Source organism: Notothenia coriiceps, unplaced genomic scaffold (genome assembly GCF_000735185.1).
Source record: "Notothenia coriiceps isolate Sejong01 unplaced genomic scaffold, NC01 NC01_scaffold00000284, whole genome shotgun sequence".
NCBI lineage: Eukaryota > Metazoa > Chordata > Actinopteri > Perciformes > Nototheniidae > Notothenia > Notothenia coriiceps.
In genome coordinates this window covers 1-72,089 of record NW_011332985.1, presented here as the reverse complement: position 1 = coordinate 72,089, position 72,089 = coordinate 1, and the positions used below count along the sequence as shown (strand labels likewise).

The window sequence follows — 72,089 nt, the reverse complement described above, 5'->3', positions numbered from 1 at the left end:
TTCCCTTTGTACAGCAAATCAGAAACAATGGTGTCCTTCTGCACTTAGACGGTTGGTTGAGATAAGGAAAAACCTAGGGATTATTTTGCTTTGTCAGCTGGATGATTTTGGAGGCAGAATGTACCAAAGTCAAGTTGGCATGTAAAGGAAGATGCTCTGATGAGATGTGAATTTAAACGCTGCCAGACCAGCATCTGTACGAAGTCAGCCAGTCAGCTTAATGAAGGATAAAAAAACAAGATAAAGTTTTCCCCTTATTTTATGTAAGTGTTGCTAGACTCATCTCCAACCCACTTGTGGACCGTCGCAGCAGGAAAACTCCCACTCCTCCAGATGGCCTGTCTGCATGTGATTGCCAATATCTATGCAACTAAATATCTAAAGCATTAATCTGAAAAGGCAGACCACTTTCTTCATCTATTAGACTTTAAGTTTCAAACAACAACAAAATAACCATAACTGGTTCAGGTTTATTTTTAGAAAATGAAATCAAAAAACTTGGCTGAAGAAGCAGCTGTGCCTCTTCCACAGATTGTGTTTTTACTGAGAGAGACGATTGGAGCAATATGAGACGAAATAAAAGGAATTCAAACAAGCTGGTGTTTATTGCACTTCTTCTCCTCTCTTTGTGGGAGTCCCCGTTGTCTTCGGTTTACTTGCTCAAAGAACAGCTAACATAATTTTACAGATGAGTGAAAATAACTTTTTCAGGTTTCTATTTCTTAAAGCTAGGGTTGGTAATGTTGAGAGACTTGAAGGAGAACGTGCCTATTGTAAGTACTTGTATTGTAAGGCTGTCAAGCTAGCAACCTTTGGGGGACTTCAGGGACTCACAGTAATGTACAGGCAGAGTGTGTAGGTAGATCAGGCAACTGTCAATCATTTCACTCAACAAGCTCATTAAAGTCCTGCAACAGATACCAGATATTTTTCTTTTTTTGTCAGAGTTCTTGATGTGATAATTTGTCGGGATTGTTTAAATATCATCAAATACATAAATGACTTAAATGGATCCTAGCTTTCTTTATTTTTTTAACATAATTCATATTCAAACAGGAAATAGATTAAATATATTGAGCTTTTTTTCAAGTAAAAATAGCCTTCATCATGAAGAGTTGGTTCAAATTGTTGTTTCAATGTATCAAACTTTTAAAACTGAATTGGTTGGCAATGTTTTTGTCTCATATTTTTCCTATAAAGCATATTTGATCACTGAACACTATTGCTTCTCTTAACCACAGACTGCATCTATAAAGTATATCCTATCTCCATTCTATATGGTTTTCTCAAAGCAAGATGTATCTTTAACTTCTGTCTCTGTAATTCTGTTCTTCCTGGATCCTCACATTCCTGCTTTAAATTTGGTTTCTCTTTAACTGCACCCATAAAACATAGTCATTAGAGCCACATCAGGCTGAGAGGAGCACAGAGGGGGCCTTCAGAAAGAGGCTCTGTCAGCAGGAGGGACTGTTAATTGTGACCATTAGGCTGCCATTGTGCCGTACTGGCAGAGCTCTAATAGAGGGTGGTTGGTCTATGGTTTGAACATGGCTCTTGCTCCGTGGACAGCAGCAGGGCTAGAGCAACTTTAACTCGGATACAACAGCTTCTGTCTTTAAGCCGACACACGATCATCCCTCACTTTGTTATCCCCTTTCTCTGGGGAAGGAGGCGTGAAGCTGAAACAAATTGCTATCTTTGGCACCTCTTAAAAACATGCCATTAGTTGGTAGATAAACCCCAGTTTCCTGTATCTTTCTTTCTGTTCATCTGATACTGATTTGGCCGTAGAAGTGAAGTTTGTTTTCTTTCTGGATCACCGCTCTGTCGTGTGCAGTTTATTGGGGTTAATTGAAAGACTCGAACAGAATTAAACTCCTAATAGCCTCTGTACTTTGCAATAATTGTTAATACTTAGGGTTGAACCCTATTTGTTTTGATGGGTGTCACATTGGCTCATATTCATGATTTACTGTAGGTGTGTATAGCAGAAAGTTATCAGCCAAATGGTTTCGCACCCAGTGTGTTCTTCATGACAGGCACAACATGAAGGGTAAAGGTTACTCCAAACAACATGTCGCCCAACATTTTTGGGACATTGTCCACTTTGTTTTTGAAGCCTTAAGTTTGCCGTTTGGTTGTTGTTGTTTTCTTTGTTGTGTTTGCATCGAGAAGTGAAGTGGAGTCGTCCCCTGCTTGAAATGTGATAATTAAGGTTTAAGGCACTTCTGCATTGGCTTCACTTTTCAGACCCAGAGGTTGCCGTCTACTCTAGAAAAGGGATGTAGATTTTAGGATAGAGTCATACTGTACCATTTGATTAAAGGTCACCTATTGTGCAAAATCCACCTTTTCATGTCTTGTATACATAAACATGTGTCCCCTCTGTGTAAAGAGATTCTGAAAGTTTCAGGAAAAAATATTCACTCACTTTTTTGTCCTGATCCATTTATATAAAGATATCTCTCAGAGGGGCGTGGGGAGTGGCTCCTTATTTTCATCTAAAGTAACAGACAGAAGCCTCATCCCAATACCCCTCCTCGACTCCTCCTTTCCCTCACTCGCTTCCCTTCCTTGCATCTTAGCTCCGCCTCCGTAAGATGCGAGCGAGAGACACGAGGAGGTGACGCGAGGACAGAGGAGTCCTCAGGTATTAATTGGGATGTCCTCGTTCACTCAAACGTCACTTTTAAACGACGTCTGTTAATGATGACATGTGCACAGCTGTATCCCCTCTCATCGGGCTTAACTGATTAACCCCTTAGAACCGGCCCATTTGTTGTTAAATAAATGAATGAATCTTTCTCTTGTTAGTCAAGGAATTCAATGTATGATGGTTGGTCCTGCTTTTGTGTTCCGTTTTGGTGTAAAATGTAGCCTACATTTGAATACAAATATAATTATAGTAATGTGAAAGCCTTTTAGAAATGAATTGCACATAATAATTCCCACGGAGCTGTGAGCACTTATACATTTATGTGACGCTTTTCCACTCATCTTCCAGTTGTCTGTTTTCCTCTGTTGAAATCGACCAGCTGTGAAGGTGGGGGCGGGGCTTTTATACGCGAGTAGTGAAAACACTTCCGCGTAGTCTGCTCGCGTGTATCCTCCCTTTCGTCTCTTCCCGCACCCCTCCTCCCTAACCCCTCCTCGACTCCTCCGTGTGCATTTCAGCTATTGGGACGTCCTTCAACATGGCGTGTCTTGATCGATTTCCGGGTCAAGTCCCGGAGGAGGGGAAGAGAGGAGTCGAGGAGGGGTATTGGGATGAGGCTAGAGAATCAGCACTTTTGAAACAGGGCTGAAACAGAGGGGTTTATGGGATGCTACAATGGGTTTGGTATTTCGAGGGAAACACTTCAGAGACATATTTTGTATATATCTGAGACCTATAATATATTGATGAAAAATAGTATAATAGGGGACCTTTAAGTCATATTTGAATCTTCATTGACTTTTAATATAATTTGGTAAACCTTTGTTTCCTCCCAGGATCAAATGTAACTTTGGTAATTCCTTGCCATCAATACTTTGCTTTATGAACAAATTAGAATATGTTTTGTAAAGACAGAAACAAAGGTTATGGATATTCCATGTTGAGCTTTAAGTGATGAATTGTGGTCTCTGTGTTCTGCACTGAGGCTGTTCAATAACCAATATGCCCAGCGATGGGATGTATGGGAAGAAATATAAAAATTGGAAGACAGCTGAGACTTGAGACAATTATTTCCACCGGTTACCAGTCTGTGTGGCAAGGCGCTCAGAATTGCATGCTGTTATGTTCAAAACCCACAGACTTTTATTCTAAATTATGCACAAGCACACTGGAGCCAGAGTTACCAAAGATACCAAAAATGTCAGTTTGCATCAAGAGGGAATGTGTGTGGGCAGACAATTATGCAGAGACATCTATCATTTTTATTTGACCTAATAGCGCTGTCGAAAGAAACATCGCATACATTAAATATTGAAACTAGATATTGGGAAAATCTTCCAAGTTAAAATAATATTCAAAGAGAAAATTGGTTTTGAAGAGTCCCTTTGTATTATATACCTGCCACATTTAATTGTGTGTGTGCACCATGGCCACATGTGTGCTTTGAGCTGGTGTGTGCCCTCTTCCTGTGTGAATGCCAAAGATGCCTACCCATGGTTTATTAATAGTGAGGTGGCAGAATGCCTGATGGCTTGTTTCTAGGACTACCAGGCAAGTCTGGCTAGGACTTTATGATGGACAATAGACGAAGTGAAACCTGGTCAAAGGAATTCTGTTTATCTCCGTTTATTATTAATATTGATGTTTGGAGTTATTTTCATCCCCCATTATGTCCTTTCTATTCTGCGCTGCTCTTTTTCTTTAACTCACAGTTCTTTTTTATAAGTCTGTGATTTCATTAATTGTCAATTTTTTCAAAATACCAGACAGAACTCATTACTGCAGTGTTTCCCCTAGGTTTGCTTTGGGAGGGTGCTGGCTGGGGGGGTGGTGGAATTGGGATATATATTTTTGTAATTCTCTGGAGCAGAGAGAGGAGCTGTGGATTATTGTTATTGATTAATGCATCAGTGTTTCTTGATTTAGTGTCAAAAACACTAAACTCACAACTTTAAATGAAAGCGTTTAGTTTATTTAATAAAATAGCACATGTTCAATGTGAAAAGTGACAGTAGTTATATATTAGTTGCAATTTGGTGCTATATATATATATACAGGACTGTCTCAGAAAATTAGAATATTGTGATAAAGTTCTTTATTTTCTGTAATGCAATTNNNNGTTGGAGGAGGGGCTCTGTGAGGAAGTAGCTGATTTCTTCCGGCTGTGTATTTTCAAATTCTAGCGCACTCGAGCTGGTTTCTCCAAAATTACCAACCCCACCTTTAAAGAACAAAATGATCAGGCTAAGGGAAAATACCCACCCCCAAAAATGTACTTACAACTCAGCGTCACAACATGATACTACCTAAAAGACTATCTAAGGGTACATTTATCCTTTAAACATCCCTGACTATCATTCAAAGGATCTACTGATCCTGAGAAAGAAAAAGGTGTCTTGCCAGCAGAAGGAGTCAGTGACAGCACACGTCCCCCTCATTGGAGATCCCAGAGATATGGAGGAGAAGCGGTGGTGAATAATGAAAGGAACACAGAACCTTCATTCAGCAATGTATTCACAGTGAAAGTCTCAACTCTCATGGATGGGCCCTATAAAAAGATTGAAAAAGACCCTGCCCCTGCCCCCCAGCTATGACTGTAGGACACACACACACACACACACACACACACACACACACACACACACACACACACACACACACACACACACACACACACACACACACACACACACACTTATTTATTTATTGGTGGATGATTTCTCACCCTTGTCCCCATGTGCACAAAAAGGAAAATTAATACAATAGCTGGGCGACTTGTGGTGACAATTGGTGACAGTCCCCTGAGTTCTCTCTCTCCCCTAGTCTATTTACTCCCACTGTACTATTACAGCCACATATTCCACCCTCCTCACACCCACTATAACCTCCTCTTCCCCTTCCTATCTGTCGGAAGAGACAAAAACTCTACTTCACACCTCTGTGGAGGTGTCCAATTCCGACTGTCCCTTATGGTCATACACTTTGCCGGAATCGTGTACTTTCTTTTTGCCCTGCAGAGGGGCTATTTTCTGCATCTTGTCTTAGCAGGCCCGGGCCTCCTCCATCTTGCCTGCATGCCCTGGTGGAAGTGTGCAGAGGTGGCTGTGGGTGGAGGTAGTGGAGATCTGAAGACTGAATATGGTATGCTGTAAAGGCTGTGGAGCGTGAGGAGCGGGAGGCAGATGGGTTTGTTGCAACCTCTGCATGCACCCATGCAATCAATAGGCAGAAACACTTGATGAGCTTCAAGTATAGTGACTGTCAGCAGCGGCTGGGATCTCCAGAGGTCTTCCACAATTGATCTGGTGAGCTGGTGAGAGGTTAGAGGCAATAAGGGTAGCCGGTCTTGCTTTTGTAGATTATAAACCCCTTCCCAACATTTTTCTTTCTCTTTTTCATCACCCGGGAGCTTTTGGTCATAAAGCAACAGTAAAATTGCGCAATATATTCTGGACGCTCTGTTCCACTGCTATATTTGGTTCACAAATCTCTGCTGAGCAAGTCATTCTGTCAACACTAAAGAGGACACAAATACTACTTTCCCATGCAAAAAATAAACCAGGTTACCGGGAGAAATCAGGTTAAGGCATAAAATAAAATGTGTGTCCCACTCTTGACCATATTTCAGCCATCTGCATGGCTCACTGTAATAGCACTATAGGTGGTAATGATAACAAATATCTCATTAATTGCGATTACATTTAGTACAGATATCTTTGTTTTACAGAAGACCAATCATACAGACTTCGGTCATCCCTTGACTTTTAATGTAGCGCCACCATGAGGTTGACATTTTAGTATTTAGTGAAATGCCTATTAATTTTGTTTTAATATATTACAGTGAAATTCTGCATTTTTGCAGGAGGTGCGGAACGAGACTGTATTTATTTAGCATACTATTCATTCAGGAGCGAAAACTGACATTTTGTAGATTTTTTTATGTCAATGTATTAAGTGAGCCGAGCAGCACTAGCAGTATTGAACTGGTTGTTCATTTCACCAGTGACATGAGATGTATACTTTCCCTTTCTGAAGTATTTGTCCTGTAAAACCCACTGTTAAAAAGTAGTCTGAAACCTGGTTAAGAATTTTAAACAATTAATCCTCTGCCAAGTTTACAGACAATCATTAACATAATGTTTAAGCAATCAGGTTGCTTACAGAAACACAACACTAACTAGTTCCTTGAAAGCATTTTAACACGCTGAGATCCTCCGGAGCTCTGAATGAAGCCTTTGAGGAGGAAACTTAATGTGCCTTGAAGGCCTAGTAAACACTCATTGAAAAGTGAACAGAGGCTGTGAGATTTCTCTCTGAAATGTGATTCAACAGAAAGCACTTGGCCATTAAGAAAACAATCGGAGAGGTTTGCATTAGTCCTGGCCTTTAAAACATCAAAATTCAGTGAACCATTGCATTGTGGGGAGGATATGGAAATACATGAATATGAACAGTGATTCATTTTAAAACAGGCAGACAGATTCCCTCCTCTAATTGCGATCTTAATCTGGGAGTATAATGTTAAAGATATTCACATCTCTATCCTAATGAGATACAATTAGGAGGAGGGGATGTGGACAGTGGCTGTGCGACAGTGTGAGACTGGACCATCTATTATTTTCTGCAGGCTTCTCATGCACACAGAGAAACTTAAAATATATGCCATATAATAAGTCCTCCATGCACCGCTGCAAATCCTTTGTAACCTAGAGGCATCCAGTGGGTCCAAGAAAATATTAGTGAATCATTTCTGACCTGTCAAGGGAGCTTAATTCTGCAGAAGTGGCATTTTGTAAAGTTTAAACTAAAAAAGGGAATCTCAAAAAACCTAGGGCTGATCATTAGAAGGGTGTCATTGTCTCTGTGGCATCGTTATGGTCACATGGTCACAATCAATTTCAATAGGTTCACCTTGTCTTGAGACATAATTAAAAGCTACAAAAGGCAGCAGCAGAAGAAACATATGTCATGCAAAGACGGGAAAAGCTGTGATGAATTTAGCAGCAATGTGATTAATGTAGCAGCAGTGTTTCCCCTACCATTCTCTTGGAGGGGCGCTGCGCCCCGCCAACGGAGCCCCGCGCCCCCCCCTGAGATTCAAGGTATAAAAAAAAAAAATGATAATTTTTTTTTTAAAATAATTTTTTATATATACAGGACTGTCTCAGAAAATTAGAATATTGTGATAAAGTTCTTTATTTTCTGTAATGCAATTAAAAAAACAAAAATGTCATACATTCTGGATTCATTACAAATCAACTGAAATATTGCAAGCCTTTTATTATTTTAATATTGCTGATTATGGCATACAGCTTAAGAAAACTCAAAAATCCTNAATATATAAATGCCATAACTTATGAAGGATGCACAGTGTTTCAATGTATAACCCTGCAACATAAATCCTCTTCACTCAGACCTAATAAGTCATATGAGCCGCTCATATGACTTATTAGGTCTGAGTGAAGAGGATTTATGTTGCAGGGTTATACATTGAAACACTGTGCATCCTTCATAAGTTATGGCATTTATATATTAGTTTGATCTATTTTTAGAACCTGGGGAATATTTAAATGTAATGTGTGTCTTTAGGAGATTAGTGTCTGCAGTTAAAGAGGACATTTTATACAAATTTTCCAGTTCATATTTGTATTTTGTGCCTCTACTGTGACATGTTTAGATAGCTTAAAGGTGGGGTAGGTAACTTTGGAGAAACCAGCTCGAGTGCGCTAGAATTTGAAAATACACAACCGGAAAAAATCTGCCACTTCCTTACAGAGCCCCTCCTCCAACACACACGAACGCACACATGACCAATGAGGGCACGAGATAAGTTTGTGCCCAGATGGAAGGCTGACAGGCAGGTAGGCCATCCAGTTATTTTAGCCGGTCTGGCTAAAATGATTGGTCATGCTTTTTACAGTGCTACGGCTTCCACAGATGACATTTTTTTAAGATATTCATTGCTATCGGGATGTTAAGAGCATTCCATGGAATATAACAAAAAGTGCCGGTTTCTCAAACTTACCTACCCCACCTTTAAGTAATGTTTCCTGCATTAGGAATGACTGTGAGAATTACAGAAGCAGCATGAACTAATTGCTTTCAATTTAATCTGCGAGATACAATAGCTCGTTACAATTTGACTCTGCTGACTTTGCTTTGGAAAGTAATTGATAGGAGAAGCTTAAGTTTGAAGTAGGGAAATAATAATTTTTCTTCCCCTTCTGTAGAAGTCAGGAACAGTAAAGAGGTATTAGTGGTTCTCTGCCTTGCTCATGGACACTGACTGGACACTTGATGGACATAATGAAGAAACAATCTGGGACCTTCTGCCTATGCAACAGCCCCTCTATCCAGCATCCCATCCTCCCACCCTGTCTTTGAATTAAAATGCAGCCTTAGATCTTCCTGTTCTCTCATCTACATTCGTTGTTGACGTCCACTGAATCCCAGGAGATGTGTTGAAGTCTTGTAGTTTCCCTCTTTGTTTCCTACATGTATCTTTTACCTGACATGCTTACTTCTATCCAAGTTAGTGATTTCAGAATGTCCTGGAATACCTTGTAACGTCTCCTAGGCAACTCCACGGGACCTAAAGTGTCCAGCTGAGTATTATTTTGGTGGAGAGAGTAATAAACCTAATGGGAGTGAAAGAAATGGCAGGGTGGTGCATTTAAAACAAATAAGCATTAGCCTTTTACTCAATGAAGTGTCTTCAGGTTTTGGAAAGTGTGATGAGTAATGATCATTTAATTCTGTTATTGATTTCTTTATGGGCGGTTGTTGAAAAATCATGCAAAACATTTTAGTGTGTTAAACAAAAGCTATTTTTTTCAGCGAATTACACCAGGATCTTAAACTGATAATATATTATATCATATTTTCTCTATTTAAAACCTATTATCGTAGTTACGGGAGATATTATAAACATAATGCCGCTTTACATCCATATTTGCTCTTCAGGAATAAGAAACACAAATAACTTGCAGAAAGAAACGGACTAAAGAAGAAGGATTTGGCATACATGCCAGTATCACATCAAGCCTTCAGTGTACACTGTTTAAGTTGTATCCGTGCCGTAGACAAACACTGCACTGGGCTCTAAAAACACAACATATTGAGGTAAAAATGTCCCCTTTTATTTTGGTCCATCTCCAGCCAGACCTTTTGATATTTGCTGTGGTTCGCTCCTCTACTTTGTGAGACTGCTGGCCTCTTGAGAGTCGGATTCTCCACCGTCTCCTGACGCTTTTTCTCTGGCCATCAGCCAGATGAGCCACTGTGCTGAAAACAAACAGAGTAGGGAGATGAGACAAAAAGAGCCCAGCTAATGCATATCTTTGAAAACGGCCGCTTGATGTCATGTCTTTCAAGCCACATCTGGAAGTGTAAGATTGATTGTGTCAGTGTTATTCATCAGAGGATAGGATTGATTTCGTATTTGAAAGGCTGCAATACTATATAGAGTGTCGTCGAGATGTTCTTCTGTCCTTTAATGGCCCAGTTTCTCTGTGGCTATGTTTATGTTTCAGGGTTAGTTAAGTGAAGCAGTAAATCAAGCTCCAGGGGTGTTGTTATCTATGTTTACTTTCCTCTTATTGGTATTTCTATGCGCAGCTGGCAGAGAGGTCAAAGACACTATAAAGCCCCATGAGACCCTCCCCTATATCTGTCTGTTCCTGTGTCCCTCAACTCACCTTACAAACACACACAACACACATCCTTTTCAATCCCAGATTTTTAAACATTCATCTTTCAAAGTATAGTAGTATAGTTTATTAATTGTTTTGCATTTTTTAAATGCTGTTTGAGTTGTGAAGATAATAAAGCTAATTGTTATAGTTGCCATCATACTGTTCCTGTGAGGCCAATTGGTGAGTAATAATAGTAAGATGGTGATACATTTATTGATTTTGCAAAAAATGACTGCTTGTATCTACCATTGACGCAAAAGGTCAACTACGGAGTTGTACCCGGGGGGGGGGTCAAGGGAATTGCAGGCTTTACCTGAGTCCTGTTGAGAGTTATGAAGGACTCACAGCGGGTTATCTATTGCTCCTAAACCTTTACTTACGTGATTAAGTTCACACCTCTTTCTCCAACCTTGTCTCCTAAAAATTACGTTCCCACAGAACTAAACTGCATTCTCAATTACGTTTAGCTAGTAACGTGGGACAAAATACGTTTCTAGCTAAACGTAATTGAGAATGCAATTTAGTTCTGTGGGAACGTACTTTTTAGGAGACAGGGTTGCTTTCTCACACACTGCTATCTTGTAAATACTTAACAGGATAAGATATTACAGATTTGTTTTAATCAGGTATGATAGTAGATATCGTAACGGACCCAATACCTATATTAATGCAAAACTTGCTGCTCATTGAATGCAAAGAGGTCTTATAAAACCTGTAAACTTACAAGAAAATAAATCCAAATATAAAAAGACAGCAGCAAAATCTATTTTTGTCTTATTGTGACAAAACCAAGTGGTGGTTAGAGTCACGGTTTAACCAACAAAACGTACAAACTGAACTCTACGCTCTCTGATTTTTAAATAGGATGCTTTCCCATCCTGAAAGGCTGTAGCCACGTATAGTCATGAACTCATGAGTGTGATTATTTGGTTTAATCTAAAACCTGTGTACCTTTTCAGTACTTGATTGCATATCATTTAATAAATATGAAGTAGTCTTTGCTGGTTCAACACCTAATGTTTGGAATATTCTTTTTCAAATCAGATGATTTGCATAATCAAATAAAGTGGCTGATTTATTTGTATAATAATGGGATCACATTACTCCATCAATTACTTATTCTCCACCAATTTCTTTGTGACATGTTTTAAAGACAAAACACTTCAGTACTGCAAGGTCATTCATTATTAAGAAAGTACGGTGGCTGAGAAGTGCAAACGACAATTACAAAGTGTGAAACAAAGCTTGAGACAAATTTACATTTTATAAAACAAAAAACATTTAAAAAAAACTATTTAACATTAACAAAAACAAATTAACAAGATGTGAAACACTTTTACAAAGCTAGAGACAAATTTACATTTTATACAAAACACTTTTACAAATGTACAAGTCTCGAAACATTTTAACATTTCCCGAGACACTTTAACAAACTAGAGAATCAAACCGGAAAGGGAATGTCCATCATACCAGAAGTGACGTACAAGTGATTGACACAAAATTAAGTTTATTTTGGCGTATACCCATGGACGGTACTAGTGTTGGTCGTTAAACATGTTTTGTTCATTCTGTGGAAACCACCTGGGCCAAGTGACACGGTTTTGCTCATCACGATATACTTTCTCGTGCGCACGAGAACCGTTTCACTAAGTAGGACGTGGAGCTGTACCTTTTACACACAGCCTTCGCTGTGTTTACCTTCATTAGAACAGCTAAAGAGCGACTGCAGGCTGCTTCGTTTTAACCACACACACCTCTACACACATCGAACTGCCCGAATAGTCCCCCTATTACCCGTTTTAAAGGCACATGATGTGTGTGATTGTGCTCTGCTCAGCTCCGTGTGTCCGACACCGGCATTTGTTTTCAAATTACCATGAACAGTAATTTACACACATTTGACCAACTCCATAGGTATGTGTGTGTGTTCCCAAATGAAATAAATGTGTTTAATCTCGATGTACAGTAGTGCTCAGTCCTGTCGGAGTGCTCAGCCGTCTCTCGGGTTTGCTTGGTCAAATCAGCAGCTCTTCATTTTTGAGTGCGCGATTAATCGCGCCTTTACGGTAATCGCCGAGAAGCGGCACTGACGCTAGTACAAGAGTAAAATAATGCATGTTTTTGTGATGTATTTGTTATGCTTGATACTACAACCATAAGATCTCAATACAACTGACACTGTTGGACTCAGTACTAGTTTGACTGCTCCCAATAATACAATGAAGTACTTTTAATGTGTACTTTTTCAGTTATTCTCTGTCAAACTCCCCTCCTGGATTTTTTGCAATAAGTTCTACATGAAATTGGTACTGTTGGACTCCGTACTACTTGGACTACTCCCACAAGTACAATCAAGTATTTTTACTCTGTACTTTTTGAGTAATACTCGGTTAAACTCCTGTCCTGAGTACAATAATTCATAGTTCATTGAGTACAATACATGAATTATTTTCCTCAGGACGGGAGTTTGACCAAGTATTAATCAAAAAGTACACAATAAAATTGGTACTGTTGGACTCATTACTTATTAGTACTTTTACTAAGAACTTATGGCTAAAAATCATTGTATCCCTCATCAAATATAGCAGAAGTGGCATGATTTTGTTCTCAGGAGGGGACTTTGAGAGAGTATTACCCAAAAAGTACACAGTACATTACATTACATGTTACTTGTTAGATGCTTTTATCCAAAGCGACTTACATATTCAATACTGTGGACTATCCCCACAGGAGCAATTTTGGGGTAAGGACACAACGACATGCTGACTGCAGTGGGGTTTGAACGTGTGCTACCCTGATCCGAATACCAACGCACTAATCCTCTGCGCCACACGCCTCACTAAAAGTACTTCATTTTATTGTTGGTAGCAGTCAAACTAGCACTGAGTACAATGTCAGTTTTATTAAGAACTTATGGTACAAATGATTTGTATTGCAAATAAAGCAGAAAAAACATGCATTCTTTTACTCTTGTATAGCGTCAGTGCCGCTTCTCGCCGATTACCGTAAAGGCACGATTAATCGCGCACTCAAAAATGAAGAGCTGCTGATTTGACCAAGCAAACGCGAGAAACGGCTGAGTTGACCGCAGTACCGAAACGGACGACACTATCATAATATCTTCCGAAAACAAATGCCAGTGTCACACACACCGGACATCTCCTTCATAAAACTAATAATAAGGTGTGTGTGTTAGTTAAAGTGTTTCGGGACTTGTAAATTTGTCTCAGTTCTTGTAAAAGTGTTTCGCTAATGTAATGATCTTTTATAAAATGTAAATTTGTCTCTAGCTTTGTAAGAGTGTTTCACACTTTGTAATTCTCGTTTGCACTTCTCAGCCACCGTAAGAAAGAGATCACATAACATAGCGAAAATGAAATGACTGAAAGTGACCCATTTTGTAAAACAGCTATAAGGTTGTCCATTTAACACATTGGTTTAATAGTGCTGCTACCAGCCAGTTGTTCACTTGCTGGTTAACTGCCCGGGATGATGAATCATTGATGAGAGAACAAGTGTGTCTGAGTCTGCTCAGAGGTGGCAGGGACGGACAGCTGACCTGTTTTCAAAGGGTTTAGCTCTCATTTTCCTCTGTATCCTGCAGGAAAGCACATTTTAGGTCAAGTGAATGTGTGTTGACTCCATGATAGGCTATAGGGAAATAGATGGCACCCAATTAGACAGCACACATGGAGGTTTCATCCCAAAAAGGTCACGGGGAGAAATTAAACATCTTGCTTGTCGTACAATTAGACATTGGAGCCAGGAGCGGGTTTGGGTTAAGATAGGACAGTTAATCTATTTGCTATTTATTTATTCATGTCCCAGCTGAGAGGAAATATAGACTACTGGTCAAAGCAACTCATGTATCAAAGATAAGACCTGCTTATCATTGTTTATTGTTGTATCAAAATGTACCTCTATTTCTGATTGTAATTTATACAAATGTTGGCTGATATAGGAAAAAAAGCTTGTTTTATTATTTTTGCAGATAATGTGTGGCAGTTTGCTTTATATGAAAAGGGTTTTTGATCATTTTGATACTTTACCTTATTTAATGAAACATTTATGCTAACAACAGAGGGGAGCGATAAGAAAGAAACTTGATATGCACATGTTGAGTCACAGAGTTCTTTGAAATACATCAAAGGGCAACACTCTGTATATCAATAGAAAGTGGAAATGAAATGAATAGTATATTCACGGATTAAACAGGAAAAATACCTGCAGGTTGGGAAACCTTTTTAATTAACACCTCCGTGAGGAGAGAGTTAAACGGTGATGATGAGAATTGTTAAAACATAAAAATATTTCTACAGCTCTTGTAAGCCATCATGCTGTAAGGACTGTGAATATAAAACTGTTGACCAGTATAGCTATATGTTAGAGGTTTGAGATAAACACACACATCAAACATGTTTATTTAAAGTGAGAACCAATGCTATCTTCCTTAGGAAAAAATACCCACTCTCAACCATCTATATACTTTACTAATTGATATGCAATGCACACAAGTAGGCTCAAGATTTAAATGTTTTAAGTCTTTATTCAGAACAGCTGCAGTGTAGTTCTTGGCCAGGCTTCTCCAACAATGATCCATACAAATGCTGCAAGAAGAAATAAAATCATGTAAAATAATTAAGTAAAAGTAAAATATATACAAATATAGAGAAAAATAATCGCAAATCACTAAAGTAACAACATTTCCCCTCAAACAATTCACAATGTTTTAGTTCCTGGCAGGAATGTAAACAACAATGTGGCAGAGCAGGCCTAGAACTATACATTTGATCAAAGTTCATCCGTTTTATTTAAACATAAAATTTAATTTCACTGAAATTATTGTTAACTAATCTACTAAAAATGTGTCATTGCCTGCTCAGCTTCACATGCCACAAGAATGTCGAAATGTCAACACTAATTAATTTTGGCTGTGACAACCTATTTGGAGTTGGAAGACATTTTTTTAATTTCCTGTGCTCAAGGCAAGAATCCACACATGCAGCAGAGTGAGGACTCAAACTGTCAAATAGTGGTGAAAATATTCAGGGTCTCACTTCTACCAAAGAGGATATGAGGGGGTTTCATGGTAATGGTGTGTTAATCAGTCAAATCACCTGATGTAGTCTCTGGGAGGAAACTGCTGTCCTCAAGAGTTAATGAAAAATAATATGATAATTATGAAAAAGTTCTATTTTAACAAGGTAAGTGTGTCATCAGAAATGCACACATATATTAGTACACATCTTTCTCACACGCTGTTTTTTTCCCTCTCATCTGTGACAGTATCCCATGGAGACACGTGTGTGCGCGCCTACAGTATCGTGAACTGTCTTTGTCTACATTTCTCTGCTCATTATCGTAGCAGGTTCAAGGAGATGGGAACTCATTTGCATAGCAGCCCCAGGGCGTCGGAGCCAGGTGATTCACACCAGCTCCTTCACTCTTATTTTGAAGAGGATTAGATTAAAACCAATAAATCTGCCTAGATCACCCTGACCCAGAGGAAGAGGAATCAGGTGACTGGTGTGGGACCATCCATCATGTTTCTTGCCCTCTTTGAATTGCCCAGAAAAGCCATATTTGTCACACAACCATGGCAACCCTGTGCATTCATTTTCCGTTCAGAGACGAGGCTTTCATGTAATTCTGAGGATGTTCACGCAGCGAGAGGTAGACTAGTGAGAGCATAACAATTCCAATAAAGCAAGTTATATCGTGTTGTAGGCTTGAATGTGTCTATGTGGGAAAGTACCTATAAAAAACCACAAGACATCCTGAACTAAGAGAACAAAAAAAAGGCATTTATCCAATAGAACATTTTTAATTAAACTTAACGTCTTTTCATTAAGCACATATTCATTAGAAATAGTGTCTTCAAACGAGAGTGGAGATTTAGAGAAATCTGCTTCTCAAAAGAAAGCACTTTAGTTTCAATAAATGGTCACTTGATGCCTGAGAGATTAAAATGAACATTTTGGACCTGAGGTCTTTCTAATTAAGTAGATGTATTTAATTAGTTCTGATCCAACTTTTTTAAAGCTCCTTAAACACACATTGTGATCTGTTGTTGGTTACTTCTTACTAGTTTATAAAATGGCATCCCCTTGGCAACAGATACATTAAATGCTAACACTTCTAATGAATTGATGATAATGAGCCAGTGTTTTTTTATAACTTAATAGCATTATTAAGGCAATATTCTGCATGATTTGCTTTAAAAAAAAAATTGGTTTAGCTACATTTTGCTGATACTTGTACAGCATAGTCAGTAAGTAGAATGTTTAGTACAACTTTTACTTCAAATAGTCATTTAAGTTTGTTTTATTGCTACAAGTGTTACATCTGAATAAATATCTACAGCTGTAGCCGAAGATTGATTTGTTGATAGTTGTTTGTTAGCTAAGAAATTGGATAGGATTAACGCACGAACGCTCTCCACATAGTTTGATGTGTTGAAGAGTTTGGATATAAGAGGAACAGCACTAATGAATGGAAACGTATGCTGTTAAATCATCTTTTATTCAGGAGGAGTAACCATTTTGAGAATTGGCTATGTGGCAAACATATTATCACATTTCAGATTGATTGACTCACTGTTAAGATTGGCTTTAATCAATAGGCTGATTTGAAGGATCTTGCAGTGCTTAGGAGAGATCTACAGTCTTTTTGGTGATGTCTTCCTGCATCGTATGTCTTACTAAAACAATCATGTGTCACTTAGCGACCGATCACAGCTCAGCCTTGTGCTGCGGGACTCTGACGGCCCGATGGAGAGCGTGCGTCTCTGCAATCCTTTGAGAACTCTGTTAAAGCATGAAGTCAAACTAAGCAAGGCAAATGTCCTCTAGAGAAAACATTTTTTAATATCTATTACCCCTCTACTCTCTACGCACACACCACAGTAGACATGTTGATGTAAAGGATAATGCAACTTGAATGGACTCGCATGGATGAACATATTCATATTAATGTGCCACAGACATAGTGTTATGTCAGCAAAGTGAAGACATCTTCAACCTACATATGCCTGATATTTTCTGCTTGTCGGAAGTTTTGTGCCTGTCGCACAACATCACAATTATCTTTGCTGTCGATCTTTTCATAAGCCACATCTTGGGAAGCATTTGATCGAGCAGAACAGCAGCATCTTTCACACTGCCCAAAATCTACCTGCTTTTTATAACTGAACGCTTGTCGCAGTATAATACTTCACATGCTTGGCTCATTTTGTTTCTAATTCCAGCACATTGTGATTATGAGCGCTTAAAAACTCAATTACAGAGACCTGTCAAAGTAAAGCTGTGGTGTGATAACTTCCATTTACTTCAATTTCCTTTAGGGATGTGCGTATGTGCACGAATGAAGACAAAATAAGCCGCAATGTCTCTTGTTATATGTTAAGAAAATATCCCTCGTCACCGGCTTGGTCTTCAATATCAGGATACATGTATTTATTATCATCACACACATAGGTTGCGTGGGACAAATAGTTCCCCAAATAGCGTCCTTGACATGCGACATGCTTATATACAAGAGAGGGTGTTACAGTCACAAGATGCAGAATACCGGTTCAAAGCAGTATTCAATGTTTAGTTCAGATTAGCTAAACCTGCATAAGCAATAAACATGACAGTCATATGTGTGTCTCCATAGAGGCTGGATCATCATGTTAATCGTTGTCACATAGCTATCATATGCCTAAAACAGTGTGTCCTCTGACGCTCTTCTAGGTAATCATACATCCTGTTACGTACACAGCTACGTAGGGCCTTTGTTATCATGTGCTACTCTGAAGAAGATTACATTCAGCATTTCCCCAACATTATTCATCTAATTTTCCATTTTGTGTCCTTTTCTTCCACAGGAGAGGAAGCTGTGTGCATTCCCAACTATAGAGATCTGTGGCTCAGATGTCATCAACTACATGGTCCCACTGTCCCGCCAGACAGACTTCTTTGTTCCAGAGATGAAGGAGGAGGTTAAAGCAGATGTTAAAGAAGAGGACTCTGATGAAGACCGAGGAACTGACATCACAGGTAATGATCGTTTTGTTGGTGTTATTTTACTGAAACAAAAGTTATACTTTGTATTTTGCCATCTAATTGCAGTCCATTGAAGCGTGTTGATAGAAACAGAAGTTTCCGCTCCGTTGGTGCTACAGCTTGTGTCAGTGAGAAGCAAACAGAGGAAATATGTGACAACTTTAATTTTGTGTGACATCCCACTGACTCCCCTCCTGCCCCTGATCACTGAGGACATGTGATATAGGAGACTCTGTAATTGTTCTGTCACTACAAGTATGTGTCTTCAAGCGCAATGTCTTCTCTGCTGCTATCACTCTTTCAAACCTGCTGCACAGGTAGGCTGGACGCATGGCGGTATTGACTTTGTCATTGTACAAATCAGTAGAGAAAGTAAATGCTGTTGGTGCGAAGGGACAGAGTGGGTGGAGGTGGGTGGATTTATATCGTGCAGTACACTTGGGTCAGGTTCCTGTGGTAACTTCCCTCGTAAACACAGCTTATGTGTTATGGAAGAAGGTCTTATATGGTCTGTAAATGTTTGCCTGTCTTTGGCATGTTTAGATCAGATTGAAGCAGATCTGTTTGTGTTGCCTGAAATGAATAAGGCCATTTTCCAGACAGAAATGGCCCAGTTGTCAGCTTTGGTTCCAGTGATTTTCTTTTCTCTTTTCTCTCTTGAACCCAGAGTCAAGGCGTTTCACATCTTTAAATTACTTTGTCAGCATTTCAAGACCAAGGGAATGTTTCCATTATGGTTTGCTTTGATACCAAATGAGAAGGTTAGTGAGAAAAACTGAAGTGCTTGAAAAAGATTTAACTATGGTGATTTAGGTCTTGTCTTCATGTTTTACAATCTTTTGATTAAAGAGTATTTCACACACAATCAGGTAAGGATTTTTCACCTCCCTTAATGCATCCCTAATCTTGGCATTCAGGGTATAACTGAGGAACATCATAACAGGCCAAATCCGATAGTTCGGGGTAATAGTCTGACATGCCTAAAGGGGAACGTTTGTATCTACCGTTTAACTTCCTTCGAGCGTCTTGAAGGGAGTTTTGGTGTGATAGCTAAAGGTTTTCCTCTCACTGTGTCAGGCAAAATTAATATCCTGAAAAAGATCCCCTGATGGTTTAACTAAAGGCATTTACTAGAGTATTAAAAAATCATCGTGAAAGCCAATTTCCTGTTTATCACGTTGGAACGAATAGTGGTAAAAGCAGAAATCAGGAGTCTTAGTTAAACAGCTTTAGGCTCTGTGTAAAGTAACCTGGGAAACTTTAAAAAAGCCTCTTTATTGTTCAAAAAGGAGCTGAGAAGACGCTAGTGTGTGAATAGAGCTACTTAGAATAGAGTTATTACTTTGACCTGCCTTTATATAGCTGTACTGTCTGTTGTGTTTGTGGCACCAACTTGTAAACAACAGATGTAAACTCTTGTTTGTTGCTTTAGAAATTTTTGTTAAATGTCTGAAACTCTGGTTTCTTGTTGAGGTGTGCATTTTCAGCTTTTGCAGAGTCAGGTGGGGTATAAATTGTGAAAGCAGGTGTGAGGCTGTATGAATGCGTGCAGTGTTCCTACGTCATGGCTGGTATACCTGTGTGTTATCTGGTTCTGCGTTTGTGCATTACATCAATAGCCACCTCCAAAAATGGAGAACCTGTGTTTTTGTTTATGTTCCCCGACACAGCTGAGGTAACAAGAGACAGATCAATCGGTGTTTCTGAGCTTTGTCTGACAAGCCAGCGGAGGAAATCCAGCTCCGTCAACTGTGAGATTGCCTTTGACTTTTTATCCTTCTGCTCCACTGTCCACATTATATACCGTCTTGTTCATAAACTCTGCCTGTGCCTGAGTATTTGTCCTGTTTCTACCGTCACAGCACACTGAGAGCAAGTAAATGCCCAAACAGAATGAGGAAACTTTTATGATAATCTGGTGATCACAGCAGCCACTGTTTGTGCTGCGAGAAGCTTATTAATCTTTTAAGGACACAAACCAGCCTCTGTGTAAAATGGGCCAGTGGGCTTCATTTTTATTCAAGCTCCACACAGATTAATGATCCTTTACCAAAGAAAACCACAGGGGACTTATTGCAGCCATCTGAGTTACAACCTTACAAAATATGGCAGGCTTGTTAAACAACAAGTCAACGCTACGAATAAAGCTCCACATCACTGCCTGGATGACCTCATGGCTGGCCTTTCATCAAGCCTGTGAAATTGGAGAAGATCAAATAATGTTTAGTTAACACATATAAATCAAATGGTGTGTTCTGCCTTGACCTATGACGACGTCCTCATGCTGCTATTGCATCATATTTGACATGCAGTTATCCCTTCCAAACTTTTAAATGTTTCTATGATGGATTTCTAAAAGATCATTAAAAATACAGGAAGTAACTCAATAACTCAAATTATTCACAATGGAAGACTTCCAGGATGAAGAGGCCTTGTGGTACATCTGGGCACATTCAGCTGGATATGTGTGACACATTTCAAGTAAATCGGACTAACGTTGAGAACGGTGGGGCCTTTAAAAAATCCCAGATATCTTGAGTCCACACAGGAAATTTGCAAAAAATGGTGGGTTCTTCTTTTAACTATGACCTCGTCGTTTAAGCTTTTGAATATTCCATGACAGAAGTACCTTCTAGGACGCGCATTACCACACATTATTCAAGATAGCCGACTTCCAGATGGGCGGGGCCCTGCTCTTCCTTTTTTGTAGAGCACATTCAGCTGGATATGTGTGCCAAATTCCAAGTCAATCTGAATAACGGTGAGAGAGGTGTGGCCTGTGAAAGAACTTTAAAACACAAGACAATCACACAATATTCATAATAACCAACTTCCAGATGGGTGGGGCTAATGAAAGCCAATTTTAAATATGTTCACAATCATTTGAATGATGTATGTGGCAACTTTTGTGAATATCGGTAAAACCATAGCTAGTTGCTTTGAATAATTTCATAGTACAGTAAAATGTCATAAATTGTTTATTCTCCATGAGCCCACGACCTCGCCGTTTGAGCTATCAACTATTCCTTTGCAATTATTATCAAATAACAATATCTAGAGGGGACGAACTAACACCACTGATTTTGACGAGATTGTGACTGGTCCAAAGTGATAGAGGGGGTGCCGGCTCAATTACGCCACCTCTGCCAGATTAAGAAGCACTCCTTTATTTAATTTTGAGTAAATTGCGTTTGTTTGGTCAAAAGAGAAGGTAATATCTAACACCAATGTCCTTTTTGGGAGATTATGACCATCCTGGTTACGGCAGGGTGCCAAATCTGGCAACCCCCCCTCTGTGTACCCACTGATGACACCATAATGTTTTTCAAATGAATACATGAAACAAACATAGATGCCGAATTTATATCATGTTTTCCACTTTGATTCACTGTTTGAGTTTTGACTTTTGCTCTTTCAATTCATTTGATTCAATGGCATCCAACTGGAGAAATAGTGCCACCAACTGTTAATCAGGATGTGCGCATATCTCTGCCACATTTAGACTGAAACAAATGTTTACTATAACTACAATAGCAACACATATACAAGCAATACTTGTATGATTATTCTTAAATTCTCCTTCCTTCCAGCTCTAATCTGTAAACAAGACGATCCTTCTACCTCTTAACTTGTGTTTAAACATTTTACTGTGGCACTTCCCCCCCCATCCTCTCAGGCTCTGATGCTCCTTACGCTCAGCATGCCTCAGCCCTATCTGTTTCTAATTACCTCTCTTCCAAACAGTTGGAAGAACAAGACCTTGATTCTCTGCTAATAATCCCAATGGGCCCAATTTAGCAACTCATTTAGGCAAATGTTATCCAAAAGACTTTCAGAGGCACAGCTGGCTTCAACCAGGGTACCAATTTCAGGACTTTCTGTTGCAGAGGCGGGGGGAAGTTGTCCAGCATGTTGAGGCTCTTCCTTGGGGGGCTGTCCACCCGATTACCCTAAATAGGCCCATTATTTCACATAACATGCCTTGTATTGCAAAAAGAGTCCCTCTGGAAGACTCCTTTTACTGCAACATGGAATATAAATGGAAGTCAGTAGACTCCTATATGCATTTACACTAACTAAACTTCTCAATGACATCACATTCACACCAGACCTGTTCCCCTGAAGACCACCCCCCCTGGTTTTGTTTGAACCTGCCAGCTAATCAACAGGCCTATGAATAGATATTATAAATAAACCAAATGGACTTCCCATACTGTATATGATTGTCTTTACTGCAGACAGGATCAGATCTGCTGGATGTGATAATTAGATTGCAAAGTGATGTTGAGCCTCCAATGAATGAAAAGGAAAGACTGATTTCATGGAGGAGCCCGGAGACTCTCTGCAAACACACTTTGATGTGTGGATGAGGTTTATTTCTAGTGTGACAATAGTGTGTTAGTGTCCTTTGGGATGGTCAAGTGATCTCGTGTCAGATGTTATTGGTTGAAGAGATTTTATATCTAGGCTTTTCATTTTTAACCAAATTAGATATATTAGGTTCCTTCAAAAATATAAAAAGCGCCAGTACATTATACAATAAGCAGAGGGGCAAGGTTATCAAAGCGATAGAGTAAGAGTCATACATTGAATAAAAATAATTTTGTTCGCAGAGCACGTTTTGGCATTTTGTTTTCTGCTTCAGGTTTCAAGGGTTTTCAAGGTTTGCAAGGGGTTTTATCATCATGTGCACAGTAGCTACAGTGTAGTTATGGCAATGGAAATCTTAGATCCCGAGCTCCTCCAACAATGCAACATATTATTTATAGGACATAAGACAAAAAATGTATAATACAAAAATAAAATAGTGCAATGAAACAAGATAAGGTTAAATATTGTACAGTGAAATACAATTAACTATAACTATTAAGATAATACATTAAATACATTCTAAGATGCAACCAAATTAATGCTTTGGGTTATAGAGGAGCTCAGGGGCCTCATTTTTAAAGCCTTGCGTAGGATTCACGTGGGAAGGTTGCTTACGTAGGACAAAGCAAATAAATACGCACAGACATTTTCCGATTTATAAAACACTGCGTACCGGCGTAGAACGTGCGGTTTCCCTTTATAAATCACAATCAACTCGAAATGCGGCGCAGCTTTTGCGGGCTTCACGTAACGCCCATATTTGCCTATAAATAGTCAAAGAAACGCCCCGTATTAATATTCATTTTGACAGACTGCATGAAGAAGATCGCAGGAAATGACGACAGAGCAGCTAAAAAAGACATTTCACACCGTGTCAGATTTCGGTTCTTTTGGGCAGATGGAGACAAATCAAATTGTTTGGTGGATGCAGTTTGAACCAGAGTAGCAGCATGGAGGTCGAATCTTCACCAAGATAAATAAATAAGTGGTCCGAAATAAGTTAATGACAAAATACACATAGCCTTCCTCAGGCAGTGTGTTTGTACCGGGGACAGGAGACCACCCATGATGAGAAACTGTAAGAAATGATTGAGGAATCCCTCCGGAGTGTAGTCATGACGACTGGATCTACATTTGTATTTTGTATTTGGTGGTTTGTGTTCCAGCTGTCGATCAGCTGTGCGCAGCGTCTCCACTGCAGCCTGTGCGTCTTATTTCTCCAAGTTATGTTTGTGTGCAGTGAGGAGTCTCAAACAGGCGTTTGTTTAATCATTTTAAGATTGGCTTTAAACAATGTTAAAAAATGAATTCTTCATATTTGATAAATGAGAGGTAACATTTTACTTATGGTATTATTTCCACATATTTCTCTCCATTCTTCCGTCTGCCAACGGTGTCGCAGTTTCTCGTCTCTCCCGTTGTTGTGCGTAGACGCATGGGCCAGAGTGTGCGTGGAGGACCGCACATTTTCCCGTCAAGTTTGTTTTTTATTAATCGCAAACATTGCGTAGAAACTGGCATATGCCATTTTTTGAGCGTACGCACCGTTTATAAATGATGCCCCAGGTGTTTAGCAGTCTTAACTAAACATCCGCTGAAGTCTCGCTGAGTAATATTTGTCGTGATGGTGAGAGATGTGATGTTCCCCTTACAATTACAAGTCTTGATTCATATTCTGCATAAAAAACAAAGCCTCATGTATTTCCATTGTATTCCTCATTGCAGTTGTCTTTAACTTCGACCTACGTGACACAGAGTGCTGGTTATTTTACGAACACTTATTCATTTAATACTTCCTGTCAAGATTTTCATATTTCTGGCTTTTCCTGCAATAATAATGTTCTTCTCACAACATTTTTGGCTGACACAGAAGCACCTCACATTAACAGTAGTTGGAGATAATGAATGGCTTTTCGCTAACAGAGTTTCCTAGATCAAAGGCCAATTAGAATTTGAAAGCATTAGCAAGCTGATCATGCTGGTGAGGAAATCTCCATCAATGAAGCTACTGGAAGTTGTTCCTGATGACTTCAGATATGTGTTGTGTGCTGCAGATGGCCGCAGCTACTACTTTCTCAGTTAGCTCTGCCTCCGCTAACTACTCACATGGTTCTTTTTCTTATATGAATAAAGTATCGTTTCTCTCTTTTACGTTAATAATCTTGTTTCTCTGAGTTCTGCTTGGACTGCTGATGACTTTTAATAACCCACTTCAAGCTGGAGGAAGTAAGTGTAGTGTCATTATAATGAAGCAACTTAAAGGCACAGGTCTGCTTAACTTTGAGATGCCAAGAAGTTTCAAAATGCAAACTATTGCTTTTTGCCCCGCTGGATGGTAAAGAATGAAGAAGCCTTCACACACATCTTTACACCCTTGGATCAACTTGAATGAATTACACATCCTGATGTTAATGTAAACTGCTGTTGACCAACACTAAACAAAAAGAGCATGTTATCCCCATTCTGGCCCACTTATTACTTCCTGTACTTTTTCTAAATTGAGGTCAGCACCAAGCCCTCTATGGCATCCGCTTATATGTCTGAACTTATGACCTCTGCACCAGGAAAGCTCAGATCTTCTGATCAGTTTCTCACACAGTGCAGGCTCAAAAAACAAAGGGCGCTGTGATTTCACTTTTTTTTTTCTCCTACACTTTATTGCCTCCCCCTCTTTCTTTGTTTGTTTGTTTGTTTGTCAGCAGGTGTTCGGAGAAACTTCTGGCACGATGTAATGAAACTTGGTGGAAGATTATGAAAGTTCAAGCGATCATTCCCTCAAGATGGAACAGAGATGGTGTTGTTCAAACGCTCTGAGCATAACTTTTTTGTGGTGCCAATGTTGTTCACACATTTAGGCTAGGAAGATGGACTCCTACACCACCTGGATATTGGACCACCCGAGGAGCATGTGAATGCACCGTTGCTCCCTGAGTGACACTGTCGTTTTTCAGTGTTCCCTTCTGAACTGTGAAGGTTGCAGTAACTTCTTTACAGTCCCTCCTGGGGGAATCCCACGAGTAAACATATTAACTCATAATAAATCAGCACAAGAACACCTGTAGAGCCCTCTAATTGAGTTTTCCTTGCATGCAATCACTTTAGTTTGTTTCTGCCCTCTCACGGAGCCTATTGTTTCTGTCTCTCTCCCGTGTTGATGCAGGTGCAGACTCCCACAGTGATGTGAGTTCAGTCAGCAGCGGTGTGCCCTGGGACAGCAGAGAGACGTCGCTGGCTGCCTCCACAGCCGCCTCCCTGGTATCTTCCCTGCCTCTGAGGGACGTAATGGATTCCAATGATGACATTAAGCACAGGGACGACAGCGAGAGAGGCTCGAACGAGTCTGTGGGCAGCGGCTCGTCCTTTGAAGAGCTTGACATGGATCAGGAGGAGCAGGAGGCGGGAGGAGAGAGGGAGGAGAAGGGAGAGGCGGGGGTCCCTGAGGGTGAAGATGGAGCGAGAGAAGCAGTTGAACTGGTGGCCGAGAAGAAGGAGCCCTTGGGGGATGGAGAGGATGCTGAAGAGATAAGAGAAGAGGCTGTGTAACGCTAGAGAGTTTCTCAGTTCTTGCTGGTTATCCGTCGTGTAATCTTGTTGGTGGATCTAAAGCTGTTCATGCCATGACCAACATGCCATATTTCTGCGCCTTTAATTCTCTTTCTGATGCCTGTACTTTTTCTTATATTATAATCTATTCTTCTTTTTATATCCTCGATCCTATATATGAACTAAAACAGAGAGCCCCATTTGTTGAAGTCTTTTTAAGTAAACCCACATGTCTCAAATGAAATGCAAAGTTCATTTGAACCCTGTCTTTCTTTCAGACCATAATCCGGTGTGAATCCCCTCTGTTCCCGATCAGATACAAAGTGAAAGTAGAGTTTATTATTAACATAAAAGGAAGGACGCTGATGAACTGGATCATCAAACAGCAAATGTTCCCCGTGTATGACTGTTGATATTGTACCCCACTTTCAAGGTCTTGTCCTAAAGAGTTTTGTCGTAACTTGTTGGTGTGTTTTGATATACAGTGACTGTGGGGTGAAAATGTGCAGATTTCTGATGGACGTATGTCAGTGTGTTCTTTTTTTTCCTAATATGAAGAATATCTTTCACACAGGGGGAAATTCTGAAGACCAAGGCATACAAACTTTTATCAACACCAGTAAAGTAACATCACCGAAGCCTCAAAGTCACCAAGCCTAGGATTTTAAAATGCAATTTAGAGATGCAAACTTTTCCCTTTGGATACTGTACAGAACATTTTATTCTCGCCCTATGCTCAGATAATTGCTTTTAACATATTGTTCTCTTCTATAGTCGGTCTGTTGAACCACTTTACAGTTCTGTTGTAGCCAAAATGCACTCTCTTCCAGGGAATAGTTGTGATTTGATTGTAGGTTGTTGGTGCTGAGACATTGGAAGTCATGTACAGCACATTGCTATGGTGGTGTCTTTCTGTCTGTAATAAAGAAATCAGATACACAATTGACAGAAATCCATTGTGCATAGATACATACACTTACAAGGTTTTACATTTTAATACAAAGCCACATCATTACCTCTGAAGACAATTGTTACCAATTTAATTTCTCTGTATCCCAACTGAGATGGAGCTCTCTAACAAATGGTGTGGGTGGCTCATTGTTGTTTAGAAGTTACAGCCCAATAACTTATTAAGCTCTCTAACTTTCAATGTATGATGACTGCCTCTTGCAACTGCTTTTTTCAAAGTGGAATTCAAAAGCTGAATAAAGGAGAAATGTTTAAGAATAAGCCAATAATGGCATTTTTCATCTTTCAGTGCAAGTTGTTAAGCGAAGCTGTTCTTATATTTTCTTGAGTGGCTTGCGGGTTCCTTTAGGGCAGGGGGGTCAAACTCAAATACACAGTGGGCCAAAATAAAAAAATGGGTACGAGTCGAGGGCCGGACTGGTTAAATGTTTAATTCAAAACTTATTGAAATGAACTTATTGCACATATTAAACCTGGGACTAACAAAGCTTAAATTATTGCCTATAAAAACAACATTAAACATTAAATAATCAGTTGCATTCATTTCTTATGGCTCTATCTGCAGAGTCATTTCTTATGATTACATTTTCCCACAGGCCAACAACAGCTTCAAAAAAACTATTTCCCTCAAAGAACAAACCAAACCTGCCCTGTTGTCTGAAGAAACAAAGTGCAGAAGGAAACATCCATTAAACTCAGTGTGCTGCTCTGTGATGCTAGCTCAAGCAGATACTTGGCATCTCATCTCGGGTGCAAGGTCATCAATGTTTGGGCTCAGGCTCTGAGCTGAGGAGACCCTCAGGATGGAGTGAAGGTCTGCGTGCAATATACCGGCGGGACAGATCTAATAGTAATTAGAAATTATCCTGCGGGCCGAAATTAAATCCACCACGGGCCTGATTTGGCCCCCGGGCCTTGAGTTTGACACATGTGCTTTAGGGGAACACTCTTAAAAAGATGATTACAATATCTCATTGTTTCTGAGTTCTGTCACCCAGGAGCAGCGTTTAAATGAGACATCTGGCATTTGTTTCGCCGTTTATTTAATCAGCTGTTAGTACGGAAGAATAGCCTCCAACAGACTATTGATGTTTGATGGGCACACGACGTGTTCTTTAGCCAGTTAATGAGCATCATGACCTGTAAGTTGAAATGTTTTCATTCAAATCCAGCACCCACAGCCAGAGAGAGAAAAACATCCTTCCTGCTCTGGCAAAGGCTATCATAATGGTGGGTATTGGCTTATTACACATACATCATATTGTACTGAAATGTAAAATGTGTTTGAGCTCTTTTTTCTGTCCTAGTTTCAGAATCAGAAACAGGTTTATTACCAAGTAGGTTTATTACCAAGTAGGTTTACACGTACGAGGAATTTGACTTGGTGTCGTGGTGCTTACATAAAAGTAAAACAAGAATTAAAAACACAGGTAGAGAACTAGACAAATATTTAAATAATACAAAATATAATAAAATATAACAGTATTTCCATTGCAATGCAATGGAATCCAATATGGAATAAAAATCGGCAGTAATAATAATAAAAAAAGAAAACTGATATTGTTTTACATTGTGTGCATTAATAAAACAAGACTCATTTAATATGTCCAACACAGTACATAATGTTTGTTATATTCTTATTTAGAAAAATGAAATTATAAACCATTGCCTCATTGTGGATCCTATTGTTTTAAACCCCTAGTATGTTACTTAAAAATTGAATATTGGTAGGGCTATTGTGTTGGAGAACAAAACCCATAAGATGCCTCGTAGATGCCAAATCAAAATAATAGGCTTTTGTTGATACAATCTATGCCAATAAGCATTAAAGCTGTTGTATGGTGTAGAGCAGCTTATTAAGACACTCTATTTCATACTCCTAATTTGACCCACCATCTTTACGCTGCTTCGTTATTGCCTGCGTCCAATTCAGAAATCAAGAATCTCAGAACAATCTGTAAGAAAATGTACTTACATGGTGCCTTACATGTTTATTCTAAGATGGAGAAACCAAGTTTTATAATATTTCACAGTCTCTGGGGGACTTTAATGATTAGAGTATGAGATTCATTGGTATCCGTACGGCCTAGAAGTGTGATCAATCTGCAGGGACAGATGCCCTCACCACATGTCTGTTGCACTTTCAGTTTTAATCCTGCCATCACAACCTTTATCCAAAGGCAAAAATGAAAATCAGGCTAGAAGAGACTTGCGATGACACACTGGGTCAAAAACTGATTTAATTAATTGTGAAACCCACAGGGATGTCATGCAGCTTTGAGGGTGCGGAGATTATTGCCTTCCCATGATGTTAATTATTAATCTCATTACATTGCACGTCGAAAGGGATAGGGGGAGAAGTCTGAACATTAAAATGCAGATGCTCGACCAATGCGTGTCTGAAGCTGCTTTCAGAGGAAAAAGGTCGCAGCTTCCCCTCTTAAATCCCCCGCGCGCATCGCTGTGCCATCTGGGATTGACCTCACACTCTCCCGCACCGAGTCACAACTTGTTTGCGGATCCCAAATAAGATTACCGACGCTGAAGGTGATCGGTCTCCTAAGAATCGTATTTTAATACAGTTAATACCCCCCCCCCCCCCCCCCCCCCCCGACTGCTTGAACAAATAGGGAGCGACTCTTAAAGCGTCTCCACATCCGATCCAACATCTTACAAACAAGAACAAAGCGGCTGAGAGATTTATTTCTGTTTGGATCTGAATTACATAATGCACATTTGCGAGGAGAGAGACTCAGGACTGTTTTTGCTGAGAGCAAAATCGCCTTTGTTCAGGTGTCCAAAGCTTCTGAGAGTTGAGGCTCTCACAGGTTTCTGGCTCATCTGCAGCTAGATCATTTTGACAATTCTCGTGCCAGTTGCTGAAGATTTGGCACAGCCTGCTCGCGTAACAGGTAGAATTGATTAGACTTTTCCTAGAATTCCCTTCAAACCGACACTGTCTCGCAGATCTTTTCATGTATTCACAGTTGATGCTCAAGAAAGTGAAACGTATTATTTCCTCTCCATTAAGTGGGTGTGAGTTACATTTGATTAGGACATTTGACTTTTAAACGCAGGATCGGACCTCCAGGTATCTGGACACACTCGTCTTTGTGGTGTGTGTGTTTTTGTCTTCTTACCAGCACCGCGGACAGCTCCGAACACTTGGCTCAGCTGCACGCGGTTCAAACTTCAGGCAGCGACACCCTTCATTCATTCATTCACCTCCGCTGTTCACATCCACGCGGGTTTCGGGCTTAACACCTCAACAGGATATGCGTTGGGTTTTCACTGTCCATTCCTCCCACGGCAGCGCTGGAAACTGAAGAACCCTGCTCAGGTAAGAGATGTTGAGTTTGGTCTCGAGGTTGTTATGCTTTTAATGACTTATAGGTGCATTTTTATGAACTTCTACGAGCTGGTTTCTAGATAATGAAATGTAGTGTATTCAGGTTTGAGGAGATCAGATCACCTTTTATCTTTATAGTCTCTAAACTATATTGTGTCATCTAGCCTGCATACAACAAAAAACAGATCTCGGATGTCGCTCATTTGGCAAATCTCCTTGTTTGATAAAAAAAAAAAAAAGTGCTAAAGATTGCCTAGAAAGCCGAATTAAAAGCCAAACAACTTTAAGAATTGGTTTGCTGCTACAGGGTGCCAGAGAGAAGAGGATGATTATCTTATTGTTTGGCTTCAATTGTTCGGGGTCATTTCTTAATAGTTTGACGATGCTGAAAATGTATGAAAATCTATTATTTTTGTATTTTTTTCCTCTTTGAACTAGAGAATAATCTAGATTGGTAGAATCAAATACATACATACATTTAATACATAAAATACAGATTAACATTATGCTGTTGCATGTTAACACAGGAACAGGGAGATATTGCCTGTGTGCCTATAGATGCTGTGATCCTGTGTTATACGTTATGTATAGTGTCATCAGGAGTTTAAAATAAATTAGATTTTTAAACACACTAAAGGAACACCCTAAAGCGCAAATATGTAGAGGCTGTGTCGCTAATCCTGGACAAAGTCATTAAGGGAAGCAGAATGCACTGTGGATGCTTCCTCCAGTCCCAGGGGCATCTGTGCTGCATGTTCAGCAGATAAAAACATAATAAAAAATCCTCATAATGCAGTTCCCCCACCACACATAGTCACACAGAAAGAAAGTGTTTAAATAAACATTATAAATGCATTTATGTTATTTTTCTTACACTATAGACAATGTCAGCATTGTAAATCCTCCTTCTATACGACTGAGAATCTGAAATGATGTTTGAGCCCGGCGCTCACAGCTGAAGATGTTGATTAGAGTAAATTATTCAGGTCATGGCTGACTGAAGAAGACTGAGCTCCACTGCAATCATCTGAATCCAGAAATAAAAAAAGTAACAAGCTACAGCTCAGTCCTGATTGCAGTCTTTCTCACCTGTTACTCACTTAATGCTAAGAGGGCTCAGTGCTGTTTAACATGCGGACGGGGATTCCTGTTAATTACTCTGGGTGCTGGAAGAGTTTTGGAACTAACAAAGCAAAAATAAATACTCATTAACTTCAAAGAGAAACGACCAACTAACCATTGAGTTTGGAAATGTGCTTAATATGGACTGTTTTAGCAACCAGCTACCTGCAAGATGCATCACTCTGGTCCTATCAAAGAGGACAGCTTAATAGCTTTCTCTTCCTTATGGTCTTGTGCTTCCTAAGACATGTGCAGGTGTGGTTACATCTGGATGTCTGCCAGTAACATATCACACAGAGCCCGGTCTATACAGTGCACCTGATACTCATGACATCTGTTTAATAGAGTATTTAAAGTCCCTCTGATCCATGGTCAATGAAGCTGTTTATTTACTGTTTTGTATTTTGTGAGCTTATCGGATGTGGTACATCTTTACTTTAGTGTCAACAAGGGACAGTTGTTTGGCTGTGAAAAAGACAAAGGTAAAGGGATAAAGAAAGATACAAAATGAAAGAGAACTAGAATATTCAGAGTGTACATTTCATAAAACACATTTAGTGAGTTTAAAAAGTCTGCTTACTATTCACAGAAGATGTGGTCCTGATCAAAAATAAATCAAATGTTTTTAAATCACACATTCCTACTCAAGTAAAAGCATTTCAGCATGGACTTACTCAACTGAAAGCATAACATATCTTACAATTAATGAATGATGTGCGTATGACTCTGCTGCACCGACTGCCAATGACTCATTCCTATTTTACATGTGTTGTGTATGTTCTATCAACTCAGCTCTATCAATAACTTTAATTGTGAGAATTGATCAACAAAGAGCTGTTAATCAAAGATCTCAGGACCAGAACAAGGCATGTTTCCTATCTTTGGCACAACCACTGATGTGTGGCTTCCCCCTCTGTCCAAGAAATATCCATATTCAAAACGATGGTACAAACTTTCAAGAGAAATGTTCCCTTAGTTTAGAACTTTATGGCACGGATTTCTCTTTTGTGAGCCAAATACCCGGTGTCCTTATCCTCAATATAATTCTGAACTGCCAAAGCTCTCGAGCTCAATGTTTCTTGAATCATCAAACGGGGTCGCAGCTTAACTGTATTACAAAGAGTACTGTTTGTTAAAGTTAGTGCTATTCTTTTTGAACTAGCATTGATTTAACAGACCTGCTGTTAGGTTAACACTGTCAGCACTGTTGCCATTGTTAGCACTGTTTTGCTATGTTCACACCAGCAAAAGCAGACATGGCCAGCTCCAGTGTCACCAGGTCACCGCCAAATTGTCTCTTAAGCACTCTTTAAAGAAGTTATATTGTTAGCGGTAGCACTATGTTTTTCTTCCATTTTTTACAGGAACGGGTGTGGGGAGAGAGAAGGGGCTGGAGATGCTGAAAATAAAAACATATAATTGGTTAACTCTTTGCTTTGTTATGAGAGAGCTGAGAAAGTTGAGTCCAGCCCAACTTTGATTTAGTGTGTCATGCTACATGAGACGGCGTCTGTTTGTAACAGTCTCCTCTTTCATTGAAAGACTTGTAGCCTCAGTCTTGATCACTCATCGTGTGAACGCAGCACTAACGTTTGAAGCACCATCGCTGCTAGCCATGTCCACGCTGAGAGCTTTGTGCAGGCCATCCCAGCCCAGACTCTTAATCATAGATATGCCCTGAATGTCGTATGTTGCCCCCTTAATGTAAAAGCTATATCTTCAGTAACCCCTTGGTGTGTATATGATGTGAGCAGATACATTGGAGTTATTTCTCTAGGGGGATCTGGCCTGAGCCTGGGGCCGAAAAGACTTTTCTCCTGACCCCTTAAGTGACTCCCAGTGGGAAAAACCCTTAAGCTCTTCATTTTTTTAATCGGCATTCTTTGTGAAAGGAGGTCCTTGCTGTGGGATTTTATCTTTTATTTCCTCAAGAGTTACTTTTTAATATGATTAAGAAAACACCTATATATCCCACCTAGTGTACACACCCACAGTTGTGATAAAGGTAATCAGCTAAGTGACTTAATTGTTTTTTAAGAATTGAATACATTATTCATTGTTTTAGAGAAACACTCTGGATTTCCTTAGGCTTTTAGGAAAACACCCACACTTTTTTGTTTGCAAAATCCTCTCAATCCATCAACAGAAGTGCAGTCACAAGTTCACACCTTTGTTTTTATTGATAGTGGATAGGTGAATAAAAAAGGGTAATATTTTAAAAGGCAATTCGAAAGGCTCTCTGAAATAAAGGTGGAAATAGCACTGTGTAATCGTGCGTGGTGTTTTTCAATAAAACACATCACGACTCACTCTAACTTTCATTTGGCAAAGGCAAGAACTCATTTAAGAGAGATTGAAACCTCTACTTTAAGAAACCCTCACAGCTCTAGGATATTGATATTTTTCTTATCTAAATGATGCAATCTGAAACCATAAATGTCTGTTGTCATCTCAATAACTTTAAACCTCTCACTGATGACTGTCATGAGTCCAGGAATAACACTTAGAATGATTTTCAAAATCAAAAATCTGGTGTTTCAGGCCACTCTATTTTTACAGTGTGGTGTCAGGATGAATAATACAGGGATTCAATACAAACCTCTGAAAGAAAACCAGCAGACATCCATCACGGTGTTTCAACCAATCATAGGCTCTGCAGTAATGATCTCGGAGAGACAAAGAGGGAGGATGAATGTTTGATGAGGGAGGCAGAATGAGGCTCCTGGGAGGCGAGGGGACCGGTGAACACATGCAAGGGAATCCCCTTTACAGGTGGAGCGAGAGGGGGTGGGGGGGGGGGGCTGTTTGTAAAACAGAAGCATAAAAAGCCTACATAAAAGATTATATGGTTTGTTTTCCGTATGTTGACAATCTCTACTGATTTTGTGGCAGTCAACATGTCCAGAGATGCAGCAGACTGCCACATTGACTTCCTAATTGCTGCTTCTCAAAAATGCCATGAGATTTACTCACCAATATCCAAACCTCTAAGACCTCCTCGCTCTTTAATTGCTACTTGTATAAATAACCTTATCAGAAAAGGTCAGCAGCTTGGTTTTTGGGAGACGGTTCATTTTTGTACTGATATAACTTCAGTGCGTAATATCGATCCAGTCAATCCTTCTTGCATCATTAATTCAATAACATGTCATACTTGTTGTTCTCAGAGATAATCCACGTAACATTTCCTGTAAATGTTCCTGACAAGTCCAGCCTCTTGAAAGTGAGGATTTCTTTGCTTTTATTCTAATCACCACTCCTTTTTCATGTCCTAGTTGCGAAAAGTGTGTTTTAAGGATAAGACTGGAGGTATTCCAAATCTTTCTTAGAATAAGTACATAATCTTAAAATGACAAAAAACGAAATGTCCAAAGTCTCTGTAGTTGGATTCTCTGCCTGGAAGAGCGAAATATATATATATGCAGACAATATATGTAGAAAAAAAGAGGTTTAGTCATTTGTATAACTTTTGGAAACTGCTGTATTATCAAACATTACTCAAAAAGGACTCGATTGTGCACTTGATGGGGACTTTTTCCAGCCATTATTATTTGCACTTGTTGGTTCTCTAGTAAATGTTTACTGCATTAGAACAGTGTATTGAGATAAGCCCAAAATAGGGTGCACATGTTCAAGTCAAGCCATCTTTAATGACATTATTTGTATTCATACATAATAACATTCTACACAATGTGCTTTACATAAAAACGACATCAAAGTAAAACAGGCCACACAACTAAAAATCATTGCAGGATACACAAATGCCATGTTCATGGTAATTCTATGTCACCAAGGGAAATCGTATTGCTTGCTGAATAGTTTTAGTAAAAATGGCGGTTTATAATACAGAAATGTCAGGCATACGCAGTAAAGACTTGTAAATAGGATGATTATTGTTGGTCTTATCATGGGATTTGATGAAAATGTGAAAAACACAGAGTATCAACACCCTTGTCCTTTAATATTTATCAAATTCAATCAGGTATCAAATATTTAATAACAAACTATCATAGCCATTTGCCACAGGTGTTTCCGGGGTTTGAGCTTAATGCATTGTTTGTGCTCAGTAATGTGTGTGTAAGTGTGTGAGCACTTTTGAGCCTTCTTTCCCATTAGCGGACCATTTTCAGTCTTCTCCCCCCACACACGTCCGTTCTCTTTGTCAGCTGGAAATGTGATTTTAGGGAAGCCTGACTCCCATTACCTCTGCTTCCTCTCAGCCATCCTCCAAGTCATTCCACAGGGATCTCCAGCCTGCCCCCCAGGCCCAGAGCTGCATATACTGTAGACCTCCTCCACTGTTCAACACTTGCTCTGGCCTGGGGGGATATTACCATATTAATGCCGCACTCCACTCCTAGGGCAAATGAGTGTCATAAAATAAATCCGCCTGTATAGCATCTTTCTCAAACCCTCTTTTCGGGTGCTGCCCACACTCCTCTTATTCTTCTTCTTGCCCTGTCACATCTGCTATCTGTTTTTGTATTATTTTTTTCCCGCACGCACCCCCTCCTCCCATTCCTTCACACAGTCTGGTTTGAAGTGTGTGTGAGGCTGGCAGGCTTTACGCTCTTGAATTAAAAAGGCCATCTGGTGAAGAGGGAAGGAGAGAAGGCTGCATAGGAGGAGAGAGGAAAAATGAGAGGCATAGTTTTTCTTTGAAGTTAACGTGTAGACAGAATCCTGGGTGGGATATTTCATCGAAAGTGTAAATAGTGCAAGTAGCATCTGTCATTTATGCATTTTGACACAGTGTTTTACGCATTGCGCTGATCAAGTATTTGAGGTAGAAACAAAGTTATTCTCAAAGGCTATAACATGGTGTTAAAAATATTTATGTTTTCTCTTTTTAAAACCCACGCCAGCCATAACAAATTATAAAGAGGTGTGTTCGCCTCATACATATATATATATATAATGATTTGTTCAACAATTTGGAAGGTAACCTTATTTGCTGTCATGCACATAGATGATAGACCGATACCACTCTCATATCTGTGCGGCACATTTAAAGATAGCATCAGCAGATGTTATATTTAGTTTGTTAATCTACATAAAAATAGTGTAAGCATAAACATGTTTTGTGGAGTGGAGTTTTTAATAAAATATCAAAAATGATCCCAAGATTAACCTTTACAATAAAAAATGTTTGGCTTTATAAGTACCTTTCTTAAGAAAATTATAGCAAATAAAGGACATATGGAGATCACCAGCAAAGGCTCTGGTGACATGAAGGTCTCCTGGTGAATGGGGGGGGGACGACGACTGACAACGTGTCAGCCAGAAATCCTTTTGTCACCATCCTCTCTGGAGGTGTGCTTAAGTGCTTTACTAGTGTTATTGGCAGCTTTTTTTCCACTGCAGAATTATATTAAAGATAAACACATTTAGTCAGCTGACAGCCCAGACTTGTTGTTTATTTCGCCATTTGGGCCTTTGCTGCTTGTGCACCAACGTGTCCCACGGTGCCACTGTCCAACTAGGGTTAACTCAGGAACATCAAAAGTTTCTTGTAGTACACAATTGTAATCCCTAATTTTTGTGCGGTTTTCTTTATATGTAAGGGAAGTAGTAATGACTTGGCCATATGTACAGGCTGTTGCAATGGACTGTCACTTGTTGACAAGCTGCTGAGGGAGCAAAAGGAAATCCACACACTTATTTTGTGTGGGAGATAAGTACCCACGTTCATAATGGTTAATCAAATGTAATGCAACACATCTTATTTCTATCTAAAAGGCTGCAGTGTTTGCACCAGACGCACCTCTAAAGGCAGTCATAAAAACACATTAGCGGTGTGAAACAGAGGCTTGTGTCCTTCAGTTATTGTTCTTTTTGAGATGTGTTCAAAAGGCAGAATACAAAGGGAGAGAAGCTGTGACTGGAGTCGGGTGAGATTCTCAGTTCACACTGCAGGTTTCCCAGTTCTCCCACAGGACCTAGCACCATGCATGGTCAGACTGCCCCACTTGTCTTGGTCTGTCTTCCACTTCCTCTTCACCCTCCCTATCTACTAGCAAGTTTCCATGGAAACAACAGGAGAAAGAGAGAGAGAGAGAGGTCTGCAGTCTGACTCCTGTTGAGAGCTGTACATTGTTTTTATAGGTAAGCCAGTACTTTTGGAAGAGCAAGAATGAAATATGAGCATTAATATCCGCCTGCTCTGCTTTAATAATCTCTCATCAATACAGTTAATTACTGCTTGTCAGGCTAACTTGACTTGTTGTAGCAGTGGATATGAGACAGATCATTCTGGCTCAATAATTTACTCCAAGACACTTCTCCCACACTCAACACTCTGTCTAATTAAGCCACTGGGATTTGTGGGGACTGACACCAGGACTGAACAGGAGCCCTGCGACTCTTCTGCTGACATCCAAGCATGATCTGGATCAGCGTGCAGTGTCACTTAAATCAGGACGTGAGTCTGCTAGTATTGATGCTAGATTTATCACAATTCTGACAAAAAAGACTTCTCTGTGGTAAAAGTTCAAACATAAATTAGTAGAATTTGTAAAAGCAGCTTTGCCATTTTGGATTAATATGGGTATTTTAATCGTTTATAGTTTGACATATTTATTTTATAGATTGCAATTACAGCAGAGCATATCCACTGCTCCCCAAAGTGTGGTATCTGGCAATCTGTGGTCAATTGTGTTTTGCAGTAACTCAGACATTGACCTCCTTTTTTCTTTCTTCTACAGTATATCCAGAAAATCCATTTTTTTAATCACCCTAGACTCTAGTAGCTGCTTTATTTACTTTGATTCAAACACAACAATAATATGAAATGCTTTGATATTCCAAGGACAAGAGAGGCTCCACTCTACACACTGAAACCCAACATGGGCTGTTTGTCTCAGCGTGAGTCACATCTGTTTTTTTTAGCTGTGAGTGAGAGAGGCTCACAATATTTTGAAGAGGCATCTCACTTTGCATTGAAAAAAAGGATTTACCACATGAGACAAATATGTTAATGTAGCTCTAGATACAATCACAGTTATTCAACATGTTGGCAAAAAGCAAATGATATGCTTGCAATAGATTTCAGTACTTCATCTCTTTTGATTTGTGTGTGGATTTCGCTTTTGTTGTGCATAAATTGTGTTTTTGTAAAACTGCGTGAGTAGTTAATGTGATTTGACAAACAATCCTTCAGGACATGATTTGGTATCTCTGCAGACTTTGGGTGTAGAGGAGCATGTGCACATGTGATTTTAAAAGAGTTGTACAATCATCTGCCTCGGAAGAGAAGTAACTGGAGTTCGGACAGACAATGAAACAGAAGGACAAAAAGAGGTTTAAAAATAAAAATGAAACCTCTTATATTGAAGACTCCTTGAAAACATGAGAAAACCATTTGAAGGATGTTTCTGTTGCCCTCGGTGAACTCTGCTCCGATGGTGAACTCTCTCCTCAGGGATCATATCGCTGATACGCTAACGCTAGTATAATAACCTTTATAGTGTCTACTTTTTCTGTACTGCATATCACATCTATTATTCATTAAAATCAAATTATATAAATATTACTCACTTGTGCAGATCATGTCAAATACTCAATGGGACGAGTGGCAGACACAAGTGTGTGTGTGAAACAAAGAGATCATTGTACTCCATCTCAAAGGCTGTGACTGAATTTCTCTCTGTTTGATCTGCAGGCTGTAATCTACAAAAAACTCTGAGGAAGAGGAGGAGGAGGAGAAGGACGAAGAGGATGGGGCTGATGCTGTAGATGGCCTCTGTCAGAATAAAAACTCTGGTGCTGTGAGACCTGGTGCTGCTGCGCCTCGCTGTTCTTTTCTCCAGAGCCTCCGTCATCAAAAGCCAACCAGACGCTGACCAGAACCTCAAGCAGCACAGTGACCTTGTTTTGCCCAGGGATATGTCATTGGGGAAATCCCCTGTGTTGGGGGTGCGCCCTGTGCCCCGACCCCCCTGGCTGTCCCGCCTCAGCCTGCTGTGCTTCTATGTGTCTCTGTTTGCCCAGGCTCCCCAGGGCTTGCCTGCGGTGGGTTATACCACTGACGCCAAGAGGGAGATCACACTGGAAGGAGACCTGATGATCGGAGGGCTGTTCCCTGTGCACCAGAAGGGTGAGGGAGCAGAGGACTGTGGGAAGATCAATGCTCAGAGAGGGATCCAGAGATTGGAGGCCATGCTGCTGGCTTTGGATGAAATCAACAAGGATGAGCGCATCCTGCCTGGAATCAAACTGGGAGCTCACATATTGGACACTTGCTCTAAAGACACCTACGCTCTGGAGCAGTCTCTGGAGTTTGTCAGGGCCTCCCTCACCAAAGTGGATGACAGCGAATACACATGCCCCGACGGCTCCTATGCCATCCATGATGACGTCCCTCTGGCTATCTCAGGGGTCATAGGAGGCTCCTACAGTGATGTCTCCATTCAGGTAATTCAAACACACAAACTGAGTGACAGATATTGTATCTGCAGTAGAATCATTAAGTTTCAATGTGCTGTTTGAAAGAGCTGGTTTAAAGGGACTTACATTTTGTCAGGCAATTACAAAACGTGTATTTAACTAGCAGCTAATACAAGTTTGAGATAGAGAGAGGGTATGTGAGGGACTGTGATGGATGGTAACATAACTGTCCATTTAGACATAAGTACCATGTGCAATTACCCCTAGCGAGATGTTAACACAGGGACTTAATGAGTATCAGTTCCGCGAGGAGGATCTGTTTACCTGTACGCCCATATGCTTGCCTGATCTAATTTAGAAGATCTCTTTCTCTTTCCCGGTAACTCACACTTCGGCAGTGATTCTGTCAGAGGCAGACGTGCTACAGATGTTGTGCTCGGGACAGGATGACAGGATGACTAGTGACGGCATGATTTCTCTCAGCAGCAGCGCTCCTTTCGGCTCAATCACGCTGATGCGATGAAAGCCCTGCTAATTGGTTCTCCAAATCTTCGGCTGTGATACGGCTGACACATCAGTGTAATTTCAAGTTATTGTGAAAAGAGATTGGTGGGTCACGTGAAACTGAGAAATATACATGCCTTTAAGCATTATCTTGAACTCATCATCCTAGCTCTGACAGCTAGAGGAACGTCCTCTTGCTGTCTCGGCTGAAGAGCATGGTTCACCTCACTCGAGACGTGCAGCCTCGTGTTCCAGATATCTGCTTGTTTGAAGACAGGAACACACTTCTGTCCATCCAGAAATAATGATTGGCTTCAGATAATTGATAAGCCATAGACAGAGGGAGTGTGCCGCTAGCAGCTTTCCCCAGTGGGTACTTCAGGACAATGGACAAGTGGTGGCATCTTTCCATACATTTGAGTCATGATTTGTAGAAAAACAGTGGCCAGCAGGAGACATGTCAGCACTCAGATGCCAACAGAAAGAAAAGCAGGGCTGCTTCAGTGTTTATCTGCTGCCATACAAATCTTTCTCAAGGTGGTACTTTAAAGACCTGTTCATATTTTTGAATTAAGTTGAAAGCAGTTTGGAAAGAAATCAATAAGAATGTATTTTATTTCAATGATTTAATGCTACTTTTAACATGTAAGGTTTACTTTTCCCCCGTTGTGCTGGAACTCTGCAAACATCTCTGTTTTCTGCCCTGTAGTTCCAAGATAAATGGTTTGGTCTCCCTGCTGATAAACAACAATGCCAAAATGACAGTACAGTGCAATGATACATTACGCAGGTAGAGACAGACTATGAAACAAAAGGAGGGATTCAGAGGACCTATATTAAGATCCCTTGAGAAAAGGACAGTTTGGAAATAAAAGATTTGATAAACTAGCTGTAATTTTACTGAAACTCTGCATCTGGGGCTCCTCAGAGATTGCCCTTGTCTTGTGGTAATTTATGGATGTACTATACAAGCCTGAGGTCTGAGGTCTGCCCCAGCTCCTCACTGAATCTTCCTCATCAGCAGGAGTGCACCACAGGACACAGTTCCCTTTTCTCACCATGAACATTCCTCTATATTGTAATGCAGTTGGGTTGTAAGGTTAGCTCTGGTTGGTGAGCATCTCATCATTGAAGACAAATAAACTCATAGTGCCTGGAACTGTTCATTTTTTAAATCACTTTCTTTCTTTTAAATAAATTATTTCCTTGCATCAATATTTTGTCTTTGTCTACATATGTAGTTTTGGAGAAATGCTGTTACAGAGATATGTCCATATGGGGCATTGGTGGCATTTCTGTGCTACCGCTGGTTGTTGCTTTACGATCTCCACCTAATGTTTCTGTCCCTTAGCTGCGCTGTGCATAATCTATAGCCAGTCAGACCTTTGGGTGAGCCTGCCTGGCTGTGTGAAAGGCTTCCATGTTTGCCCTTCTGCAGACGTGTGTATTTCACCCCGAAGGCATGGCAGTTACTAGACAACTAACAATGTTATTTTAAAGACCTTTATTGCCATGGTGACATGGTGTAACATGGTGAACTGACAGGTGGCGAGTGCTGTCTAAATCTGTCAGAATTAAGGAGCGTGTTGCTCTGCTGCTGGTGTTGTGGTGTGACAATCGCAGATAAGGGGGCGGATTTGGCGGCAGGGCAGGCCTAGCCATGCTGGCGTTACATGGGCACAGGTTGAGTAAAGTGTGGAGGCGAAGTCGATGACGCTTTCACAGGCGAGGTCCTGTCCTGCCCATCTGTGGCTGCTGCTGGACTGTCTGTGATTTGGCAGAGGTGTGCCTGCACACAGAGGATGTCGAGGGATCGAACAAGAGATCATGTTTCACAGAAACTCTGACACAGTGACAGGCAGATATCATCATGGGGCTGGGGGAGGTGGAGTTAGTCACAAACCATTTGACAATAAAAGCCTGCCTCTTAAACAGTCACAGTAAGGTCTGTGATGCCATCTGGACAGTTTGAATGAGTAGAAATATTCATGTGATTGAAGTGTTTGGTCTTGAACATCTTCCCTGTGGTCTCTCTACACAGCAGGTTATCAGTGCAAAGAGAGTAGCCTAAGGGACGAGAAATGAAAAAAAAAAAAAAATCTCTCCTCATGTGTGAAGAGCTGCAGATACTACAAGATACACGTTAACCCTAGAGTTGTTGCATACTGAAAGCAAGCTTTAATCAAAAACAATCCTCAAAACACTGTTAGACTACATTGAATATCTGATTATAGAGTGAAAATCACCCTTCTTACTGCTCTTTGTCCTAAAGGCTTGGGTTAATCAGAGATGATATATGATATTTTCCACAATTACAGTACAGGAACATCTAGCCTCGGGGCTGGCCATGGAAAGGACTCCACTTTTGTTACCCTGACGGCAGTCTTTGCTGCTGGATATGACTCACTTGTAGGAGAGCATCCCAGAGGAAAAACATTATAATCACCGCGGCGCATTAGTGGAACAACACCTCTGGAATGTCAAACACTCAACTGCTCACAAAAGAACAATTCTCAGTCATGATACACAGACAGAGGACATTTCTGAAGCCCGTCTAATTAAACAATATAAAGCAATCTACTCTGATCTTTCAGAGCAGCACACATCAATCTGTCTGGGATGAACACCTGCCTTATTCCAGGGTATTTGTATGAAAGTTAGTATTGTTTAAAGGTACCTTTTGAATGAATTGGATAGTTTTTGCGTACTTCTTGAGATGGGGTCAAATTCAGTGACAAATTAGACAAGAGAAGACACACTCGCAAAGGATGCATGCTGGAAAGTAAAAAGATTGATTCTGAAATGAACACAGTTGCTTGACATTTGCAGACTAAACTGTGTGAGCGGAATAATAACGTAAATGTATGGGCTTTCAGACGGATCAAAAATCTCATCTTTTATCCCCCACAAACAACCCTATTTATAGAATTGTCTTCATCTGCGGGTAGACAGTGCCAATTTCTGAAGCACATATGAGTCATACAAAAGATTTAAACATGGATACACACATGACAGAATTCATGCCAGAGAACAACAATGATGGAACATATCAGTAAAGCCATGCAGTGAAAATGCATTATTCATGGGTAAAAAGTAAAGAACGTGTTCCTGAAATCGTAAATAATTCACATGTGATTGGATTATTCAGTGGTTTGGCAGAGCCCACTATTTGTGCAGATGAAATACATATCATGACCATCGCACAGTTATTAGATATGAGTGACAGCATGGGGGAGAGAAAGCTGATTGCTGGTTATCAGGTTTTTAGATTTTTAGTTGTTCAAAAACAGGTTGTTAACTAAATCAATGCAACATGTTTCCTGCTGCTTCCTATCGAGTCTGTGGTGTTTGTATGACAGAAGGGAACTGATAAGAGATGATAATGTATACTGAGCAGCAGAGAAAATGAATGATATGAATGCAGGTGGACGTCAAAGCTGAGTAACTGACATTGTAAATGAAAGGATGTACAGCCATAGCTTAACGTGTGGTGTGGTCTGAATGATTTCATGGGCTGAAGGCTTTGAAAGAGGACTCAAGCATAAAGCAGATTCATATTATCCAGCAGGATGAGGGGGTTGATCAAAAAACATCCTTGCTCTAGGTATCCAACAGTTCGTTTTTCCACCCTGTTAAAGCTGTTGCCAAGCAACTAAATCATAAGAAATAAACTAATAATGATCCACAGCATACTATGCATGGACTGACTGTGCTGCATGTATACTATGTGTTTGAATGTGTGTTTCGGGGCACTGCAGTGGGCTGTGTATGTGTGATACTGAGTGAGCTAAGGACTGCTGCTCTGGGAACACAGTGTTATTGCTGTAGAAGCACACTGAGACAGTCTTCTGGGAAGAGCAGATGGGCTTTTCATGTTGAAAAAAATCATGACATTTCTACAAAGTAGGCCTGATTTTTCCTAGACCACGAGTCTCTCATTTTCTCTATACCTGTATACCTCTAGCTCTGTCATTTGACTATTGCCCCAATAGTGCCTCTTCTCACTTTCTCTCTTTCTTTTCTTTCTTTCTTTCTTTCATTCTTGGAGTGTTTTTATGGAAGACTTTAGGCTGCATAAATAGCTTTTATCTTTATGTGTTATACCACTGTATTTTGACATTTCACATGGGCAGCAGAATTATTCTAGCACATGGTGTTGGCTGGTGCCTCAGGGGTATCTGTGTAAAAACAGTATACGACAGCTGAAAAGAACATCCTGTTACTCGGTGTCTCTGTGTCAAATGCAGCTACCGGGTCCTGTTTGCTGATCATTGCTTGAAATGAAACCACCCTCACAGTAATCTTCTCAGTACCCGACCCTGCAGTGCAAAGCCACAAAAGTGCACTTCTTAATTTTCGTAATTAAATAAAATGCAGTCTGATGTAGGATGATCCCTTTAGATGAATGGGTGGGATTGTAAACCATGCTGTGCAGCTAATGGTAACTACTTATTAGATACCAGCAGTTTAGACTTGTTGATGAATTCAACAAAATTGTTCAGAAACCTCTTATGCTTAATTTGTTTCCCTCCTCGTGTCCTATTTGGTCTGAATACAATTAAGTAATGCCTTTTGGTTCCTTCTTGTACTGCAAACATTAATAGCACACAATATGTTACAGGTTACTTCTGTAAAGTGGAATTATTATTAAAGGACATGCATTTCAAAAAAACTCTAATCGCCTTATGTACTAATATTGTAAAACATAATGACTAAGTTAAATACAATACATGTATTCTAGACTGTTTACCTCTTTAATCTCCAGTGTATACATATGCATAATTGCATACATTTACCGTACAGCAGAAGCAAAGATGCATGATGAAGCAGTGGGAATGAAATACAAAACGCCATTAAGATAATTCAATAAAATCAGTTTTTTAATTGTTATAAATTGAAAAACATATATTTGTAATATGTAATAATATGTTCTTTTCAATGGAGGGAGGCTCACAAATATAGAAACACCTTCTCACAGCCTCCTTAAAACTTGCAGCTATAGGCAGGAAGACACAACCCCCTCCAAGCGCAAATCGCTGAATGTCCACAGGACGTAAACTTGACACACAAACCCTTAAAGCACTACGCATCTCCCTCCCTTTTGGCACAGCTTGTCTGGTGTCATGTAACTTAGTCCTCAAGCTCTTCTGTCTACTCCTCTTGTCCTCGTTTATCTCTAGCTCCAGGACTCTTGTATCTCTTGTGAACCTGTTACAGTTGAGATTCTGAATGAGGATCCTTGTGCAGTTCTAACTAGTAAGCAGGTGGGCCTGAGGTTGAGGTGCATCACAAAACAAGTGCATGTATAATAATATTAAGTGGGTGGAAAAGAGGAACGTGGTTACTGTCTATCCCTCACCACAAAATGCTCCATTTCAGTCAGACAACTCACGTGTTTCTTTAACATGTTTATTAGAAGCAGCATATAGTTGAGTTTGGCGACTAGGCTCGGGCCTCATCACTCCACAGATATACATAGCACGATGAGTGATGATTAAATAACTAACCCCCAAGCCTACAGGTGGAAGCTGGGGTGGAAGCTGGGGTGGTGGTGGGGCAGGCAAGCAGTAGCGACGTGGAAGTAGCTGGAGCAAGCAATGCATGGAGAGAGATCTGGCAGGTTAAATAGAGCGGCAAATTAAGGAGACTGGGTTTAGTTGGTTGTAGAGTGGCAAGGGGCGTTATGTATGAATGCAGCATAAGTGCTTGAGTTGACTGCCTGAACTAGCTCGCAGGCTTCGTCCCATTTATGACACCAAAATATCTATTAAAGATATATTACTCTAAAATACTATAACTTTTCAATACTATATGTTTTTCTTTGCAAATACTATGGTCTCTACACGTGTGTCAGTCATAGGCCCTGGCAGGTGGAAGGGTCTTGGCTTTTCATATAAGCCATGTGAATATCTATATAGTGATTTCCAATAAGCCCTTTGTATTGGTGACAGGTCTGGCACGGTGCTTTATAACCTCCATAAACCACATGTAAGTGGATTACTAAACTGGCATTCAGCTCCCTTAATACGCTGCAGTGAAATTACTCATTCACAAGCGCAAGCAGTGCCAAATTACAGAAACATTGAAATTTCTTTTTTTAGTTTTATACCTGTGTGGAGAAAATGATCACATTAACACAACTATGCCTGGCAATTCCCTTTGTCTGGTCCTTCTGCTTTAAATGTTTAATGCGTACCTCAATTTACACGTGAATCTGTTGATATGTTAATGCTCTTACGTGGGTTCTGTGCTTTCTTTATCTATGAAGACTCAAAGCTCAGAGATGGTTAAGAGCTTCATCTTAAGAACCGAGTGCAGTCTTACTGGCCTGGTTTCAAATCCCTGCAGAACCTCCTGTACGTTCCCTTCAGGAGCCGGCTCAGCTTCTCTGACTTGTCTTTGTATTTTAACATACCAAAAAAAAACAGAATGTGTCCACACTCCTTAATGTGAACACAACTATTCTACCACAGTAACTCCAATAAGTTATACCCACTCAAGGAGTAACACATTTAAATGATCCATTAAATCGCAGACATATTTCACTCGTAAATGCTCATGAAAAATAAATGTTATCGGTAACACAGAAAGGTATTTCTTATGAATGGTTTGAAGTGATTCGAGTTTATCAAAAAACAGTTTGAAGTGATAACTGCTCTTCAAAAATCCTGCTTTTTATTCTCTGAACACATGCTGAAGTAGCCTAAGAGATCAAAGAAAACATGTTTACAAGAAGAACTCAGGAATTCCTATTTAGGGCATGAAGATTGGAGAAGTTACATTTTGAGTAGGTTTTCTGTCTGGATTTGATCAACTTTTAGTCAATACAATTAATCATATTCCAATCCTTCCTTCTGATATAGTGTCTTAATTAGCAGGTGTTTTTATTCATGGGAAGAACTCATTGTGCACCTTCATGCAAGAGTCCTTGTGTGGACTGGAATTAAAGCAGAAGCTGTTGAATGCTTTGCTGTATGTGAAACACTTGTGAGGCTTGAAAGCAACCCACAACTTAAAGAGCCTGTGACACGAACCCAACAACTGTTGTGCAATGAAATAGTGGGCTACTAGTAATCTCGAACCGTCAGTTTAAAAAAGAAAAAGCGATACCGTTCCGATAAATATCAATAATTTCGAACGGGAAAATTCCTTCGACTCATTTTGAGGGAAGCCGGAAGTGACGTCAATGCGGGAACGCTTCACTGTGCGGCGAGAGAGCCAAACACGGACAAAGTGTGTTGTCATGCGTAGAAATGGTGAATTACTGAGTTTAGGCACGTTAATAACGTTTTAATGAAGTTGACTACAGTATATTCATATTTGTCAGTGCTTTCATGTCAATTCGGCGAACATAAACATAAATGATCGTGGTGAAGATGATGATTAAATTAGGATTAAAAATCGGTAGTGAGAGCTGCTGAATTGAATCGATTATTTTTGTAGTTGTAAACTCAAGTGGATGAAACTACATTTATTAGTGCGTTCATGTCAATTCGGCGAACATGATACATTAAATGATCGTGAGGATGATGATTTAAAAATCTTTTGTTTGAGCCGGTCTGCATTTCCTGATGAGAAAACAAACCAATACTTTTTGTAGTTGTAGTACACCAACATGGATTAAACGTGTGTTTTTTTTTACCACAATGTTGGGGAAATTAATGGATAAAATGCACGGATTATTATTATTATTATTATTATTCCCACTCCGATCGGGACACTAGGTCCACCGTTTCCCCGCAGCGAGGCTCCCCCCGTTGACAGTTTACGTGGGCTGGGCTGGGTGCACTGGCGGTCGGGACGAATCCCGATGGGCCGGTACCGAAGTGGGCCGGTCGGATAAGTCACTAGCACATCCCCCACTCCCCCCGTTGACAATTTACTAGTGGTACCGAAGTGGGCTGGTCGAGAGTCCCGGGCTGATTTTTAGCCCCAGTCCACCACTGGCTACATGACCGTATGATATTGACGCACCTAATTCCTAAACTTCTAACAGATACAAAATAAACCGATCCTTCAGCCTCATATGAGCTCTCAGACACGTTCAAAATTAAACTGTCATCGCTGTCTGAGCTTGCTGCTGTGTGCCCCATCGTGCGTTTACATGCAGATGCTGGGATCCTGAACGGTGCAGCTGGAACGCTGTGCCCGCAATGACGTCACACATAATTTGGCGGGATTTGAAGAATCCCCGAGAAGATCTAGAAAATTGTCAACATTGAAGGGCAGATTAATGGTTATCAAAGTACAAATATCCAAAATCAGTTCAGTAACGGTTTTCAAGGGGACAATATTTACTCAAATTGATGGGTTTGGATGATGGGGGAAACTCGTGTCACAGGCTCTTTAAATCCAATAAAGCCAGGAAATTAAACACAATCTTTTGTTAGGGAACGTTTTTGATTAGGAGGGAATTTTTATGAAAACCTAGGAATTGGTTTTGGGTACTTTTTTTATATAGATTTGGGCGTGAGGTTTTTTATTTTCCTTACGAGAGATGAGCGCACGCCCGCCAGCTGTCTCACCACATGGCCAGAAAGGCTGTCAAGGCGGTTTAAGGAGGTACACAATTTTATGTAAAAATGTTATTATTAGCCTGTCTGAATAATTTGATCCTCAAGATCACCAGAACAATCTCAGGTTAGAGCAGGCTTTGATCTGATATGAAATGCTCACTCTCATGACTTTAAACTTTTGTCTTCAGTTGCTTAACCAAACGCAATTCAGAAATAGCTCCAATGAAGAACTGCTCATTTTGTTCAACATTGCCTCTATATGACATTGTTTGGGTGCTGGTGAAAGATCAGGCCCAGTCACTCCTGATTCTGCTGTTGCATCTCATTTTCCTGAGAAATGTTTTCTCATTAATTCCAATAAATCTAGTGGTCTGGAAATCACTGCCATTGGCTCATTTAATATGCATCTCTCTGATCCTGCAGAATAACAAAGATCCTATGATTAATATCCATTGAGGCACATCACAGTAGATTTGTTATGATGTCTCAGTGTGCTGCCCTCTCTTTGAGCGAGCACATACTGATCAAGAAGAGCCTGTTTATTCAGTTCTACTCCAACTTTATTTTCTCCTAGCACATTTGGTCTGTATTTGTAATATATTTGCTATTCCCTTCTTAAATTAAGTACTTCGGTAATTGTTTTTGACAGCTCTGCAATGTTCATCCTGGCGGCCAAAATAACCTATTTAAATAGCCAAATACGGGCTACATCATACTGAACATCTAATATCTACTTATACAGGGTGAGTGTCTTTTAATTTGTATTAAATTGCTTCACAGAAGTCCTGCCCCACAATGTAGTAATTCGATATTGGACTGATAAAATAAATTCAGCGGGAAGGAATTTATATGTGAGTTTCCTCTTTGACTTTCTCAGGAATGATTAATTGGCATTCAAGACGTTGTGCCATGACTTAGGGGGCTGGTGTGAGAGCCGGCATTAAACTCAACCAGATTTTGACTGATCAGACCAGCTCCCCTTAGGCTTCCACAGAAAGGCCTGAAGCAAAAGCTCGGCAGGAGCTGCTTCTGCACACTGAGCGCAGTGTCACAACACTGACAAAACCTATTACACAGAAAAATGAGTTTCAAGACTCTTTGATACTTGCTGCCCTTTCGTTTCCCAATCCCTGCCCTCAACCCCTCTCTGTCTCTCCCTGTGTACTCCTCTATTTTCTCCACAGCAGAGCAATAACTTGCAATTGTTTACAGCAATAAAAAAAATTAAAAAAGCAACACTGTCAATCCCAATAGTTGTTAAATGCAGAAACGTGTCCCTCAGTCAGCAGGAGAGTTAGAGTTGTGAAAGACCCAGCAGGGATCCAGTGAAGAAATTAGAGACTGGGGTGAGCTAATTGCATCTACAGGGGAAACATTTTATTGTTTGTTTTTTGGGGATATTGAGCAATTAGAAATATGGCCCCAGTTGGCAGGGGTATGTTTTCTATGTAAAGTGTTGTGAGTGTTAATTAGAAAAATCTCAATGACAATCTCATAACAGTCTGCATGTTCATACTGTACGTACTTAATAAAGTATTGTTTGAAGCCTGATTTAAGAACCAAACATAATCATTATGTCCTTCCTTCATTCCAGGTGGCCAACCTGCTGCGCCTCTTCCAAATCCCTCAGATCAGCTACGCCTCAACCAGTGCCAAGCTCAGCGACAAGTCCCGCTATGACTTCTTTGCCCGAACCGTGCCCCCTGACTTCTACCAGGCCAAGGCCATGGCAGAGATCCTGCGTTACTTTAACTGGACCTATGTATCCACAGTGGCATCGGAAGGTGACTATGGTGAGACCGGTATTGACGCCTTCCAGCAGGAGGCTCGTGCCCGCCAGATCTGTATTGCCACGTCGGCCAAGGTGAGCCGCTCCATGAGCCGCTGGAGCTACGAGAACGTGATCCGCTCCCTGCAGCAGAAGTCCAACGCCAAGGTGGTCATCCTGTTCACGCGCAGCGAGGACGCCCGTGAGCTCCTGGTGGCCGCCAACCGCATGAACGTCAGCTTCACCTGGGTGGCCAGTGATGGCTGGGGGGCGCAGGAGAGTGTGGTGAGGGGCAGTGAGGCTGTAGCCGACGGGGCGTTCACCATCGAGCTGGCTTCCTATGGCATCCCCCAGTTCAATAACTACTTCACTGCCCTGCACCCGTACAACAACACCAGGAATCCCTGGTTCAGAGAGTTTTGGGAAAACCAGTTCCAATGCAGCCTCCATGACCTGGGCTGTGGGAAGCACTCACTCAACGAGATACCGTTTCAGCCAGAGTCCAAGATCATGTTCGTAGTGAATGCTGTCTATGCAATGGCTGCTGCCTTACATAACATGAGGCAGGCCTTGTGCCCCAATTCCACCAAGGTGTGTGAGCCTCTCAAACCTGGCAATGGCAGGAAATTCTACAGGGACTACATTCTCAAGGTCAAGTTTGAGGGTGAGTGAAATCTTAATGAAGTACTGTTATTACAAGTTGCTAACAGATATGATGTCTTACTTTGTAAAACAGATTCCTTTCTTGTCATTATTCTGTCATCTGTACGAAACTCAATTCAAGCCTCAATATAACATAATTGAATTTCCTCAAGTGCAGTCTGCATGCACTGGAGGCTCCCAAATTATTTGATATCAATTAAGATTCAATGTACCAATTAATATAAGATGTTGAATTAGTGCAAGGATAATTCCACATGTATATACAGTGCAGCTGCAATAAGTTTTAAATTATTCAATTTGCAAAGATTAAACTATTTCCTCACCCTCGTGCCTGCAGGCTCCCTTTTTCACACATTTTAACTAACTGTTAGTTTCCAAAACACAGCAGACATGATAAGGCAAACATTAGTTGTTTCCTGTTCGTCTACACAAATCTGCAACACAAATGTATAATAGTATCACACATCACAAGTCACAGACGCAACAATAATGATCTCACTTTGTTAAATGAAACTGAGAGCATTTGATTTATGTAAAGAATGTCATTTTAGTTGTTGGGAGACAGAAGAGGACCAGTGTGCCCTCATCCAGCTGTGCTTTTCTGCTCTTCACATTTTTTCTGTGGAGAATACCCAAAGGGTTTTACTATCCAGAGACCATGAATTGGATTAAAGGCCTAAATTAGTCATTCCCCAAAGGCATTGCTAAACCCTGAGGAGAAAACACAGAAAAAGTGGACCCCTGACTACATATTTCAAAATCATTAGATGAAATGGATAACATGTACTTTATGATATATAATGATACTTTACATATTTGATACCATCTGTACGAAAAATGTGTCTGTCACAAATCTAGTGTTAAATCCAGGATCTTTCCTTCAGCTTAAACAGACTCAAACTGTGGTGTCCATCATGTAAATTGACAATGTGCACCTGTGTCCTGTCGCAGTCACTGCTCCGTCTCAGTCTGTGCTGCGAGAAAAAATTAAGTGACAGCTGAGATACATACAAAGAGATAAATGTTCTATGAGACTGCACTACCAGAAACATTTATTGTTTATTGTACAATGGACAGTCGCGTTGCCCCAAAACTGTCATACGTTTAACAAACATTGATATTTATGCTTTGCTTTTACAGTTTGTATATAGACCTTGATCTTATGATACAATGACCTCCTTATACGGCGACCTGTTATTTCTAACACTCTTTTGTTTCACCTTCAGCGCCATTTCGTCCACCAGACACAGAGAATGAGGTCCACTTTGACACCTTTGGGGACAGCCTCGGCCGTTACAACATTTTCCACTACCACAAAGAAGATGGCAACTATGTCTACCGTAAGGTTGGGTACTGGGCTCAGAGCCTGACCCTGAACACCACCCTGATCCCCTGGGCCAGCCAGGTTGTGCCCACTTCCCAGTGCAGTGACCCCTGCAGGAAGAACGAGGTGAAGAGTATGCAGCCTGGAGATGTGTGCTGCTGGATCTGTATCCCCTGTCAGCCCTACCAGTATCTGCTGGATGAGTTCACCTGTGCTGAGTGCAGATTTGGACAGTGGCCTCTGAGCAACCTGACAGGCTGTTATGATCTGCCTGAGGAGTACATCCGCTGGGAAGATGCCTGGGCCATTGGACCCGTCACCATTTCCTTTCTAGGGATGATGTGTACGCTCTTCGTCATTGGCCTTTTGCTTAAACACAATGAGACACCCGTAGTGAAGGCCAGTGGCCGTGAGCTCTCCTACATTCTTCTGCTGGGAGTGTTGATGTGTTATTGCATGACCTTCATCTACATAGCCAAACCGTCCACGGCAGTTTGTACACTGCGTCGGCTCGGCTTAGGCACTTCATTTGCAGTGTGCTACTCAGCCCTTCTGACCAAGACCAATCGCATCGCCCGGATCTTCAGCGGGGTAAAGGATGGAGCGCAGCGGCCTCGATTTATCAGCCCGGCCTCCCAGGTTGCCATCTGCGGTGCTCTGATCTCCTGCCAGCTGGTAGTCGTGGTATTCTGGCTTCTGGTGGAGAGCCCAGGGGTGAGAAAGGAAGTGAGCCCGGAGAGGAGAGACGTGGTCACCCTCAAGTGTAACAGCAAGGACTCCAGCATGCTCCTGTCGCTCACCTACAATTGCATCCTCATTATCCTCTGCACGGTCTACGCCTTCAAGACCCGAAAATGCCCTGAGAACTTCAATGAGGCCAAGTTCATCGGGTTCACCATGTACACCACCTGCATCATCTGGCTGGCTTTCCAGCCTATTTTCTACGTTACTGCAAGTGACTACAGGGTGAGTCAAGTTAGATTTGACATACTTCATACAGTAAATAATCAAAACTCATGTTTTTTTTATCAATGCGATCTATCCTTTTTACTCACCTAAATATTTTTGTTGTTGTAGAGATGGCTTTAGGTTCTTGATCCGAGCAGATATAGCAGCTCATGACTTCTTCTGATATTGAATTCGGATTTGATATGCATGAAATCACAAATTAATGTTGGCTATTATTGATTCAGCAGTCAGTCATGTCTGTGTTGCCTCTTGCTCTTAGGAATATATATTCTTGATTTCAGCAACTTTAATTCTTCGCATACTACGGATTTTCATTTGCTCCCAGAGATAAGAACTTGACCACTCTTAGTTTACCTTCAAAGTTAAAATATTAATGAAGTGAGAGTAAATTATAAAATATGCATGCTTAAACCATGGAGAAGTATAACAACCAGCCAAATATCTTATTTGGTCATCTAGGTTTTCCTTAGAACAAAATAGCATAGAGAGTTTGCTCAAAACTAACAAAAGAAATGGAGAGAAAGAGCTCTTGATATCCCTGCTGAAATAAAAACCTATGACAGGAAGTGATTTTATCCCTTCAGCCTCAGCATTTCAACAACTCAATCTAACGCTGAAAAAACAAGGTTTAAAGTGATCCACAGAAATGCTTCTCATTTAACATGAATCTAGAAAGACAGATAAACCGTGTTCAGTCCCTGACCCTGTGTGCTGAGACATACTGTACAGTGAAGGGATAGAACGTCAGAGCAAAGGGTGGCCGGAGTCGTGGGCTTATATTCCTCTGGGGTCTGAACAGCGAGCAGCGAGAGAGAGGCAGAAGGGAGAAATTGGCAGAGGAATCCCCCGACACCAGCCCGTCTGCAGAAACATGGAGAAGGCGGGCGAGACCATGAGGACTGAACGTCCCTGTGTGTCCCTGTGTGTCCCTGTGTGTCCCTATGCGTAGCTGTGTGGAATGGAGTGTGAAGGCCTGGGATACTGAGTCCCAGCTGCGCCCTCTGTCCTGGGACTGCAGCGAGGCTCAGAGGAACCTTCACCAGGCCTCCAGGCAGCAGCAGCCATTCACAGCCAGAAAGGGTTCATCAGTTGGACGCAGATATCCCCTTTGACCGATAAATAATGACTGAAGCTATCGACTTCGCAAAGTGTCTTTAGTTTTTCACAGGCAGGGACATATTAGTGCTCTCCTAGTTGTATTACACCACTTCTCAAAATGTTGTCACAGTCCGATGCAAATAGTCACATGAATAACAAATACATATTTGATTGTGGTATGTCATGAAATGTTAAAGCAAACTTACTACTACTGAACCATGAATAACACATTTGATTATCGTATGAAATACTGAGGATGTTCTACACACCCTGAGGGAGAGGATTCTCCGTATGCCAGCTCTGGTCATTTCTTCCTGGTTTAAATCGACACCATAGTATTTTTGTCTCTAAAATAGCAAAGAACCCCTTAAGAGCGTTATCTCACACATGCAGGAAAAAGTGTGAAACTCATATCTCGGTGTTTGATGAAAGAGTTGAGCCAGGAAAAAATCTAGGAATGTAGCATTAAAAAACAAAATGACAAAGATCATCTGAACCAGTAGGGAACAAGTATTATATCAATATTTTTGTTTTTTTTAACAATAAATGCTCATTAACTTAACTCATACAGTATGTTAAGGTTATTTACAGATGATCAACATTATTCCACTGCATTAATTCAAGGTCTATGTCACATGTCTAGCTTGTGGGTGGTTCATCCAATAAAGCTTAATATGTGCAGCACAGAGCCTAATACAAGGAAGAATCTCTGCTGTGAGGTTCTCTGGAGGAATTAAGATACCTGAAACAGCAGACAATATTTTTTACCTCCGACACAGCAGTGCTGTATAATAAAATAAAACCTCTGAAGTTATAGAAGAAAAAAATAAATTAAAAAAAGGTACAGAGACTAGCAGAATACATTGTAGCCATGCTCATGCTGTCCTCCACGCTCGAGCAGAAGACATTTGGATTTGGAGACGTATTATTGCAAAGGCAGATTTCGTGTTCCCTACTTTTCCAAAGCAACATCTTGTGAATTTTTAAAACCACTTACCAGGTCATTGCTATAGACTTCTGTCCTTCGTTTTATTCAAAACTGTTTCTGAATTAAGTAGAGGACATTTAGCCTCGGTGCAGTTTGGTATTTCTTAGATCATTAGGTGTGAGCTGTCAGTTTGCCTTTTTATTCATCCTTTTTTCCATGTATGCAAATGTACAGGTCAGATATACAGGAAAGAAAAAGGGGTGATCGCAGCATTTCGGAAATGAACATCTTAACCCAGGACCAACCAGTGTGTCAGTATTTCTACATTATTTCAGAGGAAGCCTAATGTGAATTTGAACTAATAAAAAAAGTGTAGTGATCTCAGAGTTGTAAACATATCAAATATATATTTAATTCCTATAGATATTCTTATTCATTAATTATTAATCCCTTTCTTTTTATATTTTGTTATCAATTGTCCAATACTATTCTAATAATTACTCATGATGTATTGTGAAAAAGTAAGAAACTCAATTCATATTTTGAAGATGATTCTAGGATGACTCTCTTGTGTAAATAAAAAAAGGGATAAACTGACTTTGTGTCACTAACATCGCTGGCTTTACTAATTGTTTTTATTTTTTTATTGCTATAATCATGTTATTTGTTTTTTGTGCACAGTGAAATGGTTGGTGCCCCCATTATTTTAATACCAACATTAGCATTCAGAGTGAAAACAGACACCTGCTGTGGCGTTTGAAGATTGGATGCACCTGCCACACAATGCTGGGCTGTATTCTGTTAGTCAGGAAAAAAATATCGGCACAGAAATTGGAAATGAAGGAGCAGACCGATGATACATAGCAGGGTGTGGGCAGGGTGCGGGAAAAAGAGCGCGAGTTAAGCAGTTGACTGACAAGCAAATAAGCAGATCACTTAACACCTCTCTTTATCAGTCACACTCTTTCCTCCTCTTTTGCACCTTACTTTGACTCTGAGTTATAAAATATGTAATTCTTTCCTCATTTCTGAGCTCCTTCTTTATTCAAACTATGTGTGTACATCTCAACCTGATGTCAATTCTAGTATGATTCCACATGAATACATTTAATTAAAAAGGTTCTGGTTGTTTCAAAGACAAATCATCTCTGAGGATGATCTAATACATTAATATCCAAACATTGCACACAAAAAGAATGCAACATTAACACTGGGACTCGAGCTGTCACAACATTAATACTGGCACTGTGTGACCTTTTTATGTTCTAGAAAGCTAGAAATATGAGTTTATTTTTCTGTTTCTTAACTCAAACCACTGAGTAATATCTGTGAATGTCCCTCCTCTCCTTCAGGTGCAGACCACCACCATGTGTATCTCTGTCAGTCTGAGTGGGTCGGTGGTGCTGGGCTGCCTCTTCGCTCCCAAGGTCCACATCATCTTGTTCCAGCCGCAGAAGAATGTCAGCTCTCTCAGAGTGGCCACCACCCGTTTCAGCGTCACCACCGGCCAAGGCTCCAGTTTCTCTCAAGGTAACACTTAACATACAACAACATGATCATAGTTACTGCCAAGCTTATAACCAAAACAAATAAAAACAATCCTCAGAACTTAACTGAGATGTGATGTTATATCATTATTTATGACTACTCTATAACTATAGTAAGCACCTTTCCTTCAAAACTTTGTATAAATCATGCTCAAAACAAATCAGACATTTTTACATTTGAAATAAACATTTGGAAATGTACGCAAGATAAAATACAGAACCTTGTTCCAGTGAAGTGTAATTTGTAGGAATCACTCAGCGTTATAATAATAATAATAATAATAATAACTTGGATTTCTATAGCGCCTTTCATGATACCCGAGGTCGCTTTACAAGTTATGCTGTGTATTGTGATATATTGTTAAATATTGCGATTAATTACCTTTCTTCAACTCCAATTCATGCAGTTTGACTCCATCTTATCAGTCCCATCTAGTGGACTAAAAAAGCAAATGATACCAAAAAGTTGAATCCGTATTTTCAATATTTAATAAAATAATGTTACTTGGCATCTTTGCAAATAATATTGTGATACTTTACTGTATCGATTTTTCGCTTCACTCCTAACGATTTCTAAAAAAATATATAAAAAAACGACTTTTGTTTCTAATAAATTATTTAGAAAATGTGATATTGACAGATATGACTACAAATCAACATAATTTGTATAATTGATTACTTGATTATCAACTGCTGAATAGCTAAGTGGAAATGAAATGGCCAGGGCAAGTGGAATATGTTATTTTCTGTATCTGTATTGTTTTTGTAAATATAAATAACAATTTGTTTAATGGTTTTCAGCATCAGCCTCCAATGTTGTTCCAACTGTGTGTAACGGACGAGAAGTAGTGGACTCCACAACGTCCTCCTTGTGAAGATCAACACAATTCCTTTGCCAAGCATTGTAAAGAGTTATTTAATCACTAGTCCTGAATCAGGTGTCTCAAATATTAAAGAGGTCATACAGACCATCGTCCTGACTTTGTTGTCCTCAAAGTACTGTGAGTACAATGTCCTGATTATTTTATTTTGTTCTTTGACTCGTAGCAATTGAAATGAGATGCCAATAACGTTGCATATAGCCCTTGTTTTTATTGAAGATTCTACTTGCAACAATGGAGTAAATTATAGTAAATCTGTTAAATGTAATATATACAAGACGTTTTTAATGTAGATTTTGGTGAACCAGTTTGTGCTTTCTTGTAATTTATGTAAATAAAATGTGTTTTTTATTAATATCAAAGTTACTTTCAGTCTGCCTTATTACTTGTACACCATCATGAGATGCATATTCCAGATGATGGGATATACAAAAATGGTTTGAGATTTGCTTGGCTTGACCTGTAAACATTGAGACAAATGTAAAAATCTGGTAGTCAGATGTGCTAACATTCTGTCGTTGTTAAGTTGTCATTTGCACTTTCTTACCTGCTGCTGCAATAAAGTTAATATCTGTAGTTTGCAAGATTAACTGCACAGAAAACAGATTACTTTACACTTTAGTACTTTGTCTCTCATTCAAACACTCACATCAATCATACACTGATGATGAGAGAACTGCAAGCCTAAGTGTTGACCTGGCCAAATTAGCGTCTTGCTTATGAACACTCCTACTGTGTGGACAAAGGGAGCAGGGGATCAAACCATCAACTGTCTAAAGAGTATAACGCCTGCTCCTGAGCTGCAGTCCGAAAATGTGTGGAAAAGGTGGAATTAAGATAGTCAGGTGCACATTTCAACTGGAGATTTGGTTTGAATTCCAAGCTGTCTAATATCAAATTCAATCTACACCATCTGCCAAAACCAAACAGTCTCTGCATGAAAATTACCAGCCCAAATATCATCATCTGCTGATGGGGGATAAAACCGACCAAAGCTGTCTGAGGATATCCACAGCAGTAAGTACCTCTGAGTGCATGAGGCAGATGCTTTGGAAAATAGACTTGAACAGCATCTTAACACTGCCATCTTGTGTCCAAATCATTGATCTAATATTGCACATTGCAACATGTAGACAGCCTTGGGGCCTGCTGTAAAAAGACTATTTGCATATGGAGGAAGTGGACGGATAATTCGAGCATTGTCTTATCTCATTATTTCTGCCCGGTGGCCATCATTAAATGACTGTTATTATATAAGCCAGGTACAACATGTCCTGCAACAACTGCTTTGCTGTTAGGAACAAAAGTGTAAACTTCCGTGTTAAGGTTAAAGAAAGAGCCCCACCATATTAACTTAATATTTAAAGACATAATTATGAAAATATTTTTTGTGAGGAATTTGACTAACTAGATTTCACAGTATTTATGTGCGTTAGACACAGTTCATGTCAGCAGTCCTGGTATTTTCATTTATTAGGAGTCCCCCTCAACATGCAATTCTACATTGCATGATCTAATGAAGTCAATGTCATGATACATGAAACTGCAATGGGAAACGTAGCAAAGAACACCACATATGATTATACATTGCGTAAATGTTATACGCAATGTTATATGTTATATATATATATGTACAATATATTTACTAACTCAGACTTTATATGAATTTTCCAAATAGGCCTACAGTAAAAGATAGACACTTCCCAGCTGTGCATTAATCACACTTCTGAGTTGTGGTCTTTGATTTGTTTGTGAATTAATTGAGTTCTGTTTTCAACTGAAATTAACAGTGATTGTAGCCTACAATGAGACAATATCTTTAGGAACATCCAATACATGTGCTTAAATGATAGGTCAAATATGGTATTATAATATTTAAGAATATACAAAAATGAAGTGTGGTCAACGATATGTATAGTTTTAATAGTATTAATATTAATATAATGATAAACTGATAGCCTTAATGGAGGAAAACATTGGTTTTATCATCAAAACAAGCTCTATTGCTCTATTGTGACTTGTGGATCAGATCTGTTACCCTGCTACTTAGCTTGTTAGTGTGAAAGGTTTTGAGGGGACAATACATACTGAGATAAGCTAGGTGGCGGTAGCTGTTAGCTAGCTCTGCAGTTTCCCCGCAGCAGCAAGAAAATACAGTGGAGCTCCACCTCTTCCTCTGACGGTGAAGAGTCTCTAAACTTCCCGAAAACCTGACTCAGTCCGGCAGCTCAGCAGCCCTCCAGTCGTCCCGTGAAAGCTTCACAAGAGACGAGACTCTGCTTTCTCTCCCGTCTGACACTATTTCAAGTTAAAAGGTGAGTTATTTCCTGAAGGAAATTCTGCTTTCCTTGTTCGGAATAAACAAGATGGCACACCCACTATCGCTTTCTTTTACCAAAAAAGTACTGTTTTATCATCTTGATTTGCTTTACATTTAAAAGTACATAGTCAATATCTACTCAGTAGGTTCATGCATGGATGACAATGCATTCATTTGCTATGATTGACAGCCAGAGAGTGCCCACTGTAGACATGTCTGAGCTTGTCCTGGCATCAGGCCGAGACTCAGCATGGCAAGTTTCTCCTCAGGGTTTTCAGCTAGGATCATGCCCCCAAAGAGACGAGCTACTTCTGCTGCTAAGACAGGTGGAAAGAAGGTAAAACAAGAGCCCGAGACACCAGCGCCCAAAGATGCCTTCACCTCTACAAAAGAGGCCCTTCTGGCTGCAGGGTCACAGGTGAAATGCAACAGGAAGGTGGATGATCTCTGCTCAGTGTCCGGAGAGGTAAGTCAAATAATATATACTTTTCACTTAACTCAGAATGCTAACTGCAAATCACTTTTAATCAAAACATATATAATTTGTTTTCACCAGGTACACGATGACTATGACTGCATGCTCAATCAGACCAACATCGGGCATAACAATAACAAGTTTTATGTCAATCAATTGATTAAAGGAACCAAGCAATACTATACATGGAACAGATGGGGTAGAGTGGTAAGTTTGTCCTGCAAGACATTCCTACTAAATTACCTTTTTTGACTTTATTCAGTTTTGCTGATTTATTATATTTTAAATATTACTAACAACTTTACTTTTACTCTGGGTTTCTTATCTTTTAGTTTTCTTCATTTTGTTATATAAAAGCAATGTTGCCCTGATTGCCTCATGTCTAATCTGAGTCCAGGGGGAAGGTGGACAATCCAAACTCAACACGTTTGATAATCTTGAAAAGGCTGTCAAGGACTTTGAAAAAAAGTTTAAGGACAAGACCAAGAACAACTGGAGCGATCGGGCAAATTTTGTTTCTCACCCTGGGAAGTACACCCTGATTGAGGTGGATGGAGAGCAGGATGCTGAGGTCAAGGTAACCATAATGTACCTTCACTGGAACAAGGAGCATTGCTTATAAAACGTCCTTGAGATGCAGTCATCAGGGACATTTTATAATCATTATCTGCCTTGGCAAAATCTCACTGGCTCTGCTTTTTATAATTGCAGGTGGACACTGTTGATGGAAAGAAGGTCAAAGTCACAAAAAATGTCCAACCTTGCAGCCTTGACAACCCCACCAAGAAGCTTATCGAGCTTATTTTCAGCAATGACATGTTCAAAGAGGCGATGGAATGCATGAACCTAGGTGGGTGTGGCATAGATTACTTAGCATGAAATATAAACCTGTCTGTCAAGTCTGCTAAAGTTCAGTGTTCTGTACCACATGTTGGGCTTTGAAACTAGATGGAATTCAAAGAATATGCAAAATCTCTGTGATTTTTGCATAGTATCTTGTTAGCTACATTTTAGTGTTGCTTAGATGTACATTAAGAAAACTAGGAGTCCATAATGTGACATGTTAATGATTGACCTTTGCAACCAACTGAGGGTGAAGTCTACATTTACACAATGCATCACTTTTAACTCAGCATTAGCCGTGCCTTGTGCTTTGCTAACAATGTTTATGTCATTTAATTGTTTCTTTTAATACTTGGAGGTAGTGAAGGTAACATTTGCACCTTTATAAAATAAGCAAAACAAACAGTGTGAGATTACTTTTCTTAACCCTTAGATGTGATTGGACCCTACACTTCCATAAGTGGGTCAAAAAGGACTTGTATTATATTTTGGTTCACACTAGAAATATTTAATATTTAATTTTTCACTATTTATAATTTTAGACATTTTCTTTACATTTTGAAAAAAAACAAATGCATAGAAAATACATGCGGGTCATTTTTGACCCACTTATGGAAGCTTGGGGTAGTAATACAAAAACTACAATTTCTTAAAATTTAAATTAAAAATTTGAATGGCATGACATCCAAAACATGTTTTTTGAGGAATAGCTGGAATATGAAATGATAACAACATGTAATTACAAAGATACTTCAAGAAAACCACCTCACCGGGTCAAATAGACCCACTTACAGTATGCATCTAAGGGTTAAGAAAATATAAAATAATAACACAGATTTGTTTTTTTTGTGTGTGTGTTTGTTTATGCGTGCATGTGTGTGTTTGCGTGCGCGCGTGTGAATGCGTGGATGGTACAAAGACATCAAGAAGATGCCTTTGGGCAAACTCAGTAAAATTCAGATTGCAAAGGGCTTCGAAGTGTTGGAGGAGATTGAGGCAGCCATGAACAAAAAAAGCAGAAACACAAGACTGGAAGAACTCTCTTCGAAATTCTTCACCACAATCCCTCACAACTTTGGCCGGAACAGACCGCCAACCATCGACGACAAAGAGATTGTGAACCAGAAGAAGGAGATGCTCATGGTGAGATGTATCTTTATATAATATTCTGGAAAAAACGTTTTGGTGTTTGCTCCGTCCCAAAGTAACTCTCCTTTTACATGTACTGTAAAGGTGCTGGCTGACATAGAGATCGCCCAAAATCTGAAGTCAGAGACTGAAAAGTCTCAGGAAGAGATGATAGAGGAAGTTCCTCACCCTCTAGACCAGGACTACAGTTCTCTCAAATGCCATCTCACTCTAATGGACAACAAATCAGATGCATTCAAGGTACTGTCATAGTGATATTAAGGTTTAGTGAATACAAAGCACTTAAACCATGTTCCAATGTCTGATCATGTGTCCGCTTGTCAAACTGTATTTCCTTTTTCTCATTTAAAGATCATAGAAAAATACCTGAAAGCAACTAATAGCAACCCCAAAATTGTCAATGTTTGGGTTGTTGATCGAGAGATAGAGGTAGGAATTGGAGTCAATCAAGTTTATTGTAACATAGGAGACTGAAATCCTCTGACCTAATGCATACGTTGCACATTGCAGGGAGAGAGGTTTAAGGAGCATGATGATCTGGAGAACCGCCGTCTTCTGTGGCACGGTACAAACATAGCGGTGGTGGCAGCTATTCTGAAGAGCGGTCTGAGGATAATGCCCCATTCAGGAGGCCGTGTTGGTAGCGGTATCTATTTTGCGTCCGAAAACAGCAAATCTGCAGTTTACGGTGAGTCTGTATGAAAAATGCAGGGATTGAAAGAGATGAGGATTAAATGAATTGCAATCATTACAAATGACATTTTCTGCCATTTTCTTTTTAGTGCGTGCCTCTAAAAATACTGGAGTGATGTTTTTGAGTGAGGTAGCCCTGGGCAAAGAACATACCATCACTAAAGACAACTGCTCCTTGAAGAAGGCCCCTGCCGGCTTTGACAGTGTGGTGGCGCGAGGGTCTGTGGAGCCAGGTACTAATCCTAAAATGAAAGAGAGAGCTACAGGTTTTTTGTGTCTCAAGAAAAGCTCAAGATTATTTGGGTTTTGCACAACTACTCATGAGAAACATGCTCACAGGAAACACATATATGTCATTATCAATATGTATTACAAAAATGAGAACCACTGTGTTATGAAATCATGCAACATCTTTTGTTTGGTTATTTTCTGTGTTTTCAGATCCATCCAAGGACACCTTCATCACCCTGGAGGGAAAGCAGGTTGCTGTGCCTCAGGGTGAGCCTTTAGATCAGCCCCAGTTCAAAAACAGCCACTTCAGCAACAGTGAATATCTCATCTACAAAGAGAGCCAGTGTCGCCTTCGCTACCTGCTGGAGCTTAAAATGTATTAACTCCACTCAAGGAAAGAAGTTCTTGATTCCCTCTATATACAGTAAAGGGCTTTCAAGAAGCTTGGCTTTCTGTTTTCCTGTAATAATAATAATAATTATTATTATTATATGGTTTTTTGCTTTACTATTACACCTATTACTGGTGCAAATGTCTCCATTTGATTCCTAAATGACTTCTCTGTGCCTTATATATTGCACTCTGTATAACTGTTCTGAGTACTTAAGACTGCACTACTGTTATTTCACATGGTGCAATGAAGCAATTTACTTTTTTACTTCTCTAAGATGCCTCTATATATTTGCACAGTTTTGTTAGAAATAACATGATGCACATTATGTTATATTTGCCATCTTCTTCTAGTTTGAGTAGTTTATGCATTATTTAATCCAAGTAGAAATGCTTATATAAACCTGTCCCGAGAGAGAAAATATCCGTAAGGATTTTGCCGCATGCCTTTGCAACTTTAGACATTTTGAGTAATGTTAAATGGTAGAGTAGAAAAACGATACTCTATCCATAGATATGTTTACAGTTAGTGAAGTTCAATGTGTGGCTAATGCTCAATCACTGCTACCAGTCTAATATTGAAAGAAAGAATCTGTGTTGCAAAGTAACACGTCATGAAAAGCTTGATCAATGTCTTGAAGGTCTCCTGGCTATGGTACAAATGCAGCCATGTGGTGTCAGTAATGAGCAAGTCCATTTGGAATGTAAATGCATTTTTGCACTAAGACATTACTTAAACCAATGATAAGTAAATTAAACAAAATTGTGCCTGCAATGTGTTGAAGTTTTTTTTCCTTCTGCTTGATTAACCTAAATACTTAGATATTTGTGTCTAGTGCTATTGGTTTTCCGGTGTGCCGCGTTATATGGTAGTCATTGTTTGCTAACAAATTTTTCATATAAGAATATGTCGCTGGATGGCATTCAATAAAAGGCAAAATAACTTATTTGCATAGTAATAGTAATACTTATTGAAACAGATGGTGGTGTGAACATATACAAAATAGTCTTGAAGATACAAAACATGGTAAAATGATCAACTTCACACTTTCTATCCCTTAGGAGATTTGTCTTGACCTCAACATAAAGGCTACCATATAGAAAAACATTGTGACAGATGTAATGTGCGTACCAGAAGAGTGGCAACAAAGAGGCCATTCAACATTCAACACACTCCTCGTTTCACACCTTCCTTACCTTACTGAGTTTAGAAGATTCCCTGATAGAGGGGTGAAAGAGTTTTATATCCATCCAGTCATCATTAACCCTATAGCGTCTTCCTGATGGGAGCAGTTTGTAATCTGATTACAGGACACGGGAGGTGATCATTTTTCAAGTCTTTTGATGCAATAGTGCATTTTTAAAAATGCATTTCATTGCTGTGAGGAGCAGTTTGTTTATTTGTAATATGAGCTTAACTGATATATTACGGAACTAATGTGCGGGCATGTAACATAATATACTGTCTAATATTACAGCATTATAAAAATACCATAACTATCAAACCCCCAAAAAGTCAAATATGTGCAAGAAGTGACAAACTAAAATGTGATTTTTATGTGACATACTACGCTATGATTTTTTATTAGATATTAAGAACTGCTGGAATGATGCTTAAAGTCATTTGAATATAATGAACCCAGAATGGGAAATCTCATTATAAATAATATGTAGAATTCAAATAACAATACTGCCTTATACCCTTTGGAGGAGAAGAGTAAAAAAAAATGATATTAAGCACATGGAAATATTAAAAAGATTTGCGTTTAATCTTCCTTTTAATCTTCCCTTTCTTCAACACCAGACGTTGTTTGTGGTTCCTGAAATTCCTGAGTTATTGGCTCCTTAGAATAGACATTTTGGTAACTGCTCATAAAAACAGGTATTTGGTTTAGAAAACCATTGACCTGAAATAGATGCAACTGGCATGCCTATTTTGTGACTGCAAAAGTCTAAACATGACTTATTGTCAGTAGAGAAGTGCCGTTTTACCTATTGTTACAGCTGTCTCTGGTTTCAGTAAATACACTACAGCTAAGATGTGGAGCTGCATGGCTGCCAGGGGAAACATGATCTGTCCTTTAACGGGCGGACATTAGGACCCAGGGGAGGCTGGGCTCTAGTAGGGAGACAGTGGAGTGTGTGTCTATTTGAAAGCAAAAAAAAACACAATACAATGTGTGCCTGTCACTGCCATACACAGCACAGGACAGGAATAAGAGGAGGAGGGGTGAGGAGAGAGGGGAAGCATCATGTACCATCAAAAAACATCATGGAACCAGTTCTTCTTCAACTGGAGATAACAATGGTGATGCGTCTGGACCTCTGGAGGACCCTCTATACTGAATAACTAAACCTCACACACTGAATTATCTGGATTTGATGAATTTTCAGCTGGAAGACTGACTTTTTTTCTTTCTGGAAAATACATTAATCAAGCTGGGTTTAGCCCAGTGTATCTAAACAAAAAGTGGGAATTTAACAGTAGCTTTGTGAAGTCAAACACCTGGTCAACCTGTTAAGTGTGAATTGAAACACACAAACACAGAGTGAATCATGGGTAAGTACATTTATGCATAATCAGAATATTTTTTTATGCTGAATATGTTTTAATCTAGACAGAATGTACTTTTGTGTGTTTACCACTCAATGAGATCTGAAGGGATGAATATCAGCCTCCCAGATAGGTTAAATGTCCCACAATTGTTAAGACTGATTCTTAAAAATGAATTGATTTAACTGCAACAATTTATGTCCAGGAACAATTTGTGACAAAGTTTAAAATGGCTTTTTTTTTTCAAACTGCATTAACAATGGGTTCAGAGCTTTTTAAGACAGGTGAAAGCTGCACTTTGTAACCTGTCAGCGCTCTGAAAGAAAGTAAATAAATGTATTTTCTCCAATATAAATTGTTGTAGAGTTTCTCAAAAGAGAATTCACAGATGTATTGTCACACAAAAATATATATTAGACCCCAGTTGGCTAACATGTCATTGCTTTTTGTCCTCACAACTCTTATCTTTAACATCAGTGTTGAATGGCCCTCAAGGGGAGACAATAGAACAATTGTAGTCTTGCTGTATTCTACTGTAAACAGTTTCCAATTTACCCATAAGTGTATCTGTTTACACTCAAAACGTGTAGGCACACTTCAGTTTTTTTATTAAGCACTTAAAAAGTCTGAACCACCTAAAACATGTTTTTTTAAATAACTGCTTTTGGTCTACTCAACACAGGACATCCAAATATGGCGACATCAGAGATGGAAGCGGAGGTTGTGAATACATGATGGCCGCCAACACCGGTCTGATGATAGCCTCTGTGCCACATCACTCAGTGACAAATCTAAACACCACCCAAACGGAGCCCAATCCTACGGTCCCTGCTGACCTGGGCGTCGTCACCAGCTCCCAGTCACAGATCAAAGACCTTTTCGGGTTGTTCTGCATGGTGACCCTTAACCTCATTGCTTTGTTGGCCAACACTGGAGTGATGGTGGCCATCGCTCGTGCTCCTCACCTGAAGAGGTTTGCTTTTGTGTGTCACCTTTGTGCAGTGGACCTGCTGTGTGCCATCCTCCTCATGCCCTTGGGTATCATATCCAGTTCGGCGTTCTTTGGCACCGTGGTGTTTACCGTCCTGGAGTGTCAGGTTTACATTTTTCTCAATGTTTTCCTCATCTGTCTCTCCATTCTCACCATCACAGCCATCAGTGTGGAGCGTTACTTTTATATCGTACACCCCATGCGTTATGAAGTCAAGATGACCATTAACCTCGCTATTGGTGTCATGCTCCTGATCTGGGTGAAGTCAGTCCTCTTAGCTATGGTCCCACTTTTCGGATGGCCAGCTTATGGACCTCAGAGCTCTATTGCCGCAGCTCACTGCTCTCTCCACGCGAGCCACAGTCGTCTAAGAAGTGTATTTTCTGTGCTCTTTAGTGTGGCTTGTTTTCTGTTTCCTGCAGTAGTCATTTTTGGTGTTTACGGTGCCGTGTACAAGGTAGCTCGCTCCGCAGCGCTGCAGCAAGTCCCTGCTGTGCCGGCGTGGGCAAATGCAAGCCTTGCTAAAAATCGCTCAGACTCCATCAACAGCCAGACTACCATGATCGCCACCACACGCTCTCTGCCCCAAAGACTGTCTCCTGAGAGGGCCTTCAGTGGAGGAAAGGCTGCCCTAACATTGGTATTAATTGTTGGACAGTTCTTTGTTTGTTGGTTACCCTACTTCATCTTCCACATGCAAATGTCTCTCACTGGTTCCATGAAAAGCCCCGGGGACTTGGAGGAGGCAGTCACTTGGCTGGCCTATTCCTCTTTTGCCATCAACCCGTTCTTTTACGGCCTCTTGAACAGGCAGATCAGAGAAGAGCTGGTTAAGTTCCGACGTTGCTGCTTGACCCAGCCAGCAGATTTTGGGACATCTAGCCACGAAGGCTCCCTTCAGGAGAATTTCCTCCAGTTCATCCAGAGAACCAGCAGCAGCAAAGCTGAAACCCCGTCCAGCTGCGCCAACTCAAATCCGGGAAACACTACGGACCAGGGGGTTAAGATCCCTGGACAAATTCCTGAAGAGCAGGCTTAGACATTGACCAACAAGGGTGATGGACCACAGTGCTAATATAAAGGACATGTTGTTTTTTATGTAAGCAGGACATTTTCATATTGGATAGCTTCATAATCTAAGAAATGTAAGATGATTTAAACGTTGAAATGATTATTGATCACTGGAATACCTTCTCCTATCCATTCTGGCAACAATGAGGTCATTTCTTCAATAATTTTATATTTTATGATACAAATAAAGAACTCATATTTCATGAGTGACTGGAGTTGGTCTCATATTGCATCATATGCAATGTGACCCTTGCACAAGAATCCATTGATATTTATATTAAAATGATCCCTTCTTTTAACTGAAGTGATGGAGGTCAACATTCCAAGTCATTGTTTGTTGCAAAAACTTGATTTGTCTGCTGAAGCCATTACATCCAGTTAATATTAATGGTATTTCTTAAATAATATACATCCATAAAGTCTTTGGAAAGGCGTAGAATAAAAGTATTGCTTTGCCTGAAATAAAAAATATTAAGATTGTTAATCGATTATTTTAAGCATGTTGTCAGGTCCAAAATGTATGTTTTGTTTCTTTTCATTCTACAATTCAGGGAGGCTTTTTTTTTTCATTTTAGGTCAATGTGCTATGATTTTACTGAAACATGAACTATTGAAATAGACATGATCCCTTGTGCTTATTTTCTAATTGTATTTCAATTAGCCTGGTTTTATTGATGTTTGGATGAAGGTTGTTTATGAAAATCTGAAGTGTAACCAAAATAACAAGGTTATAATTGAAGGGATATTAAAATGATATATTGCCTTTAACTTATGGGAATAATTTGTATTCCATATAAACATGGGTTGCTTCCACTGCATCCTTGTTTTTGTGTCAAAACAAACATGTATATTCAAATGTTATAGAGTCACCATGACAAACCAAGACTAGAAACTAACATGTAGGTAAATGTTGGATGTAAATGAAGTATTGCTAACACAAAGGCTTCTGCAGTGTGGCACGCTCTCATGAATCTGAGGGACAATACCCAGAGTTCCTGCGCGCAACAGATATGCTGATTGACGGCGATTGTCATTCGCCCCTGTCGTCATGGAAATTAAGTGAGCCTGCGACTCACATAGCAACGAGCACCTTTAGGCAGGAAATATTCTTATGGATGTATAGCTCTGAATCCTGATTGGAGTCTGTCTGCCAATGTATGGCTTTCGCCTGCTTTTCACATGCAGACAGATTACACACAGAGCACATAGGTTCAGAGAGAGGCCATTAACATGTGAATAGAGGCTGAGACCAAGGTTTCCAAGTCCCTGCAAATATGAACTGCTAAAATATGGACATGGGAACGTGGCAAAGATAGTGAATTTACAATGGAAATCACTATCATGGATTGATAATGCTCTGAGAGTGGTAACAAAGTGCTGTTTTATGGCCTCTACTGTTTGTATTAGCTTTTCACCACCATCGGTCATGACGAAAAAGTGTGGATAAGCAAATAATGGTATACACCGCTCTTACATAACTGTGGTTGTGTGCTTAATACTGGGAGGTGAAAACTGGAATATCTTTTTATACATAAACAAACACAGCATTCTGTGAGCATTTGTTATCCCTAGAATATCTGTATGTTTGTTTCTTTGTGTCTTTTTATTTCCCTTTTTCAAATTGATTTATGAGACCGCCAGGGCTGACAACATGAAGTAAAAACAATACCTTGCTTGCTGAGGTTTGAATTACCTAAATGCTACTTGTACAATAATAAAAACAGGGTTATAACACCTGGATCTAAAAGCTTTTATAAAACCAAAAATCAATTAATACAAATAAGGACACAACCTGGTCAACCTTCATTTCTCTTGTGACCTGTGTAAATTACATTTGAATCACTATCATTTACATTGATATTCATGAATTTCAGAGCTCTGTATTTTCAGAGTTGAAATGACAAAGACAAAAGCATGTTGTTCCAGAAACATCTGGAATGACGGGACTTGTTGTTTGAGTTCCGAATATGCGTCTCTCTTCACAAATCAAATCAAGTTTCAGGTAGGTAATTCGATAATTGTAAGGATGAGGTGTTGTATCTTTCACACATTTTTTCAATGGGGCCTCTCTTTGCTGGCTTTTATAGTGTGTGCATCCTTTCCTTTATACTGTCTCAGTATGTGTAATTTCAACTGAGTTTTACACAATGATTAAAGAAGAGAGGAGCAAGAATGACACATAAAGTCAAATATCTCTTTATTATTTTGGATGAGAATCATCATCAGGCCAAAAAACTGTGAGATAAGGAAAGAGCAAATACTCCAAAGTTCAGTTAGAAAGAGCTTTGCATGGCAGCATACACATTTTAATGTATCTTAAAGTTACAGAATAAAAAATTAAGTAATCCTGTTGGAGCCAAATGACCTTTAACCTGAGTTTTTTATTCGTATTATTATTGTTTGTTTACATCACTTTTATTTGTATTTATACAGCACTCCCGGTGTGAGTACCATATGTGTTCGGGGGCCGTCTCTTACCAATGACGTCACGCATTGTACGCATTGTGATTGGCTGCACGGTAATTTACCCTGGGGTGCTCGGGGGCAAATCACATCTACAGATCATGACGAACCGAATTGTAGTATTCCTATACTCCTAGCGTGTGAAAATGTTTGTGAAAAACATGTAAAAAAAACATGAAAACGGAGCAATGGCTGTACGCCATTGTCTGTACGGCAACTCAAAAGGACCATCATACACGGTCAAATTCCGAACATTTAAACATAGCTACACTTCATTCTTTACTTTGTCCGTTATTATGTAGAAGATATGACCTTTTTCTCCGTCATGTTGTTTCCATAGCAACAACTTCGAACAGGAAGTTAGCCTAAATTACATTTAAGACACTGCAACGAAAGTAACAAAAACAATTTAAAATGTTTGTGAAAAACGTGTGCAAAGTCTCTGAAAACGGAGCAGTGGCTGTGATGCTAGCTTTGCGGCTAGCGGTTAGCATTTTCAATGGGAATATACATCGAAACATCATGTTTCAGTAAAAACAAGGCCCCACTGATCATCTACTCTCTGAGACGATTCCAG

The 72,089-nt window shown here is 39.9% G+C and overlaps 4 protein-coding genes across 4 annotated transcripts in view; all 4 read left to right on the top strand.

The window, feature by feature from the left end:
- The window catches only part of tex264a (testis expressed 264, ER-phagy receptor a), a 95,887-nt gene extending 68,354 nt beyond the window's left edge, over positions 1 to 27,533 (top strand). Inside the window, exons 3-4 of the mRNA XM_010785516.1 lie at positions 18,218 to 18,389; positions 25,927 to 27,533. Of these exons, the coding sequence (XP_010783818.1) occupies positions 18,218 to 18,389; positions 25,927 to 26,309 (555 nt within the window). The 3' untranslated portion in view covers positions 26,310 to 27,533. The remainder of the gene's footprint in view (positions 1 to 18,217; positions 18,390 to 25,926) is intronic.
- Positions 27,534 to 30,124: 2,591 nt separating this feature from the next.
- grm2a (glutamate receptor, metabotropic 2a) lies at positions 30,125 to 58,750 on the top strand. Its single transcript, XM_010785404.1, has 6 exons — positions 30,125 to 30,618; positions 39,410 to 40,161; positions 50,749 to 51,586; positions 52,812 to 53,875; positions 57,257 to 57,434; positions 58,253 to 58,750. Exons 2-6 carry the CDS (start codon positions 39,634 to 39,636, stop codon positions 58,324 to 58,326), a joined length of 2,682 nt encoding a protein of 893 aa, XP_010783706.1. The 5' UTR covers positions 30,125 to 30,618; positions 39,410 to 39,633; the 3' UTR covers positions 58,327 to 58,750.
- Positions 58,751 to 60,504: 1,754 nt separating this feature from the next.
- On the top strand, positions 60,505 to 65,208 carry parp3 (poly (ADP-ribose) polymerase family, member 3). The gene is made up of 11 exons (XM_010785298.1): positions 60,505 to 60,647; positions 60,922 to 61,118; positions 61,209 to 61,334; positions 61,525 to 61,704; positions 61,839 to 61,977; positions 62,890 to 63,113; positions 63,204 to 63,359; positions 63,471 to 63,548; positions 63,630 to 63,807; positions 63,902 to 64,045; positions 64,254 to 65,208. The coding sequence occupies exons 2-11, from the start codon at positions 60,939 to 60,941 to the stop codon at positions 64,424 to 64,426; spliced, it is 1,578 nt and encodes a 525-aa protein (XP_010783600.1). The 5' UTR covers positions 60,505 to 60,647; positions 60,922 to 60,938; the 3' UTR covers positions 64,427 to 65,208.
- A 1,472-nt stretch (positions 65,209 to 66,680) lies between these two features.
- Positions 66,681 to 71,341, top strand: gpr61l (G protein-coupled receptor 61-like). Its single transcript, XM_010785196.1, has 2 exons — positions 66,681 to 66,993; positions 67,670 to 71,341. Exon 2 carries the CDS (start codon positions 67,719 to 67,721, stop codon positions 69,015 to 69,017), a length of 1,299 nt encoding a protein of 432 aa, XP_010783498.1. The 5' UTR covers positions 66,681 to 66,993; positions 67,670 to 67,718; the 3' UTR covers positions 69,018 to 71,341.
- Positions 71,342 to 72,089: the final 748 nt, after the last annotated feature.

Bases quoted from the DNA above. Each gene is read 5' to 3' on its own strand.
- grm2a (XM_010785404.1), top strand. From the start codon at position 39,634: ATGTCATTGGGGAAATCCCCTGTGTTGGGGGTGCGCCCTGTGCCCCGA. The intron at 40,162-50,748 runs GTAATTCAAACA...CCTTCATTCCAG, and splicing joins ACAGTGATGTCTCCATTCAG to GTGGCCAACCTGCTGCGCCT. The intron at 53,876-57,256 runs GTGAGTCAAGTT...CCTCTCCTTCAG, and splicing joins TTACTGCAAGTGACTACAGG to GTGCAGACCACCACCATGTG.
- gpr61l (XM_010785196.1), top strand. From the start codon at position 67,719: ATGATGGCCGCCAACACCGGTCTGATGATAGCCTCTGTGCCACATCAC.
- parp3 (XM_010785298.1), top strand. From the start codon at position 60,939: ATGCCCCCAAAGAGACGAGCTACTTCTGCTGCTAAGACAGGTGGAAAG. The intron at 63,114-63,203 runs GTGAGATGTATC...TGTACTGTAAAG, and splicing joins AGAAGAAGGAGATGCTCATG to GTGCTGGCTGACATAGAGAT. The intron at 63,549-63,629 runs GTAGGAATTGGA...TGCACATTGCAG, and splicing joins TTGTTGATCGAGAGATAGAG to GGAGAGAGGTTTAAGGAGCA.